The 72089-nt window shown below is 37.3% G+C and overlaps 3 protein-coding genes across 3 annotated transcripts in view; 2 read left to right on the forward strand and 1 right to left on the reverse strand.

Annotated features, from left to right (window-relative positions):
- The window catches only part of LOC136235833 (uncharacterized), a 6656-nt gene extending 2650 nt beyond the window's left edge, over nt 1–4006 (reverse strand). The window contains exons 1-2 of the mRNA XM_066025883.1: nt 3017–4006; nt 596–733 (exon numbers count right to left, since the gene is read on the reverse strand). Of these exons, the coding sequence (XP_065881955.1) occupies nt 596–733; nt 3017–3868 (990 nt within the window). The 5' untranslated portion in view covers nt 3869–4006. The remainder of the gene's footprint in view (nt 1–595; nt 734–3016) is intronic.
- A 33578-nt stretch (nt 4007–37584) lies between these two features.
- Nucleotides 37585–42962, forward strand: LOC136235781 (transmembrane emp24 domain-containing protein p24delta5-like). Its single transcript, XM_066025806.1, has 4 exons — nt 37585–37951; nt 40340–40552; nt 40995–41071; nt 42729–42962. The coding sequence occupies exons 1-4, from the start codon at nt 37715–37717 to the stop codon at nt 42871–42873; spliced, it is 672 nt and encodes a 223-aa protein (XP_065881878.1). The 5' UTR covers nt 37585–37714; the 3' UTR covers nt 42874–42962.
- A 1559-nt stretch (nt 42963–44521) lies between these two features.
- Nucleotides 44522–49106, forward strand: LOC136234867 (uncharacterized). Its single transcript, XM_066024356.1, has 3 exons — nt 44522–44845; nt 44930–45019; nt 48740–49106. The coding sequence occupies exons 1-3, from the start codon at nt 44600–44602 to the stop codon at nt 48809–48811; spliced, it is 408 nt and encodes a 135-aa protein (XP_065880428.1). The 5' UTR covers nt 44522–44599; the 3' UTR covers nt 48812–49106.
- The last annotated feature ends 22983 nt before the right edge of the window (nt 49107–72089 follow it).

Here is a 72089-nt window from a genome sequence, read left to right on the forward strand (position 1 = left end):
AGCCAACTTCTACCGAAGGGTCCCGTCAATGCCTCTGTCGGTATTCCGTCCCGGAGGGTCTCCCTGTGGTTAAACCTCGCCCTAGAATGGGCTCGCACTGTGGGCTCCGTCCGCCCACAATGTCCATAGAGTTCCCACTCTATGGAGACATCCGCCTCCCTTCACAAAGGACGTATGCCCGACTCTCGTAGACTAGGGTGGATCACTTAAGACAGTACCGACTACTGACCCAGGGGGTAGCGGAGATCCATACGCCAGGGTAGTCCCTGTCCCCTATAGTGTTTCTTATACCGACTCCGCCTCTTATATCAGCGTACGTCGATATGTCCCATTCGCCAACTCATGCCGAAGCCTTGTCATAGCTTGCCAATGCTTAGGGTTGAGTTTGCCTACGGCCAAACTCTCCCCCTTACACTCAAGCCCCCCTAGCCCCTTTCTAGATCGTCCCTGAAGGTGCGCCTTTGATAACTATATAAAGTTTCCCTTAATACATTGAGTAAGATTCATAATTAAGGACCAGAGATGCAAAAACAGAATCAGAATTCAGAAAACATAAACAAAGATAACAATGAAGACAATAATCCGTAAAAATTACCTGATACGTCATGTTCCTTACAGCAGGAGCCCATTCTTCAGCAATTTTTTTCTTGAAAAGATCTGGATCAGTTGTAGGAGTCAACCTAATATTAAATCCTGCTTCTGCCTCTGAAGGTTGCATATTCATTACAAACCCCTACACAAGAATCTCATTATCAAAACAAAGTTTGTAGGAGTCAAGCACATGGGCTAAAGATGTATCAAGCCTTATAGTATAATGACATGTAACTTGTAAACACACTACACAGGGGCTAAAGATGTATTACGCCTTATAGTATAATGACATGTAACTTGTAAACACATCACACGAACCAAACCCAACATGAATTTAACTGAAAAGGGGTTCATTATATAGATTTTAGGTTAAACTTTTTGATGGTCAAGGTTAAACTATAATCCAAAAATGACAAATATTTAGAAGTATTATTATATCCTCCTATATTTTTAGGTAAATAATTTATTAGTCCCCTAGTTTTTAACTAACACACTGTTTAGTCCCCCTATTTTGAAAAACACATTATAAGGTCCCTAGCTTTTGCCAATATTAACCTTTTGGTCATTTTATCTAGTTTTTTTAGACTTGTAATCGTTATATTTTACCGTAAACAGATATATATAAAATAACAGAGTAACATGGTCAACTTGTATTGTATTATAGTTGTCATAAAAGCTAAGATATGTTCAGTTAAAAATCTAAAAAAATAGATAAAATGACCACAAGGTTAATATTGGCAAAAGATAGGGACCTTAAAATATGTTTTTCAAAATAGAGGGACTAAACAGTGTGTTAGGTAAAAATTAGGGGACTAATAAATTATTTACCCTATATTTTTTAATGCCACAATTGAAATTGGTAGTAAATTACTCATGACTTGCAAACACAACAGGAAATCGACACTATCCTGATTAGGTTGACATGATTATGACATACAGTTAAACCTCGATAAATGAATATTCGATAAAGTAATAACCTCGATTATATAATAAATTCTTCCGGTCCCGACTTGGGCCAATGGACTAAAGTAATAACCTCGCTAAATGCATTAAGTAATAAAAAATATTTAAATCCTTAAGGGCCCAATGAAAATATAAAGTAATAATTATTAAATTACATACAATATATATATATATATATATACACACCAAAACCTTTTAATCAATCAACTAGAAGTCATTTCTTCTGAAAAAATGCATCTATAGTTGATTGTTTTTTCTTTCCACCTAGAACATCATTCTTAACTTTTTGTAGTGTAAACACAACTTCTCGTATATTTTACTTATGTTGTAACAAGTAGTTGTTTAAGACGACCATTGCTTGAAAGGCCCCTTTTGACGATACATTTGCGACAACACAATTATCATCTAGCTCTGGACCATTTCCATCATCATTGTTCATTATTGACTGGATAATTTCTTTGTCTGTAAGCGATTCCATAACTGCATCATTCTCGCTAGGATAGTTCAAAAGATGTTCGACATCCATCACATTTCTATAGCATAAATTAGAAATGACATCACTTAATCCTTGGATATCTTCATCTAATTGACTAACTTCTGGTTCAGGAACATTAACATCTTCTGAACGAATCTTGCAATTATTTGATTGATTTGTAATTATTCTAATGTGATAATTATAAATCAATCAAATAATATATTTCCTAAACAAAATAATTACATATCTAATGAATATTTATCGATAAATGAATAATTTATTAATTTATCGATAAATGAATAATTTCGCTTAATGAATATTTTTTTCCGGTCCCAAGTATATGCATTTATAGAGGTTTTACTGTAATATTTTTTGGTAGGCTATAAATGAGCTGACGTTCGGCTCGATTTATAAACAAGCCAAACTTGAGAAGATCGGCTCAAAAGCTCGTGAGAAGGCTCGGTTATAGGTTCATGAACAAACTCGATTATATCAGGCTTGGTTTGATTATGTTTTCTAATAATAGTATTTCTATAAATAGAGAAATGTAAAACTACATAATTTTGTATAAACTTTAATTTTGTAGCTTTGAGTTGTTTGCAAGCAAAATTTATGAACATAATTAACCAGCTGCTGGCGAGTAAAGCTCGTGAACAAATAAAGAAACTACTCGTGAGCTCATGAACAGTATATTGAGCTCAGCTTGATTACAGCCATATTTTTGGGTTGGATTAGGATTTGACTCATTTGACTGTAACAGGATAATTGACACGATACTACCCAATAATTGGCACCCCTAGATAGGATAAAAGTGGAACCAGGTTAGCATAAAATATTTTCCGTAAGCAGAGTCTGAAATTGCTCCATCTTCTACATTGCACCATTTTATAAGTGGAACCTTAATCAATTTCTTTCAATAATCGCAGTGCAAAATTTGTGTCTTATCCCTAATTTATATTCAGAATGAAGCACAGAAGAATCACTTACAGTAGGGGAAGGAATTCCAGCTTTCAAGTAAACCGGATTAACAGAGATAACCTCCGAATTGATTGCTTTCCCAGACTTCACAACATCAAATTGACTTTCTCTGAACCTATTAACAATCTCTACACTCTTCATCAAATTCTCCATAGCCCCATCATCATACATGTTCGAACCATGCCCAGGCTTTCCGGTGGCTCTTATTACCAGATTCAACGGCGACCTATCACCGTAGAAAACCCTAAATTCATCATTTACCGACGCCTGCCCTTCATCCATAGCGAATCCAACATTCAAATCTCTAAACTCCTTTGACCCAACAAACAGAGCTGCCCCATTAGCTCCCCCAATTTCCTCATCAGGAACATAGGAAATGTGGATTGAGCGATTGGGGATAAAGTTTTTACCCTTCAAGTTTCGGATAGCTTCCAAGTACTGAATAGCTATGCACTTATCATCCTGTGCTCCACGGGCGAAGATTTTCCCGTCGGGAGTACGGACGGCGGAGAATGGCGGGTGGATCCATTTATTGGGTTCGACTGGGACTGAATCGAGATGCGAATTGAAGAGAATTGAAGGGAGAGATGGGTTAGAACCTGGCCAGGTTACGAGGAGGAGATGTTTGTGAGGAATGAATTCGAAAATTTGGGTTTTTAGAGCGAGTGATTGGGCAATTGAGGTAAGGAAGGAGATTGGGGCGGTGTAATTGGGATTGGGATGGGCAGTGTTGAATCTGAGATATTGCTGGAAACGGGTGATTGGGGTTTCTTCTTGATAATTTGATGAGTTTGATGTTGCAGATAAGGAGAGTAGAAGAGTAAGTAGTAGAGAGATAAGGAAGAAGTAGTAGGTCGCCATGGAAGAGGAGATAGTGAGCTTGCTTGTTTACTTCAGTGAGAGAAATCGCTGAGTTCGAATTGTACTATCACCCATCAGACTTCAGAGCATTTGCTACCGGAAATAATAGTAGTAAGAGAGGTAAATATCTTAGTAAACACCTATGATGAATTTTGGTGCTATTAATTTATAGGAGAATTAATTTATTATACTCTATATTTTGACAAAACACACTGTTTAGTCTTTATATTTTTAAAAACACACGGTAAAGTCCTTAGCGTTTTTTTCGGTGAACTGTTTAGTTCCTAACGTTTTTCTTGGTGAATTGTTTAGCCCCTGCCGTTAGACTTTCATGAAGATTCTGTTAGTCAATTTGGATTTGCGTTCTTCTTTTCCTTTATTTTCCTTTTCTTTAAACGCTAATGCATCTGAAATCAACTTTGAGTGTTCTTCTTCTTGATTTTTCAAATTCGTAAGCATTGGGTCTGTTCTTTTTCTTGTTCTCCATACAAATAACTTCTTTTTCTAAATTGGATTTCCTCTTCTGAAGTTTGAAGGTAAATAGTAAAGGGTAATTTAGTCATTTCCGAAGTCATAAACGGTAAAAAATCTAACAAACATATGGAAGGACTAAACAGTTCGCCGAGAAAAAGGTTAGGGACCTTACCATGTGTTTTTGAAAATACAGGGACTAAACAGTGTGTTTTGTCAAAATATAGGGACTAATAAATTAATTACCCTAATTTATATACGGCTCACTTTGTTGTAGACCTGTTTATGAACCCGTTGGTCCGTCAAGTCCGTTCAGACCCGATTTTTATGGGTTGGGTTTGAACATTCATATTTAATAATATTAGGAAAATTACACAAAAATTCATATTTTAAAAACTATTTACAACTCTGTCAAGTTATCATTTTGGATTTTATCAAACTAGTAAAATCATTACTTTTAATATATTTTAAGGATTAGAATTTATAAATTAGAAGTCTAGAATATATGTTATAGGGTTTATAATTTATGAATTGGAATCTAGAATTTTTAAATTATAGTGTAAAATCATAATATAGAAAACAATGACATAATGAGAATTAAATTTGGTGATATGACTTAGTTGGAATTTTGTACTTAATTATGATATTCATGTATTTGACCCTTTAATATTTGGCTCGGCCCGGTTCAAGCCTGCATATAAAATGGGTTGGATTTGAGATTTGTCTCAAAATCCCAAGTGAGTCCGATCCGGCCCGATTTTATGTTATATATATTTTTAACTAAATATATATGGGTTCCTTACATGAAAATCACATATGTTAAGAATAATATTGTTTTATTAATATTGGAGATTTAATTATTTTTTTATCAAAAATATGAGTTTTTATTTTGCAAATGTCAAGTAATTAGTTTAAATTATAAACTGGCGGTGAGAAAATATAGGGAAATGGCTTGTAACTGCCAAAGTATTTCCAGAGTGATATAATTCAAAAAAGCCATTGATAAAATTGTAGATTTTTTTAAAAATTTGTAGTTCCATGTAAATTTCCCAATATATATATATATAATTATTTTATTAATTACATGTATTTTTTTTTTCTTTTTTTTTTTTTTTTTTGAAACCAAAGCAATATTATTAAAAATCTTGACGAAGAGACATAGTTAAGAAGTCAGGAGGTACAGGCCACTCACCCTGACAATTAGGAAATTGAGAATTCCTAGCTAAACAATGAGCCACACCATTGGCGGTGCGTTTGACAAACGCAATAGAGCAATTGATAAGCTCGTTTAATAAAACAATACAATCTCTGACTATGGCACTAAAAGGCGATGAAACCCCTAACGAGTTGGCCATTGAATGAACCACAACTAGACACTCCGACTCCACAATAACTGATTGACATTCTTTGCTTTTGATCCAACTTAACGCTTCCCGAATGGAAAGAGCTTCAACGAGGGGCGGATCATCACAAAACGGAACTTCACCACTCTTAGCTGCTACGAACTCCCCATTCTCAGTCCGTACCACACAACCAAAGCCCGCCTTATTTGACGAAGGAAAGATTGCTGCATCGACATTTAGCTTCAAATAACCTCTAGGAGGTCGGGTCTAGTGGGTGCTCGGATTAATTGCCGAATCAACAGCAGCTCCAGCAGAGATCTGGGCGGCTTGCCAAGCTCCCAAATACGCAAACGACGATTGCACCGTAAAGACAGCCGATATATTCTTACGGTTCCAGATTACACTGTTGCGATTATTCCAAATCCCCCAACAAATAACAACTGCCTTCTCCATTAATTCCAAAGATTTATCAGCAATAAATTTCCAGAAATCCAGAAATGCATCAAAGTGGCCCGTACTTAGTCCCAGCGAAGAGGCATGCCACACCCCTCGAGCCGAGGGACAAAGCAGAAAAATATGAGCTGAATTTTCAAGACCAGCGCAACACAAACTACACGATTCAGATAAATCAACTTTGCGTTCTTTCAACGCACACTTGGTCGGTAAGCAGTGTGAGAGGATTCTCCAAATTAAACTTCAAACCTTCGGGGGCACATTAAGGTTCCATATTGAGCTCCATCTAGGCGAATTAGAATGTTGGATAGAGGGAAGACCCATTAGACATTTATAACCACTTTTGACAGAGTACCTTCCCATTCTATCAGCAGCCCAATACCAGTTATCTTCATCAACTCGCCTGCTTAATGGGATTTTAAGAATAAGGCCTACATCCCTTGGGACGAACAAGCCATTAAGTAAATCGATATCCCAGGAGCGATCCGCTTCATTGATAACGTCTGAAACCTTTGTAATCTCCAACCCTTCAATCCGATCACTCTCCACATACGGGTAAATATTGTCCGGGAGCCATGGATCCTCCCAGATTTTAGTATGTAATCCCGACCCAATATGTCGTCTAAGTCCCTCACGCAAAACCTTCTGGGCACATATAATACCACGCCAAATGAGGCCTGGACTATCCCCAATGGTGGCATCAAGGAAAGAGCTATCCGGATAGTAACAAGCTTTGTACACTTGAGCTACAAGAGAGTTGGGGTTAATCAAGAGGCGCCAACCTTGTTTTGCAAGTAGAGCAACATTAAAATTATGAAGCTTACGAAACCCCAAACCACCAAACTTTTTCGGAACACAAAGGCGATCCCAAGATTTCCAGTGCACACTACCCTTACCCGAGACATCAGACCCCCAAAAAAACTGAGTTCATTAGCTTTTCAAGACCAGAACACAGCCCAATTGGAAACTGAAACAGGCTCATAGCATAGGTTGGCAAGGATTGAAGCACCGATTTGATCATAACTTCCTTGCCCGCACGAGAAAGGAACCGAGCTTTCCAACTCCGGAGCCTAGTGCGAACCATGTCTTCAACATAACCGAATACTTGGTTACGACTTCTCCCGACTACTGATGGTAATCCCAGATATTTGTCAGGTAAGGCAACATTCGACACCCCCAGCATGTCACTTGTGATGTTCTGAGCAGCCAATGGGCAATTGTAGACACCGAGTCGGAGGACCTGTGACGAAAACCTGGAAACAAGACGGTTGGAGCGATTGATTCCGGAATTTTGAAAAACAAAAAAAATAATAAATTCATAATAAGGGAGGAAGAGTTACGACGGGTCGCTGTTGTCGATCGGATGGCTTGCGAGTGCTCAGCGGCATGGTGCAAGCGCCTAGCGGCAGCCAACGCGCGTTCGACGACAGTCGGACGCCCGCTCGACAGCACGAGGCGCACGCTCGCCGTTCGTCGGACGCACGAGTCCAACCGCGAACGGCACGCGCTCGGCGCCCGAACAACGCACGGGTCCGGAGTTGCGGGGCGCGCTCTCGTTGGCCACTGGACGTGTACGCCCGGCAGCACAAAACGCGCGTCCGGCAGCCACGGTGCGGGGGCGCTCGGCGGCGCGGGACGCGCGCTCGACGGCCACGGGACGTACACGCCCGACGCGTCCCGGCGGCCGTTGGACGAGCGCCCAACGATCGTTGGGCGAACGCCCAACGGCGGTTGGGCGCGCCCGCCCAACCTTGCATTGGGCGTGCGCCCAACCCTCTTGGGCGACGCCCGATTTTGCTCGGGCGTCGCCCATTTTCTCCGGGGATCCGAAGCCTATAAAAGGCACGGATCCCCATGCATTTGGAAGAGGGATTTTTTTGGAGCTTTCTCACTCTAGACATTTTTAGAGAGAGAAAGTCAATTTTTTGGAGAAAATATTTTTTTTCCCAAAAAAATCCAAATTTTCCCAAAGTTAAATTTTTACTAAAAAAACACAAAAAACTGGAAAATCACGACTCGTGGAATCAATCGGCCTCGACTGTCAGATACCGAATTTAAGGTATTATCCGAGGACTAGACTCTTTTATTTTATTTATTTTATTTTCTTCTTCCGTTTATTTTTATGTTATAGTTTTTATTTATTTAGTTATTCGTTTATTTTATCACGTTTTATTTAATTAGCGTATTTATTTAATTTTCGTCTCGTATTGAATAAAATTCGGTTTTGTTTTAAAATAAAAAACCTCGTTTTAATATCCCGATACGAACCGTGATCCGATAAAAAGGTAGTTCGGGTATTGAAAACGTTGTAATTATAAGTTTTAATCTAAAGAATTTCCAAATAACGTTTTAAAATAAAAACGTCATTTTAGGAACTTCCGTTATTGACTATGATCCATATTTGGTAGTTCGGAAATCCAAAACGATTGAATTAGATTTAATTTAAAGCTTTTGAATAAATCTGGAAATAATTGGAGTGCTGCTGTAATTTGCCATTTCTGTCACTAATTGCTGTTTACCGACGGATTTTCCGTCGGTAAATCTGCCAAAATGTAAAAAATGTCATTTTAGTCCATCTTTCTTAACTTTTAAGTTTTTAATCCTTTATACATATATGTATAGTTATGTAATATATATTTTCAAATTATTTTTTTAGCCATTTGGTATATATGCTTATTTAAGATGTTTGTATATCACTTTTTATTTTATTTTTAAGCATAAGTATATGTATATATATATTCTCTTTTTCATTCATTTGAGTTATATTAGATTTTATTTTAAATGTTATTTACTCGGGCATTTTGGGAGATAATTAGTAGATATTAGTGAATAAATATATAGTATTTTTGATATTTAAAATTATATTAGTTATGTATACATATAGTTTTAGGGATATTTGGGCTATGTTAGTTATTGTTAAATAAAGCTATTTTGAGTAATAAATGTTATTTGCTTATTTATGAATTTTATTTACCATTTCACATGTTTAAAAGTACAAATGTATTATATTTAGTATTTTCATATATGTATTATATAGTCTCTTTTCATTAACTTTTATTTTCATGTTCCCTTTTTTATTTAAATGTATATATATATGCTTATATTATTTTCTTTATTCTTTTGGACCATTTATGGGTCCATGTTTCAAATGAGCTTTATGTGGGAGTGAATTTTGGCTCAAATATGTTTATTATTGTAAATATGACTAGTAGAGAATCCATTAAGGAAAAGGGGAAAATAAATCACAAAAGAGTTTTCAATTTAATTATTTAAACTAATGAATTTTTTAGAGGTTCCCAATGTAAGTAAATAGAGTTTTCTTGACATTTCAAGTCGTTTCTCAAACGTCATGTTTTAAAACCTTAGTCCATTCCAACGACGGATTAAGCGAACATTGTAATCAAAATCGTTTTCATTGTAAATAATGAAGTTTTGAATCGTTTTCTTAAAGGATTTGTATAAAAATAAAATTGACTTGTATGTTTAACCACGTTTTCTTATTAAAGGTTTTTATCTCAATGTTTTCAAACACTCGAGTCGTTCCAACGGCGATTCGGGTGAACTTCATCAAACGGGGTTTTAAAACGCACCTAAATCGTTCCAACGACGATTAAGGTGCGAACCATGTAAATAAATTCGTTTTGGGGAAATAAGTTAGCGTAGAATTAACTCGCAACACGACATGTAAATCATGTTGTAACTAAATCACTTCTTTCTTCCCCCCTCTCTGTGTATGTATATTAAATTAATGTAAATGGGTGATTCTTTACTAATGTGGCTTTTCAATAATATATGCTCAAAACGGTTTCCAAAATGAGAAAGAAAAGGTTTCAAATGAATTTTAAACTTAAAGAAGTGTACGATTAGTCCGTTATCGCCTAACATGCTGAGTAGGAGGCCGGTGGTTCATAACCGGGCGATATCGGGGTGCCTAGTAGCCTTTCTCCGGAAAGGAGCTAGCCTTCTCGGCTCGTACCCAAGTTTCTCGAACCCACACCGGTCTCCCGCAAGGGATCGGTGTTCATTTTCCCATTCGTGGGTGGCGACTCTTCCATATCTCCGAGCTCCGGTCCCGCCGAGCAGCTTGATTCCACGATTGGTTGCTTTCGGCACCAATCACCGCTTACGTCGCCATGAGGTTGTCCACCCCCGGTCCGCCCGGGAGATTAGGTCGCGGCACCTCGTCTAACAAGTGGCGACTCTGCTGGGGAAACGAGAAATTTGATTCCGGAAGGCGTGTATTAAGCCCTTAACGGGGACGGATCGTATTATTTCTTTTCGTATGTATTCATAAGCATTATTGCAAACCTTTTGGGTAATTTCCGCGAAACCTCTAGCGAGAGTCCATTCGTCGCTCGAAAGAGGCTAGTGTAAGTTCCCCCTTATAGTAAGGCGCCAAAGGGTCCCCATCCATTCGTTAGGGGCGAATTTGTGCGGTCCTGTGAGGTCCCGCGATCAGCCGTGTCAGCATATAGTAGCCTTAGAAGTTGCCATAGGATTACCCGTTACTATTTTTGATGTGATAAATGAATCAATTCGTGTTTTCAAATCGCCATGATACGTGTCCAATCCTAACATATGTAAAGAAAATGAAACGATACGTTAATATATACTCTTAAACCGATATATGAACTACCCCAAAGTATTGAAACGATTCGAACTAAAGACGACTTAGTCATCTCGTATGAATGAACTTGTGCGACCCGCCTGGTCCCTTTCCGTGTCCCGAAGAAGGCACATGTTCATAGAAATACGTTATGATGTAAGCACGTATTAGTACGGATCGGTTTGATATTAAGGATAGTTATATCTCGATTCAAAAGACTATATTAACGAGTAGCCGTTATTCACATTCTTTAAATAGGTTGGGATAAAACGAAATTATGACGAAACGAAAACGAAGAACATTTCTGTTTCGAATAACCCTGTTGTAACGTAAAAAGTTTCGCAAACGTGACCCGTCCCTTCCGAATAAAAGACGAGCTCTTGCGTTATGTCTTGTGTTGTTCTTAAGAGAAATGGACGTGTCCGCAAAAGTGACTAAGAAAATAAAAAGCAAAAATGAAACAAACGACCAAAATCATTCTTTATCTACGATATATGTCAATCTCGAGAGTAGTTAAAGAAAATAAACCAATGTCGTTGGATACGTGTCTCGAACAAGTATATGCGCTGTTTAAAATCACAAAGCCGAATCAAACCAAACCGCATAATTGCGCCATATGGACGAGACTGCAGGTTTTGACTAACGACTCGATCATTTCGACCGTTACCAAAACTGCAAGAAATATGGCCCGATGTACGTGTTTGCTTAATTCGTGCCTAAATGAAAAGGAACGGTAAAATCCTTGCTTCGAATAAACATGCGATTCAACGAAACGTTGATTTTCTATAACCATGCTAGGATGATATATCCCGTAGATTGGAAAGAATAAAGAGTTGTAATTAGCCGAAAGATTACCGTACGCTCAAATAAGACTCGCCGTCTTTTCACGTAGCCAAAACGAGCAAACGGAGTCTTAACGCTAAAAACAAACGCGTTACGCGATGAGTCCGTTCCCTAAATTCAAAAGTGATCCCATCACTAAATAAACACGTGGTTACGTCTCTCGATAGATCCAAAAGATCCCGTTGTAATCCAAAAATCGAACCCACGCGAATAAAAGGGAACGAGTCATTGACAATGACGAACGATTGGACTAAAAGAATAACTCGTACCACGTCTAAAAACTGAGATGCGCTCAAAGGGAGTCAAAACCTGAATTAATGCGTCTCGCGAAAAGACAAAAGAAGAGTTATTCCGAAAGGACAATCCAACTTGGTCAATTTCTTAGTCACTGAACGTTGATACGTCAAAACGAACTGTGTTGTCTGATGGATGATTTACTTTTTCCGCAATAATCGACGGCATCACACGTCCCCTGGACCGCAATGTGAGCCCTGGACCAACGAGTGTGTGGAGGAATAAGGGTGGAAGAGAGATGTTGTGATACGTGTAATTAGACTAAAGTTTGTTCTTCTTATCTTATATATCCGTAAATGATAAACGCACACACCACGAATCATGCATATAAAATCATGCATACATACTAATGGATACCGTTCGTGCAGACGTCATCATTAAGCGGTTGTGGTTTTGCGAGAGTAACCGGCTAGTTAGGCAGTTTGATCAGCTACAGGTTGACAGTCCCAAATCAGCAATTGTGGCTTCTAATTCATCTTCGTCCGAGTATTCTCATTCTTCCGTCAGTATGTCTGCAACCGACGAAAAAGTGGCCGGATTGGAAAACTCTGTGAACAACATTAATGAGCAGTTGGCTGCGATAGTGGCCCAGATAGCTAAGTTGGCCATGAAGGAGGACAAGAGTGGCAGCAAGCACGCTGAGAATGAGGTGAACGATGGCCCTCGCTTTGGGAATGAGGATGATTATCAGGATTATATCCGAAAACAGCTTGAGAAAGAGAAAGCTAAGGAAGAGGAGTGGAAACAACACATCATACAGGAAGTGCAGGACTTACGCGGGGGAAGTTCCGGGAGTCAGGACTTTTATAACTTGAAGAATTGTTTATCGGCAACTGCTCTGCCTTTGAAATTCTGACTCCCTGACATGAAAAAGTTCGATGGAACTGGGGATCCCACTGCCCACATGAATCAGTATGTTGCTGTGATGAAGCACACGATCCTGACTGAGGATCAAGTCCTGGGGCTGTTCAACACTTACCTAGAGGGGGCTGCCCTCACATGGTTTCATGCATTGCCGATGGTAACAAAGAGGGATTGGAAGGAATTAGCGAAGTCATTCATCGCACAGTATAGCTTCAACACCATGCTTGAGGTCACTTTGAAGGAGCTTGAGAGCACTAAGCAGCAGACTGGGGAATCTTTCTCCGATTTTGTGAAAAGATGGAGGGCCAAGGCTGCGGTTATGAAGCAGAAGCCGCTTGAGCAAGATCAGATCCGAATGGTGGTCGGCAACACGTTGCCGTATATCAAGAATGAGCTGCGGTATATGCCTTTTACCGATTTTAACCAGATGTACAGTTGTGCCTTGACAGTTGAGGGGGATGGAGAACCAAAGAAAGCTTATACCAAGTGGACGAAGTCTGGATATAGTGCCGGAGGGCCCAGTGCGAGTACGGAATCCGCAGCAGTGAAAGTACTTGATCTTAATGCTATTGAAAAGAGGAGGTTCGCCAAGTTTGATCAAACCTACGCGAAAGTTTTTGAGCGTTTGCAGAAAAAGGGATTGTTGAAAGCCCTTACTCCGTATAACAAAGCTCCACCTACACCGCAGATACAGGCTAGAGGGTATTGTGAGTTCCACAACAGTTATGGGCATACAATTGAGAATTGCGAGAGGCTGAAACACAAAATCCAAGATCTAATCGAGGAGAAGAAGATAGTTGATCCCTCGTCAGCGAACCCTTCCGTTAGGCGTAATCCATTGCCTAATCATAGGGTGAGCATGATCGGAGTTGGTCTGGCAGAAAGTGTAGTGTTGGAATCCTTTGAGGAGAATGTAGAGGAGTTGTTGGACTCCGACGAAAAGAGCAATGTAGGAAATGGTATATATGTGTCCTTCCTTGGCGAGGAACAGGAGGATGAACTGATGGATGAAGGCTTGGACAGTGGAGCACCCTATGATGAAGATAGTGCTGAAGAGACCGGAGAAGGGTCGTCTCGAACTATTGTGCCTAATTTGGGTCTGTTTAGTGGTGGAGGTAATCCCGAGGTGCACTTGCGTGAATATATGCGCGACATGTTTGTTGAATCCTTCGGGGTGGACGAGATTGCTCAGTGGTTTCACCATTCGCTGGTAGGCGAGCCTTTGGGGTGGTTCCACTCGTTACCCGACTCTTGCAAGCATGATTGGGATCAATTATCAGATTTATTCTTAGAAAAGTACCAAAGAGCCGAGGACAGGACCGCAGAGCGCTTCGCAATGCAGATTGGACCTATCAAGCGTCCGTTACCGAGGGTTAGCAAGTATAATGGCAACAAAGATCCTATGGAACACCTTCACTTCTACTTATCGGCCATGGCGCCTTTGGGTTTTAAGGAAGAAGAGATAACCAACTTGTTCTGTAATTCGCTGATGGGTGAGCCGTTAATGTGGTATATGTCACTTCCAATGTATGTTAAGACCGATTGGGCGGCAATGACGAAGAGGTTTATCAAAGAGTATACGGTATGGATGCTGGCAGAGCAAACCCCGGATTCCCCCTCTTATCAAACACCCGATGCGGTGTTAGCAATGCCTAGGTATGGTGGATACCAGGATCCTGTTGAGCATGCAAGGTTATTCCGTAATCATATGTATGACGCCGGATTCCCGCAATGTGAATTACATGAACATTTCCCGGAAACTTTAATGGGAGAGGCCTTGTTGTGGCACCAGGGCCTATCAGAGGAGGAAATGGGTCATTGGATACCGCTTAGGAGGGCCTTTGTGGCAAGATATGAGATGTATATTCCATGGACGGGATCCCTGGAGGATCTGGATAGGATCAGGCAATTCCCCGAGGAACCATTTGTAGATTATGCTAGAAGGTGGAGGCACCATTATGAGCAGTGTCACGAAACAATGAGCAATAAGGTGCAGCTTATGTGCATACAGAGAGGAGCTATTCCGTTAGCAGCTAGAAGGATGAGTAGACTGTCCCTCCGGGATTATGATGATCTGATAGGCTGGGCATTATATGGATCGGCGGATCCTTTTTATTTGAATCCGAACGTTCCTCATGTTATGGATTTAATGATTGTAGACATTTGGGAGAGCTCTTCGGACGAGGAAGATGCTAATCGGAGGATTCCTATTAACATTTGGGACGAATCGGATGATGAGCCGGAAATTGCCGTCATGACAAGATCAGGTCGAGTGGCCGAAGGAAAAGCACCTATGGTAGAGACTGAGATAGGGGAAGGGTCGGCTCCTAAGCCCGACGACCAAGTTCTCGAGCAGTTGAAGAAGACACAAGCTAAATCCACGGTGTGGGAAGTTTTATGCCATTCTAAGTATGATCGTGAGAACCTGATGAAAGAGCTGCAGAGTTTGGTCATTTCTACCGATACTGAGCCGGCAGCGCTAGTAGGGGCAATTATGGCTCGAAAGAAAACCGAGATCACGTTTACTGACGAGGATCTCCCAGAGGAGGGAAAAGCTCACAACAAGCCTTTATACATCCGAGCTGAGATTAACGGGAAGAAGACTAGCTGTGTGATGGTCGATGATGGATCGGCTATTAATGTTTGCCCGTTGAAACTCTTGTCTAAACTGGGAGTGGAAAGAGGAGACTTGACGGCCTCGGAAACTGTGATTAGGGCTTATGATGATAGTCGTAGGCATATTGAAGGAGTTTTTAAGGCCAAGTTGAAAGTGGGGCCGCATGAAGAAGAAACTGAGTTCACAGTGCTGGATATCCCGGTAACCTTTGCTGTATTGTTGGGACGCCCATGGTTCCACAAGTTGGGAGGGGTGCCCTCCACACTCCATCAAATGATCAAGTTTCCCTTCGGGGAAGAGATAGTGACAATCAGAGCAGAAAAATTAAGCTCAGTGGCGGCATTGGGGATCGAGCCTCAGCTTTTCTCCGGATTCCAAGTTTCTGGGATCTACGAGTCTAGCATGACCACCGATGTGGTGAAGATGATGAAGGGAGGTTTCATCCCAGGAATGGGCTTAGGAGCACACCATCAGGGGTTGCCAGAATTTCCGGACTTTAAGAGTCAGAAAACCCGGAGGGGTTTGGGATATGAGCACGGAGGTCCGTCCAATGCAAGTAGTGAAGGAAAAGTGGGCCTAAGAAAATACTTCGTGAATGAGGGGCATGGAAAGGTGTATTCAGGAACCCCTGAGTCGTGGACTAGCACCGAAGGAAAGATTCTGCCAGGCTTCGAAATCTTCAATGATGTTGCCGACTGGGGCAAGGGAAAGGCGAGCTGCTTTGTCGAGGAGACTATGATGTTAGACTTGAATGTCGAGGAGCAAGTCATCACCATTGAAGCAACTGCAGGAGCGGCGAATGAACCCAGTACCTCCAAAGCATATGAGAAACCCGAGAACCTTGATGATGAAAATTGTATCACTGCTTTGTTTGAATCAGATGATGTAATCGCCAACACTATCAATGAAATGAATTCTGATTTTGCTTACTTGCTTGATGTTGATCGTGATCATACCATGCATTCTCATTCATATAACATGCCTACATTTGAAATCAATACAATAGAAATGTCAACTTTCAATCTTGGTACGGATGAAAATCCTAAACTTATACAAATTGCTCAAGACTTAACTATTGAAGAGAGGAAAGAATTCGAGAGAATAATTAAAAAATACGAAATAGTGTTCGCTTGGACATACGAAGACATGCCAGGAATTGATCAATCAATTGTAACTCACCGCATTCCAACATATCCCGAGGCGAAGCCCATAAAACAGAAGCTCCGATGCATGAGACCAGAATGGGCAGATAAGATCAGAGAGGAAGTGAAGAAGCAGTTAGAAGCAGGGTTCATCGAAGTAATCGACTATCCCCCTTGGGTCGCAAATGTGGTGCCCATCGCAAAGAAAGACGGCAATGTGAGAATGTGCGTTGATTATAGAGATCTTAACAAAGCGTGCCCGAAAGATGAGTTCGCATTGCCTCATATTGATGTATTGATCGACAGTGCAGCTTCAAGCGTCTTACACACGAATGTGGATGGTTTCATGGGCTACATGCAAGTTCAGATGGCCGAAAAACACAAAGCAAAAACCTCGTTCACAACTGAGTGGGGGACATACTGTTACAGAGTGATGCCGTTTGGTTTGAAAAATGCCGGGGCAACTTACCAGCGAATGGCTACAGCACTGTTCCACGATATGATACATAAGGAGGTAGAAGTGTATGTGGATGACATGATGGTCAAATCAGAGACAAGAAAGGGGCATTTTGTCGCACTCGAGAAGTTTTTGGCCCGAATTGAAGAATTCAAGCTAAGGTTAAACCCGAAGAAGTGCTTTTTCGGCGTTTCATCGGGGGAAATCTTAGGCTACGTAATCGGGAATAAAGGAATCGAAGTAGATCCTGATAAAGTGAAGGCTATACAGGAAATGCCGGCACCAAAGAATGAGAAAGAAGTGAGAGGGTTTCTGGGGCAGGTTCAGTATATCAGTCGGTTCATAGCAAGACTCACCGCAATCTGCGAGCCAATCTTTAAGTTGTTAAGGAAAGACCAACCCACAATCTGGAATGATAAGTGTCAGCAAGCTTTGGAGAGCGTCCGGAACTATTTGTCTAATCCGCCAGTGCTGAGACCGCCTAAACTAGGAAAACCGCTTCTCCTCTACATAGCGATTGAAGAGCGATCTATTGGGGCAATGCTGGCCCAAGAGGGAGACACCGGTGTGGAGCACGCGGTGTATTATCTGAGTAAGAAGTTCCTGGAGTACGAGCTCAAGTACAACATGATCGAAAAGACGTGTGTGGCGGTAGTATGGCTAACGAAGAAACTACGGCATTATTTTCAATCATATAAAGTGATCATTATTTCTCGGATGGACCCCGTGAAGTATCTGTACCGAACTCCGTCTTTGACAGGGAAGTTAGCCCGATGGTTACTACTTTTATCCGAGTTTGACATTGAATATGTAACGAAGAAGGTTGTCAAAGGGAGGGCCATGGCAGAGTTTCTGGCCAACCAACCCCTGAATGCAGAAGAGGAAGAGATAAGCTATGATTTCCCCGATGAACACTTGAACGCAATAGAAGTCATACCCTGAAAAATGTTCTTCGACGGAGCAGTTAATTCGAATGGAGCCGGAGTTGGAGTACTACTTATTTCACCAGAAGGAGAAAGGATCCCGATGGCCAAAAAGTTATCCTTCCCTCTCACCAATAATATGGCCGAATATGAAGCGTGCATTTATGGTTTAGAGTCATTAGCAGCACTGGGAGCATCGTATGTCGAAATTTGGGGTGATTCGAAGCTGATCATCGAACAGGCACAAGGAAACTGGGAAGTAAGGGAAGAAAGGCTACGTCCATACCTAGACCAACTAGATGGGTTGGCACAAAGATTCAAGGAATGTCATTTTCATCATATCTATCGAGCATAGAACCAGGCAGCAGATGCTTTGGCCACTTTGGTGTCAGTTTGGGACAATCCCCGGAACCTCGCCTCGAAACCGTTGGTATTGAGGAGATCTCACAAACCATGCTACGAAGACGTAATGCTGTTAGGGGCAGATGAAAAGCCATGGTATTTCGACATCGTGAACTTCATGAAGAGTGGAACATATCCGGCAGAGTCAGAACCTATGGATCAAGCTGTGATTAGAAGATTGGCTCAGCAGTTCGTCATCCACAACGATTTGCTTTACAAAAGGCACATCGATGGGTTACAGCTAAGGTGTTTGGATGCGGGAGAAGCCCGCGAAGCGATGGAATCTGTACACTCGGGAATTTGTGGGGCCCATATGGGAGGAGCAGTATTAGCTAAGAAAATCATCAGACAAGGCTTCTATTGGCACACTATGGAAAGAGATTGTAACGAGTATGCGAAGAAATGCCACGATTGTCAAATCCACGGCGATTGTAGTCATCTGCCGGCCATGGAATTACATGTGTTAGCACCTATTTGGCCATTCGCTGCTTGGGGCATTGACATCATTAGTGAGGTAAGGCCTAATGCTTCGAATGGGCACAAGTTTATTGCAGTCGCCATCGATTACTTCACCAAGTGGGTAGAGGCAGAGTCGTTTAGCAAATTGGGATCCAAGCAGATGAGAAAGTTCATTGAGAAACACTTGATCACCAGGTTCGGAGTGCCTCATCACATGATTACAGATAATGGGGTCCAATTTCAGGGGGAAGTAAGAAGTCTCTTCCGAAAATATGGCATTGAACATCACAGGTCTTCTCCGTACCGTCCACAAGCTAATGGGGCAGTAGAAGCAGCTAATAAGAACCTTAAGAGAATTCTCGTAAAAACGGTGGAATCACATCGGAATTGGCACGAGCAACTCCCACTCGCATTATGGGCTTATCGCACGATAGTTAGAACCTCGACTGGGGCAACGCCGTTCTCCTTGGTATACGGTGCAGAAGCCGTTCTCCCGATTGAGATTGAAAAGCGATCGTTGAGAATCGCAGTGGAAGCAGAGATTCCCGAGACGGAATGGGTGAAGAAGCGATATGAACAGTTGGCACTAGTAGACGAGAAAAGGATGGAAGCCCTTTACCATGTGCAGCTATATCAGAGAAGGATGGCCCGAGCCTTCAACAAAAAGGTCAAGGCCAGCCCTATCAAAGAAGGGGATATGGTGCTAAAACAGATCCGTGTGACGCATACCGACCCTAGGGGCAAGTTCAAGCCTAACTGGGAAGGGCCATTCATCGTGAAGAAGATACTAAGCAAAGGAGCGGTGAAGTTAACTACTATGGATGGCATGGAATTCTCCGAACCTACCAACCTGGATAGGCTTAAGAAATACTTTTCGTAAAAAAAAAAAGGAAAGAAAAAATTCCCGATAGGTCGAAAACCCGCAAAGGGCGACCTATGCAACAGTCAGGGACATCCCAATGGGTGAAAACCCGAAAGGGCACTCACTTGAAAATTCCGGGATAGTAAAAGGAGAGGAGAAAAATCGCCAGGATCCGAAAACCGAAAGGCGGGTCCTGGTAACAACAGTTATAACTTGAGCAATTACAAAAATAATGTATAAGAGGCTAAGTATTTCTGTTGTTTGTAAATAAATAAAGGCATGAATATATTTGACGAGAATGATTGGAATCATCATAATCTACTGAATGCATGGTAATATGAATCATGAGTTATACATTTCCTACCTTACTTTTCACAATAAAAAGCCTACCTGCTATCCACCCCACTCCCTATACATCGGCTATACATCGGGGTAACTCTAATAAAAACTACAAAGCAATACATAATAAGCCTAATACGGAGGGAAGTCCCAATAGGCCTCAAACTCCCTCAAATGCGATGCCCGCTCCGCAGATAATGTCTCCTCGGCAGCTCGCGCTCTCTCATCGGCAACTCGTGCTCTCTCATCGGTGACTCGTGCTCTCTCCTCGGCAGCGAGGCGTCCAGTCGACTCATCACGCGCTCTCTCCTCGGCAGCAAGGCAACCCTCAGTCTCCCGCCGTATCACCCCCGACCAGTGGTCATTCCGCTCTTAGTACACCTGACCAACCCGGGCATCGGCCTCCCGCATCAACTCGCTCTGTCTCCGCTCATGGGCACGTAGATCGCTCTAAAGAAAAAGAACGGAAAAACAGATAAAAATAAGAAACAGCATAGGCAAGAACATAAATCATACATACATGCATACATTCCACTACACTAAAGTAAAGTAATGATGCATACCAGGTGATCGGCGCAGCGCAAGCTGAGGCGGTCTCGGAGATAACCAGATAGCCCCACATAATCCGAACAGGTCTCCCTCGTAGTTAGAGAAGCATCTGAAGGATCAAATGGGACCCTCGAGGTAAAGATAGAAGGAGCCGTCTCGAATCCCGCATAAGCTGCCCCGGACTCATCGTAACAAACCGTGGCAAAATCCCTCCCGTAGTCCGGTACAGGCACACCTAGGGAAGACCCCTCCGGTCGGGCGGCGCTGGAGGACTCGCCGATGTAGTAGGGTGGCTCGCACACGGGTGTCTGAGCTCGAGTGCCGTCAAAGAAATCGGATAGATGGGCACTCCTCCAGGACCCCTCCTGCAAATAAAAACATGATAAATACCTCTAATCATCTCATAAATAAAAGGTAAAAAAAAAGGCGGAATCACTTACCGGAACCTCCTCCTGACCAAAGACTGCCGCGACAGCCTCCCTCGAAAATACATCAGCCACCGGATCCACCTCCATCGCTGCCGCCGGGGCATCCCTCGCGCTCAGCAGAGTAGATAAGTAAGGAGCACGGCCCCCGGTATGAACCCACACCTCTCGACCAACGAACCGACGGGTCAAGTCCCGACGGATGACCGACAGGGGCATGGTCCGCACCGCGAACATGGAAACAGGAAACTCGCCCGGTGACCAGTGTGAGTCCCTAATCCCGGTGATGCCCCGGTCACCCAAATACCAAGCCCACACGCAGGGGCCGGTGAGCACACACTGCTGCTCCTGGATCGAGGTCACGTACATGTAGTCGGGACCAAAGTCAAGGTCGTCCCACCTAAACTTAATCTAAAAAAAAAAAAAAAAAGAAAAGAAAACACAAAGAAAGGTCAGAGCCGATCAAACAAGAATCTAGCATGACTAGAAGATATCTACCTGTCCCAGGGTCAGCGAGTCGATCCAATCTAGGAGTCGCGGCACCGTCCGTATCCTCTCGGCACCCAAGTCGAAATCTCTCCACCGGGTCATGAGAGGCGGCCTCGGTACTCTCGGTCGAGGTCGAGACTGGCTGGGAAGAATCCGCCTCTCATACGCCCAAACCTGCGGTAAAAACAAGGATTATAAGTGTGAAAAGCGCGAAGAAGATAGAATGGGCGAGTCAAGGATGCGTCACGTACCAACAGGGAGAATGTGTAACCACCGAAATCCTTGCGCTTCCGGCAAGTCAGATCCAAAAATTTATATAGAAAGGCTAGGCCTGCCCCCGCCCAATCATAGGAAGCCGCCGCATCCAAATCACTCAGTGCCTGAATAAGACCCGCGTGTACCTTTTCGCCCTTGGTGCGGAAAATCGTCTCACTCAGAGTATATACCAAGAAACTACGAACTGCCAAGTCAGTATCGTCGGTCTCGCAAAAATCCCATCGACTCAGTGGAAATAAACTTCGCCGGAGTAGATCTGGCGCCGGGGCAAACTCCCGGTCCAATCAAAGCAGCGAGTCTAACGAGGTCAACCTGCGGTCGCATCATGTCAAAATGAAAAGGAACTGGAGTGCTGCTCCCCCGCAACCCCGTCAACAAAGAGAAGTCTTTGGGCGAGATGGTCATCTCCCCAAAGGAAAGGTGGAAAGTGTGGATCGAGTCAACCCACCGCTCGCATAAGGCACGTAGGCCAAAACGATCACACACCCCGTTGGCGCGGGGCAACGCTGAAATAAAGGGCTCGATGCCCAACTCGCGCACACGGGCTCTCGCTGCGGCGCCGAGTCTAGCGTACCACGAATGAATCTCGGCCGTAGTCCCGGAAATCTCAATGAACTAGAAAGAACAATACAGGAAAATTTAAATATGATTCCTAAAGCATACAGAGACATCTAGTCAGTTAGGACCAACTTCTTGTAAAAATCCCTTCTTTAGGGTCATTCACGTAAGGTTTAGTTAATTCTTTAATCCACTCTCGTCCGCATTGACAAGGAGCATAGGTTAAGTTATACTATTCACGTGCATTAGTTAAGTTTTCACTATTCACGTTTTTACTATTCACGTGCATTAGTTAAGTTTTCACTATTCACGTTTTACTATTCACGTGCACTGGTTAAGTTTTCACTATTCACGCGCACTGGTTAGTTTTCACTATTCACATTTTCACTATTCACGCGCATTAGTTAAGTTGTGCTATTCACATGCATTAGTTAAGTTTTCACTATTCACATGCATTAGTTAAGTTTTCACTATTCACGTTTTTACTATTCACGTGCACTATTCACGTTTTTACTATTCACATGCACTATTCACGTTTTTACTATTCACGTTATTTTACGGTTAACATGCATAAATTCGTAGTGTCACTATTCACATGCATATAGCGCGCATTCTCACACAGAAATAAACAAGTGTTACTTGTAAGAGAAGAAATTCATGTTTTCTAGCTAAAGTCCTCTAAGGCAATCTAAAGGTTAGCATGCAAATCATGTTCGGATAGGGATACTAAAGCCTAGAATGTAAATCAAACAAAAGAGAAATTGCTTACCTCGTTGCAGCGTGTCCGGCTCAGATGCGTCGTAGGGTCGTGGAAAGGGTCCACTCTATCCAGGTTCACGTAAACCTCGTCCATGCCTCTCGTGCCATCCCATTCATCTAAATCCATCCCGAGAATAATCCAAATTAAAGTCTAGAGAGAGAAAGAAGAGAGAGAAGGTGTGGGGTTGAAATGAAACCCCACCACCTTATATAGGAAGAGGGAATGACATTCCCGTAAATAGTGAAAAAGGTACGATTTGACATAAAGGTGAAAAGTAAATAATTAATTACCGGGTGCACAGACCTCCGATTTGCAGTCTGTTTTAGCCTGTATTTCTTCCAGACAGCAACCAATATTGTCAAAATATGAACTCCAGGCAACAACCAATTTTTACAGAACAGTGATACCAGTCAAAGTACAGACGACAGTCAACAGAAAAATAATCATTAGTCTATATCATTCCAGACTAAAACACGTTCCCATTAAACCTTCGAGACGCTAGCTCCAGTGAGAAAATACAGACAACAGTGTGGTAAGAGAATCTAGAGACAATCCTCGCTTTTGAGCCATCTGACTCAAGGTCGCAGACCTGAGTTGCTTTTGAGCCATTTTACCCGCGGTCGTGGACCAGGGTCGCTTTTGAGCCATCTGACTCACGGTCGCAGACCGGAGTTGCTTTTGAGCCATCTGACTCAAGGTCGCAGACCTGAGTTGCTTTTGAGCCATCTGACTCACGGTCGCAGACCGGAGTTGCTTTTGAGCCATTTTACCCGCGGTCGTGGACCAGGGTCGCTTTTGAGCCATCTTGCTCTCGGTCGTAGACCAGAGTTGCTTTTGAGCCATCTTACTCAAGGTCGCAGACCTGAGTTGCTTTTGAGCCATCTCGCCCGTGGTTGTGGACCAGGGTCGCTTTTTGAGCCATCTTACTCACGGTCGCAGACCGGAGTTGTTTTTGAGCCATCTTACTCACGGTCGCAGACCGGAGTTGTTTTTGAGCCATTTTACCCGCATTCGTAGGCCGAAATCGCTTTCGAGCCCTCTTACTCACGGTCGTGCACCGAAATTGCTTTTGAGCCATTCTTACCCATAGTCAACGTACACCAGATTTCGAGAAAAGAACGTCCATCGACGGTCGCTTCAGGGGCGAAGATGGAAAGAATCGGAGAACGACATCGGAACGCGCAGCGTGAAGGTCAGGTATGTTCCCTCCTACTCTTTACGTGTCTTTTACTTTTATATGTTTTACATTGCATGTGTTATGTTAGCAAAAAACGTTTTCAAAACACACACATCACTGTCAAAATAGAAAAGTAGGGGCAACTGTAGACACCGAGTCGGAGGACCTGTGACGAAAACCTGGAAACAAGACGGTTGAAGCGATTGATTCCGGAATTTTGAAAAACAAAAAAAATAATAAATTCATAATAAGGGAGGAAGAGTTACGTCGGGTCGCTGTTGTCGATCGGATGGCTTGCGAGTGCTCAGCGGCATGGTGCAAGCGCCTAGCGGCAGCCAACGCGCGTTCGACGACAGTCGGACGCCCGCTCGACAGCACGAGGCGCACGCTCGGCGTTCATCGGACGCACGAGTCCAACCGCGAACGGCATGCGCTCGGCGCCCGAACAACGCACGGGCCCGGAGGCGCGGGGCGCGCTCTCGTCGGCCACTGGGCGTGTACGCCCAGCAGCGCAGAACGTGCGTCCGGCAGCAACGGCGCGGGGGCGCTCGGCAGCGCGGGACGCGCGCTCGTCGGCCACGGGACGTACACGCCCGATGCGTCCCGACGGCCGTTGGGCGAGCGCCCAGCAACGTTGGGCGGCCGCCCAACCCTCTTGGGCGACGCCCGATTTTGCTCGGGCGTCGCCCATTTTCTCCGGGGATCCGAAGCCTATAAAAGGCACGGATCCCCATGCATTTGGAAGAGGGATTTTTTTGGAGCTTTCTCACTCTAGACATTTTTAGAGAGAGAAAGTCAATTTTTTGGAGAAAATATTTTTTTTCCCAAAAAAATCCAAATTTTTCCAAAGTTAAATTTTTACTAAAAAAACACAAAAAACCGGAAAATCACGACTCGTGGAATCAATCGGCCTCGACTGTCAGATACCGAATTTAAGGTATTATCCGAGGACTAGACTCTTTTATTTTATTTAATTTATTTTCTTCTTCCGTTTATTTTTATGTTATAGTTTTTATTTATTTAGTTATTCGTTTATTTTATCACGTTTTATTTAATTAGCGTATTTATTTAATTTTCGTCTCGTATTGAATAAAATTCGGTTTTGTTTTAAAATAAAAAACCTCGTTTTAATATCCCGATACGAACCGTGATCCGATAAAAAGGTAGTTCGGGTATTGAAAACGTTGTAATTATAAGTTTTAATCTAAAGAATTTCCAAATAACGTTTTAAAATAAAAACGTCATTTTAGGAACTTCCGTTATTGACTATGATCCATATTTGGTAGTTCGGAAATCCAAAACGATTGAATTAGATTTAATTTAAAGCTTTTGAATAAATCTGGAAATAATTGGAGTGCTGCTGTAATTTGCCATTTCTGTCACTAATTGCTGTTTACCGACGGATTTTCCGTCGGTAAATCTGCCAAAATGTAAAAAATGTCATTTTAGTCCATCTTTCTTAACTTTTAAGTTTTTAATCCTTTATACATATATGTATAGTTATGTAATATATATTTTCAAATTATTTTTTTAGCCATTTGGTATATATGCTTATTTAAGATGTTTGTATATCACTTTTTATTTTATTTTTAAGCATAAGTATATGTATATATATATTCTCTTTTTCATTCATTTGAGTTATATTAGATTTTATTTTAAATGTTATTTACTCGGGCATTTTGGGAGATAATTAGTAGATATTAGTGAATAAATATATAGTATTTTTGACATTTAAAATTATATTAGTTATGTATACATATAGTTTTGGGGATATTTGGACTATGTTAGTTATTGTTAAATAAAGCTATTTTGAGTAATAAATGTTATTTGCTTATTTATGAATTTTATTTACCATTTCACATGTTTAAAAGTACAAATGTATTATATTTAGTATTTTCATATATGTATTATATAGTCTCTTTTCATTAACTTTTATTTTCATGTTCCCTTTTTTATTTAAATGTATATATATATGCTTATATTATTTTCTTTATTCTTTTGGACCATTTATGAGTCCATGTTTCAAATGAGCTTTATGTGGGAGTGAATTTTGGCTCAAATATGTTTATTATTGTAAATATGACTAGTAGAGAATCCATTAAGGAAAAGGGGAAAATAAATCACAAAAGAGTTTTCAATTTAATTATTTAAACTAATGAATTTTTTAGAGGTTCCCAATGTAAGTAAATAGAGTTTTCTTGACATTTCAAGTCGTTTCTCAAACGTCATGTTTTAAAACCTTAGTCCGTTCCAACGACGGATTAAGCGAACATTGTAATCAAAATCGTTTTCATTGTAAATAATGAAGTTTTGAATCGTTTTCTTAAAGGATTTGTATAAAAATAAAATTGACTTGTATGTTTAACCACGTTTTCTTATTAAAGGTTTTTATCTCAATGTTTTCAAACACTCGAGTCGTTCCAACGGCGATTTGGGTGAACTTCATCAAACGGGGTTTTAAAACGCACCTAAATCGTTCCAACGGCGATTAAGGTGCGAACCATGTAAATAAATTCGTTTTGGGAAAATAAGTTAGCGTAGAATTAACTCGCAACACGACATGTAAATCATGTTGTAACTAAATCACTTTTTTCTTCCCCCCTCTCTGTGTATGTATATTAAATTGATGTAAATGGGTGATTCTTTACTAATGTGGCTTTTCAATAATATATGCTCAAAACGGTTTCCAAAATGAGAAAGAAAAGGTTTCAAATGAATTTTAAACTTAAAGAAGTGTACGATTAGTCCGTTATCGCCTAACATGCTGAGTAGGAGGCCGGTGGTTCATAACCGGGCGATGTCGGGGTGCCTAGTAGCCTTTCTCCGGAAAGGAGCTAGCCTTCTCGGCTCGTACCTAAGTTTCCCGAACCCACACCGATCTCCCGCAAGGGATCGGTGTTCATTTTCCCATTCGTGGGTGGCGACTCTTCCATATCTCCGAGCTCCGGTCCTGCCGAGCAGCTTGATTCCACGATTAGTTGCTTTCGGCGACAATCACCGCTTACGTCGCCATGAGGTTGTCCACCCCCTGGTCCGCTCGGGAGATTAGGCCGCGGCACCTCGTCTAACAGCAATGCTTACTGAACGACAAAGAGGATTTAGCAAAATTTATTTTTTGTCCAGAAGCCCGTTAATTACATGTATATTGGAGTGATAGATTGAAATAAATAAAAAAATAGAAAATTTAAAATAACAAATAGAGAATAAATTAATAATAATATATCTAATTAATTAATTAGTATAATCATTTTTTTAATAGGTATAATCAGAATTTTAATAGTTAGATGGATTTTATAAAAAAAAGTTTCAGATGGTAATCTATATATCTATATATAATATAAAACAGTAACGATGGAGCTGAGGTGTCAACTCCTCAATTTTTGTTGATTAAAAATAATATTAATGAATTATTTTTTTTCTTCAATTTTTTTTATTTAGTGTGATAAAAAATATCCAATCCAATTTAAATGTAATTATCTATAGATATTTAATGTGATAACTCTAACCCAATTTCAATGTAAATCTATTGATTTAATGGTAATTATCCATAAAGTTAAAAACGTGAATCAATTTTTTGATTTAATATGTTTTTTTGAAATAGATTTAATATGATTTAATTAATGGGTTTATCATGTTAAAATTTGAATTGGATTTATGGATTAAAAATATGATTTAAGGTGATAAATATTCTATATATATATAGGTGTGACAAGACTTATTGTGTGACAAGGACCAATTTTGTAATTAACCAAAAAGAGGTGAAAAATTTTTAAATAAAAGGAAAGAGAAAATTGTTTTATTTTTTTTCTTTAAAATGCATTTTCCAAACTTTTCCAACCTCGTTTTTTAAAAAAATTTATACCGTTGGACACGTCTTAATTAAACGGTCATTTTAAGATCCATGAAGCTCAAGTTCCGGTGAACGGAATCCGGGTGAGCGTTTTCCGGCGAACAAAAAATGTCCAGAAAATTTTTAAAAAATTCCAGAAATTGTAAAACATTATTCTAAGAAACTTTAATTCTTGAGTAGAAGCGAGATTTGTTACGGTTTAGTTCCAATAAAACTTTTTCCTTAATTTTATCCATTTTACATGTTTCAACAATTTGTTGGGTAAAAAATGTAAGGAATCTCGCTTTGAGCCAACAATTAAAGTTTCTTAAAATAATGTTTACATGTTTTAGAATTTTTTGATAATTTTCTGGACACATTTTTTGTCCTACTTACGTTGTTCCAAATCAGTGTACCATTTGTTCCAACATAATACTTGTATTGTTCCAACAGAAAATTGTTTTATTTCTTTTCTTTAAAATACATTTTTTTGACATTTCTAACCTAGTTTTTCAAAAAAATTTATACTATTAGACTCGTCTAAATTAGACAGTCATTTTAAGATCCCTGAAGTTCAAGTAAAAAAAATTCCGGTTTACGGAATCCGGGTGGCCGTTTTCTGGCGAGACAAAAAGTGCCCAGAAAATTCTCAAAACATTCCAAAAAATGTAAAACATTATTCTAAGAAACTTTAATTCTTAGGTCAAAGCGGGATTTCTTACGGTTTAGTCCCAATAAAACTTGTTCCTTAATTTTATCCATTTTACACGATTCAACAATTTATTGGGTCAAAACTGTAAGGAATTTCGCTTTGAGCCAAGAATTAAAGTTTCTTAAAATGATGTTTTACATGTTTTCAAATTTTTTGATAATTTTCTGGGCATTTTTTGTCCTACTTACATTGTTCCAAATCAGTGTACCATTTGTTCCAAATCAGTGTACCATTTGTTCTAACATAATACTTGTATTGTTCCAACAGAAAATTTTTTATTTCTTTTCTTTAAAATACATTTTTCCGATATTTCTAACATTGTTTTTTGAAAAATTTGATACTATCAGACTCGTCTAAATTAGACGGTCATTTTAAGATCCCTGAAGATCAAGTAAAAAAAATTCCGGTGAACGGAATCCGGGTGGGCGTTTTCTGGCAAGAAATAAAGTGCCCAGAAAATTCTTAAAAAATTCCAGAAAACGTAAAACATTATTTTAAGAAACTTTAATTCTTGGGTTGAAGTGAGATTTCTTACGGTATAGTCCCAATAAATTGTTGAAGCATGTAAAATGGATAAAATTAAGGAAAAAGTTTTATTGGGACTAAATCATAAGAAATATCACTTCGACCGAAGAATTAAAGTTTCTTAGAATAATAATTTACATTTTCTGAAATTTTTTGAGAATTTTCTGGACACCTTTTTTCTCGTCAGAAAACGCCCACCCGGATTCCGTTCACCGGAACTTGAGCTTCATGGATCTTAAAATGACCGTTTAATTAAGACGAGTCCAACGGTAAATTTTTTTTTAAAAAACGAGGTTGGAAAAGTTGGAAAAATGCATTTTAAAGAAAAAAATAAAACAATTTTCTCTATCCTCTCTTTTATTTTATTTACCAATTTGCCACCTTCTCTTTTTAATTATTATCAAAACTACACAATATGCTTCTTGTCACAACTTAAACATTTGTCACGCTGGATCTCACCCCTATATATATATATATATATAGTCATTCTAGGGTATTTCACACAAATTAAGAAATATATTGCTTAACTAAAAAAAATTCTCTCTCATGTCACTATTGGGCAATAAGTATTGGAACATTAAAAAACACATGTACCAATACAAAAAATAATTCTCTCTCATGTCACTATTGAGCAATAAGCATTGGAATCCTAAAATGACTTATATTTAGGGAAAAAACTAATTTGCTAAAATGACCTATATAATGGAATGGAGGGAGTAATTTTTATTTATCTTTATTTTCCTTTTTTTGCTACCATTAATAAAAAATATTTTCAATTTAAAATTATAGTTACCAACAATAACTAATCTCGAAAAAAATATAACTAATCAATTTGATTACATCTCGAATATTTGGTCACATCTCTTTTTTTTTACTGATAACTAATCAACCTAGCCTATTATATAGGCTGTAACATCAATTAAATACATGACAATAAATATTTATTTCATATATTGGAGAATCCCATATAAAGTAAATTGTTAATAATTTGCATGATTGTTGTCATCTATATTCTATATTATATATAATATAAAATAGTAACGATGGAGCTGAGGTGTCAACTCCTCGATTTTTATTGATTAAAAATAATATTAATGAATTATCTTTTTTTCTTCAATTTTTTTATTTAGTGTGATAAAAATATCCAATCCAATTTAAATGTAAATCTATAATGGTAATTATCTATAGATATTTAATGTGATAACTCTAATCCAATTTTAATGTAAATCTATTGATTTAATGGTAATTATCCATAAAGTTAAAAACGTGAATCAATTTTTTGATTTAATATGTTTTTTTGAAATAGATTTAATATGATTTAATTAATGGGTTTATCATATTAAAATTTGAATTGGATTTATGGATTAAAAATATGATTTAAGGTGATAAATATTATATATATATAACATAGTAACATTGTTGATTAAAAATAATAATTTTTATTTATCTTTATTTTCCTTTTTTTGCTACCATTAATAAAAAATATTTTCAATTTAAAATTATAGTTACCAACAATAACTAATCTCGAAAAAAAAATAACTAATCAATTTGATTACATCTCGAATATTTGGTTACATCTCCTTTTTTTTTTACTGATAACTAATCAACCTAGCCTATTATATAGGCTGTAACATCAATTAAATACATGACAACAAATATTTATTTCATATATTGGAGAATCCCATATAAAGTAAATTGTTAATAATTTGCATGATTGTTGTCATATATAAACTATATTGACAAACGTCCAGCATAATATAATAAATATCATGTGCTTTAAAAAACATTTTACTACCTTGCAAATAGTATGTGTAATGGTGCATGATTTTATTATTCTGTTTAAAAAATGTAGATAACAAAAGAAATAAATAAATATTTCACTTGCTAATTTCTAGCAGCAGTTAAAGCAAAAAGATTCAGGACAGAATCGTGATAATATTTGATTTTTACTAGATAAGCATGTTCAGTTTGGACTTCCTTCTTTCTCTCTTTCTCTTCACGACTCCTTCTCCAACTGAGACTCTGACTCCTCCTCTTTTAATTCGTTTCTTTTGTAATTTTCACAAAACAATTGAAAGTTTTGGTTTACTATCTCTTTCAGGTAAACTCTAGGTTTTCTCTATGAACTATTCTATTCATTCTAAAAACATATGTGATTTTGTAACCATGATGGCTTTAATCACAATTAAATTAAGTTCTTTCCTAACCGTGCGTTTCTCTTATAAACTATTCGGTTCATATATTTTTAATAATGGTGTTCAGGAATTTATATGTCAACTAAAAACATTTTAGGGTTTGATCGAATCAACTTGAATGAGTTTAAGGTTTCTGGTAATTCAGTGTGAGAGTGTTATTTTTTAGTTGTTAATTTGGTTAGTTTTGTTCTCTTTCAGGTAAATTCTAGGGTTTCTCTCAGCTTCCCTCATTCTAGGTAAACTATTAGGTTTTAACATTTTCTGGTGCACTGTATGTATAACAATGTTGCTCTAAATATTATAAAAAAAAAATATCCATAGTGTTTTTATTATTTGCTTTGCTCTAAATGTTGCTGAATTTTTTTATCTGTTTCTATTTATTTGTTTTTCTATCATTTTTGTGTTTCATGTTTAGTTTATGAGTGAGCCTAATATATATACACACACGTTTGCTAGAGGCATACATTTACAATGTTAACTTTCTTACCTTTTCGAATCAATTTAATTACAAAATGATGTTAAACATTACATATTGTTTGTCATTGTAAATGAATGCATGCTCAATTGGGTTATGAGATTATATTAGTAGCAAAGAAGATATCTCAAGTTCTGTTCTTTGTTATTGCAACTCTCCTGCATTAATTCATCTTCCTACGAGAATATGTTGGTTCACTTTGGTAGTATAATTGGAGCCTTTTTTTTCTATTTCTGCATATTTAACCAAATTGGATATTGTTCTTAAAAAATATATATAGTGCTTGATGATTGTTGGAGTTCCAAAAACAATAAAATAGAAAGAAGTTTTAGGTGAAAGATGCATTTGGATTATGGACAGTGGGTGGTGTGATTGATTGGATTCTGAATGTGGACTTGATTTATATTAAAATTGTGAACTATAAATTATGTAGTGGTTCTATATTTTGTGTCTGCTTTTGTTTGAAGGATATTTCATGGATATATCCGTTCAATATATCTGAAGATCAAATTTTCACTTTTAGTCCTCATCTACTTTAATGGAATCTAATGGAACTTCTATGTCATTTTCAGTCCTCATCTACGTGAGCAATTACTTTGTTCTTTTCTTTTTTGTGTGACAGATGCTTCTGACGATACTCGGTCATTGAATGATAAGATGATGAGACAAATGGCTCATCATCTTATCATCTTGATATACAATGTTGTACTTAATCCAGGTCAAGGTGGGAAGCTGGTTCGAGCTGCTGTCACTATATTCTATGCGTATTGGAACACAAAGAACCAAATTGCCTATCTGATGTTGAAAAATTGATTGATTCTAAAGGTCTGGCCACAATTGGCAGACTTTTATACTGAATTTTTTAGTATCAAACTAAAGGATGTAGTTAATTACACAAGGTTATACTACCATTGTCTATATTTTTACACAAGGTTATACTACCAAGGTTAATTACAGATCACCTACTTTGAATTGCAATCCTATCCTATATAGAGACTATTGTTTGATAAGAAATTAAGCTGTTATCAAAATAAATAGTTGTATATAATATTATATTAAATTAGAAAATAAGGTTTGTCAAATTAAGGTTTTCCAAGCTAATTAATTATCTCATGATATTATTTGGTATTTTCTATATTAAATTAGAATTTTAATAAATTAATTTCTTACTATATAGTATATTAAGTTAAAAAAGATTAGATTATATTACATTGTGGATTTCAGAAAAAAAAACTCAATACATTATTATATTTATTCGTATTAATTTGATTATATTATATTTAAAAATATTATATATACCGTGCATTGCACGGGTATAGAACTAGTAAAGTAATATAATACTAGGTGGAAGAGCGGAAAAAATTGTTGAAAGGAAAAAAAAAATTAATAAATTATTTTTTAATAGTAATATATTAGATAGGCGGGTTGGACCGGGCTTGGGAAATACTTTTCATAGTCAAGCCCAGCCCGCCCCGAGCCCGATATAAATATAGTGTGGGCTGGGCTGGGCTTGGACAAAGTAATTACATAATAAAGCCGATAAGGCCCGGCCCGGCCCAACCCACGAACATGTCTACTTTGTTGTTAGTATTTTAACAAGATTTTTTTTAACCGTGTTAAATAATACAATGAGCATTTTAAACATAAGTAATGTTTGTAAGGTTCGATATGATAGTTAAATAACAGTCAAATAACTATAGTTAAATTTTCCTCTCCCTTCTTCGCAGTCCTCTCTCCAGTGCCTGACGGGTGTCGAATCCACCAAAGATAATTGTAACTTCACAATCCTCAGTAACATGCTTGCACAAGGATAAGTAAAGGTCGAACCCAAAGGATTAGTACTGATTTAACTAAATTAATAACCAAAAAGACAAGTAAAATAAAATGGGGGGTTTTGAGTAGATTGATGAACTAAGTTAACAGAAATAACGAAATCAAAATTGAAGTTGAATATAATAAATAAAGAAGATTTCAGCTAAGGGGTTCTTAGGCAAGGAATTCAATTAGTCTTGATCATTGACAGATAAAATAGACTCTTATACACATACCGGATCAGTTTGGAGTATTCTTCCTTAATATTAAACTAGTCAAGCACGGCAAATAACTAGTTCCTAATCAATAAATAATCCAGCCTCAGCGGTCAAGATTCAATCTATTGACAGCCTTATGAATTAGAAGAACCCGACCTTAGCCAACCGACACTCAGCGTAGACGATTAAGAAACTAAGTTATTTGTTCATTCGACTCAAATAAATCCAATTACTTTTGTATTAATGTCACATGAAAGACAATCTCAGGTTGTCAAATCTGAATCTATTCTTTCAAATACAAAACTAACTTAATTTATATTATCGATTGCTACTATGATTGGTTCGTTTAGGTAAAACTCTAACTTTACCAATTCAGCCGTATGATAATCCAATTCAAAGAATGACCTGCAGTTATCATTCAAAGTATGAATAATCAATTGAGAATAAATCCCTAAAATGCAATGAACAAATAAGCGGTAAGATAAGAATTAAAGCACAATAGCCTCACAATAATGAAGAAAACCTCCTTTGAATTAACCCTTAACTGAAAATAGAAGTTTAGCTATGAATAGCTATGAAGAACAACCTTTCTCTCTTGTGAAAGAGAGAACAAAATAAAAATAAAAGCTAAACCTAAAAACTAAAAACGGAATTTAAAACTGAACTCAAAACCGAATTCTCCCATTAGAGATAGATCCTCTCCTATTTATAGGAGTTCTCCAACCCTAATTAGGAGATAAATACTAGCTAATTATAAAAAATAAATATTGTAACTTCCTAATACTACTTGGCTTCTTCCTTCCTGATTTGTAGGCTTAAAAATCTTTAATAGACATCTGAAAACGTGATGGAATTGAACAGATTCGCACTTGATATATCTGGAAAGATTTCTGCCCGTCTGCTTCTTAGTCTTGCGCAAGACTAACTCCCAGCTTCGTCTTCAGGTCTTTAAAACAGTTCCAGATTTTATCTTTAACCAAATTAGCTCCAAATAGCCTCAATTAAGCTCATTTCTTCATAATAAGTCCCTGTAGAGGCATAATACACAAAACAAGCAATAAAAGTCGTGATAACAATCAAACCAGCTAACAAATAAGCATAATAAGTGGGTATTTTATCGCTGAAATAGACACTTATCAGTGCCCATGACTTTAACTCTTGGGTTACAAACTTTTCGATGAATTCTTCTAAGGAGGACACGACATTTATGATGAATGGCAATTATTTGAAGGATTTGGACTAATCGCAATCAACTGGTTTGGCACAACTCGCCCAGGCCTTTAGTCATGTCCCTCCACTTGGCTGGTTTAAAGGAGTGGCAGGCTACTCAGTTACATCCTTTCTTGCCTCGCTCTTTCGAACCCGCCAGGAGTATGGCTGCATCGTGGTCCCCTCCGCCTGTTGGGTGGCTTAAGTGTAACTTTGATGCCTCATGCGTTGATTCGATAGGCTCTAGGGGAGTTGGGCATGTGATTCAAGACTCTAATGGTCGGTTCGTGGCAGCTTCTGCTTCGTCCCTTATTGGCGGCTGGGATGCCCTCACAGGTGAATCACTTAGCTTTAGGGATGCTCTTGTTTGGTATAAGGACCTTCTTCTAGACTGCATCGTTTTCGAATCGGACAACCAACTCCTTGTGAAGGCCATCTTGGAGAACTCGCCTTTTTTTTTATCTTATGTTCCATTCTTGATGAATATAAGGTTCTAATGAAATATTTTAAGTTCATTTCTGTTGCGTTCGCGTGTAGATCAGCGAACCACGCTTCCCACCTGTTAGCTCGGACAACTGGCTCTCAGTCTGGTCGATTGGAGTGGAGAGATGTTCCACCTCTGTTCCTTTTCGATGTAATTGATTCTGAATCTATCCAAGTTTGGTTGTTCTGTAAAAAAAGGATCAATTTTACCTCCATCTAACAAAAATTTGAATAGACTAGTTTGACAGTTATTTGACAATCATGTCGGTCATTTCAAACAAGTTTATCTTGAAGCAGTTTCATACATTTTTTTGAGTTATTTATAGCTATATTGATAACACATTAAACATTTTACACTTTGACAAAAACAATTTGATCTACTTATATGCAACTATCTTGGTTGTTAGCATTTTAGTCGGGTTTTTTTTTGTAACTACGTTAAGTAACACACTAAATATCTTAAACATAAATGTCCAATGTGCAGTTAAATAACAACTAAACTAGCATTTTTAAATTTTCGGTAACATATGCGTAAAATTGATCTTACTTAAAAATATATGGTTAATTTTGTTCTATTTTGTATGTTAAAGCCAAATTTACACTTTCATGAAAATGCGAGGATCAAATTTGGCTCTTACCCTATATTGTTCTTTTTGAAATAATAATAATTATTGAGATGATTGAATGTATTACCGATATCGTAAATCGTATGTCAAAATTGTTTAGAAGGACAAACGATAACTCTATAAGAGCAATTTCTTTAGGAGAGAGAAAGGAAGGGAGGGAGGCAAAATTTGTCTCACCGCAATGTCAGGTTCTGTTAAAATTTGGGTTATAATAATGGATTCGGTTCATCCACGTTATGCGTGGATAATATTCAACTATGAATACTTCCTATATATCCCACAATGCTTTGAAAAAGTTATATTGACAACCTAAAGTTACTTTTTTTTTTATTATTTTTCAAAATACGGTCTAAACTTACTTAAAAGTGACAAATCGACATTTTTAAGGATATCATTTGAACTTCTTTAAATCATACATATTTCAAATTTTCTAAAATCTCTTCTAATTCCATCACGTAAATTTTAAAGATTAATATATCACTTTAAATAATTTTAAAGAAAGAAATTAAATATTTTAAAAGTATAATGAGGTAATTAGGGGGTGTGTATTGGTTCAAAACCGAACCTAACCGAAAAAACTGAATACCGAAATCACTAAAATAATTAACACCGATACCGACACCGAATAACATATAAAACCGAAATAATACCGAGCCGAAATATTCGGTTTGGTTCGGTTTTAAACCAAAAAACCGGATTTAGTTAAAAAAAAAAAAATCACTATATATCCTCGTTAAATTTATCTCAACAAAAAAATCGAAATACTTTCAAAATATATTTATATTGGCTTATGATCCCAACAACAATAAAAAAAATGTGAACTTGTACATAATAATAATAATTTATGATACGTGTAATTCGGTACGGTACGGTTCGGTTTTTTATATTTTTTTATCAAATCGAATATAAAAATACATCTAAAATTAAAACTGATACCGAAGTGTAAAAAAAAAAAAAAACCAACAGACAAATCGAATTCGATCAGTTTGGTATTCGGTTTAAACTGGATGCATGGACGGTTTTGGACAAGTAGAAGGTATAAGTCAATTCTTTTTTCTGTTTCACTTTTTACCTATTTTAGGAGGAAATTTGACTTGGATTCTTTTTTACTTTCATGGGCTTCATACTTTCTGTACGTGCAGCGGTATGCGCGTGGGTAGCGCAACCTGGCCTCCGTGTAATGACTTAGGTGGACAGAATAACTCAAACACGATTGGACAAAGAGTCAAAACTTCGTCATCAACCGCCAGTTTATGTTCAAACCCCACGCGCCGCCTAAACTGCTCGCTTAACATTCCCCAATCAGCTTATCTTTTACCGCTACTAGACTTCCCACGGACTTAAAGAAGAAAAAAGGGGAAGAAAAAACCCTCCAAACAGAGCGAAGAAGAAGAAGAAGAAACAGCTCAAGATCTATTCTCACAATATTCTTTGTCTGGTTTCGTCTTCTTCCATGGCGAGGAAGTTTGACTCACGCCCTCGAGTGGCGGCGTTGTCGCTAATTCTTCTGATTTGTTCAATTTTTAGTGATCTTAATCTAATACCTGTAGCTGAAGCTATATGGTTAACGATTCCAAGTACTGGTACCAAGTGTGTTTCAGAGGAGATCCACAATAACGTTGTCGTTTTGGCTGATTATTTTGTTATTAATGAAGAAAAGCCTGAACACACCCCGAATGTCTCTTGTAAGGTATGTTCGTATTTCGATTTTGATTGTTTGAACTTAAATTTCGTCGATTTTGCTTTTCAGTAGTTGCTTTTATGCTTAGAAGTTAGAATCGATGTTGTTTTATCCTCTATGACTGTTAGAATTAAGGAAATGGGGATATAGGGTTCTTGGTCGAACTATTGATTTGGTATGAGGAAGTTGAGCTTTTATTGAGAAGCTATTTAATGTAAAAATTTCATGTTTGTAGATGATTCAACCTGTGGACTTAATTTGTCAAAACTGAAAAGGGTAATCGTTCCATTGAACCCAAGCTTGGATATGAGGATTGAAACAATAGATTAGTTCTGATTTATGAGCTTGAGGAAACAAAATTGAGAAATATATAAAGATAATAATTTATGAGGTTTGGTTAATTGTGATATAATTCATCAGTAATTAGCAAGTTGTCCAGCACAAATCAAATCACCATGTTCAAACAGTGGCAGCGCCAACAATCCAAGGCTGGGGTGCAAAAATAAGCTCAACCTGTCGCCTGGCCCAGGACACGGGCTGGGGTTATGGCTTTTTTGCCTACACATGTGTAAAAGATGCCGTGGAAAATCTTCGTCTGCTGGCAACAGATGAAGTTGCAGGGTCTCTCAGGGGTGTTCCTGGTGGCTGGGGGTCATTGCACCGGTGCTCCCTCCGCCTCCGCCTCTGCATTCAAATGCCAATCCCCAAAATCTGGATCTAATTACACTCAAAGTTTACGTATCCTAAAAAAGTGAGGTCCAACATTATTAACTAATGTTTAGTTATATAGACAATATATTATATATTAGACAGAAGAGAATCCCTTTTTATAGGATTTAAAAAAACAGGTATCTTATAGTCATAGAAGCAGTAACTGGCTAAAGAGGAAGCTTTCAGTTTCTTAATAGAATTTTATATATAACTCAACGTTTTTTTTTTATATGTCTGATAAGCTTGTATTTCTAGTAGTTATAGAAGTAGTAATTGTCTAAAGAGGAAGCTTTCCACCTCTCTCAGGGGGGTGTTCCTGGTGGCTTGGGGTCATCGCACCCTGTGCTCCCTCCGCCTCTGCATTCAAATACCAATCCCCAAAATCTGGAGTTAATTACACTCAAAGTTTACATATCCTAAAAAAGTGAGGTCTAAAATTATTAACTAACGTTTAGTTGTATAGACAATATATTATATATTAGACAGAAGAGGATCCTTTCTATAGGATTAAAAAAACAGATATGTGATAGTCATAGCAGTAATTGGCTAAAGAGGAAGCTTTGAGTTTCTTAATAGAATTTAATATATAACAACATTTTTTTATTTTTTTTTATTTTTGATAAGCTTGTCTTTCTAGTAGTTATAGAAGTAGTAATTGGCTAAAGAGGAAGCTTTCAGGTAGTTTGATTTTATTAGTCTTTTGAAGATTAAAAATGTATCAAGTAAATTCTAACTTACATTTCTTACTACTACCTTGTGATGTTATTAATTCTATCTCACCAGAGTTCTCTAGGCATCATAAGCAATTCCTAATGATGCTGTGCACTATAATATAAATCATGATATGATACCTTATACTATAGTATCCATCACTGTTGAAATTTCTTTAACCATTTTGCTGTTTATTTTTGAACATTTGCAGATTTAGTGAAATAATACTAGCTATTAGCCTTGTAGTTGAAGACATTATGCTGGTGTGTTAATGCTTTTTAAGCGTTTAGCAGTATATCATGTGAACAATTGAAAAACAATAAATGAACTGGGGTCCTTTTTCTGTGGAGGTAGTAGATTGTTATTTTTCTGAGAATAGAGCTTCAACCTTTTCAACCCCTTCCCCTTACATTGTTTGGTTCTCATGGCTAGTCTTAACATCACATGCCTCTAACCATGCATAGAATGGGTGTGTAATAGTTATCAAAGGCACCTCAGGCTCAAAAGGCGTTAGGCTTCAGGCATGTTGCCTTAGAAGCCAAAAGGCAGTTTCTGTTCACGAGGCTAGCGCCTGAGTGGGCCTTTCTGAGCCTAGCGCCTTGCTGGAGGTGCGTCTAGGCGCAAATTTAGAAGTTACAAAATTGTTTTTTAGGATTCCAATGTTAAAATAGGATGTTTTAATCTCATTCCTTTTCTAGCTATATGATCTACCCTTGAAATTAAGTTAGCATAAGAATAAATAAATTAAAATGCATATTTACTAAAGGCGCATGTCGTACTAAGGGGTGGGGGGGTTATTGTTTAGTTGCAAATTGTTTACTGATGGTTTACAATAACGCATTTCTCTAGTTTCTATGTTGTAAAGGAAGTTTGCTTCAGCAAGACCTGGTTGGAAGTGGCAACACTGTTGGGGTGTTGGGTGGGTTTGGACTTGGAAGTGTTAACTTATGCAGATTTACTGGTTTTTTCTGCTAGGTAACATCGCCGTATGGGAACAATCTTCACCATGTTGAAAATGTAACTACTGGTAGGTTTGCATTTACAACTTCAGAGGCTGGTAACTACTTGGCATGTTTCTGGCTGGATCCCAATAGACAAGAACCCACAACCGCGACTTTGAGCCTGGATTGGAGAATTGGTATTGCTGCTAAGGATTGGGAATCAGTGGCCAGGAAAGAAAAAATCGAGGCAAGTACTTCAAATATGATGCACTCAACTCTCCTTTGTGCTCTAAGCTTGTCTCTTGAATGCGATTTTCATTGCCTCTCCGAATTTTGAAATTGATCTATTGCGTTTTTGAATTTGCTTACTGATTTTATTGGCCTCTGAACTTGCTTAAAATGACCTATTGGCCTTCTGAACGTGCCTAAAGTGACCTATTGTCTCCCGAGCTTGCTTAAAGTGATGCGTAATTCAACTTGTTCAGATGCCCACTTGCTCTGCCACGTACCATTTAAGTGGTTAATCATATTACTTTAAGCAATTTCAAGGGGGTAACTGGTCATTTTCAGAGTAGGAGGGGTCATTAGACTTTTCTAGACAAATTTGGTGCGGTAGGGATATATATTAGGCCAATTTGCTGCTTGTAAAGTTTTAACTGATTTCAGAGAGGATGTGTAACCATGTGTAGGGTGTTGAACTTGACCTAAAGAGACTTGAAGGAGCAGTTGAAGCCATTCACAATAATCTGATCTATCTCAAGGACAGGTCTCTATCTCTCTTCCTCTCTCACTCTTTACTTTTTTTTTTTTTAATCTTTAATAGGAATATCTTGTGCATTTTTGCTTTGCGTTTTGATTATATTTAATTTTTTCCATGTGTTTCTTGAACTCAACCTAACTTTCTCCAAACTTTAGGGCAGTTTCAGTATGCTCAGTTACAATTTTAATTCTTACTAAACTTCAATTAGATTTCACAAAATACTAAATTCGGCTAAAGCTGGCTCATTTTTTGCCGAAGGATGACATGATTATATATGATATAATAGCCACAAAAATGATAATTGTATCATATAGATGGTTGTCACTATAAATCGAGATAGAAATTAGAAATTAACAACTCTAAGAAGTTCAATGTTTTTAATCTCACTATGCACATGCTTGTGTTAAACTGACTCAGGGTCAGTTTGGCCCTTGAAGTAGAAACACTAGGCCGTTTTTACTCTAGAAAGAGTAAGGGTGTCAATTTCTGAAACGCCAACATGATTTACCGAGATAACTGTTTGATAGGACCTGTTTGACACGATTATCAATTTTTTTTTTTACGTTTATATCATATATAAGCATGTGGAATATATAAATCACATAATATGATTATGACACGATAATCCATTTTGACAACTCTAAGAAAGAGATGATGTCGACAATAAGTTGATGAGTTGAGGACTGAGTTGACATTTTTTCTTACTTTATGTTTATGGACTAATCTGGCCCCGTGGCTTCTTCACTTAGAAGACTGTATTAGTATTTAATCTGTCATGAATTTATAAACAAATTGAGTAACAGAATTCAAATGAGTACATTTGTCATGTAAAGTTGCGATATTATAACTCTGCAGATGTTGGTATACTCTGCAGTCTATGTTACACAAAATCTTTGATTTTAATGCGTTTACCGAAACTCTCGAAATTTATACAAAACATTTTTGCTCATGAAAATATAAAATGGAAACAGGTTCCTTAAAATTTGGAAATTCATTTCGTAAAATATAATATATTTCAAAAGTACATCAATGCTAATTACATTTGTTAATTACATGTTCAATAAATCTATAATATTTTCCAAATGGCTGAATACATCAGGCTCCCCTTGAACTTGGTTTATAAAACTGTTAGGTGTCCTTGAACTTTAGATGTCTCATTAGTTCGTCCGAACTTGCTTAAAGTGACTAGTTAATCTCCTGAACTTACTTAAAGTGACCTCTTGCCTCCTAAATTTGCTTAAAAGTGACTAATCAACCCCCTTTACTTCCTTAAAGTGACCGATTTGCCATTGAACTTGCTTAAAGTGACCTATCACCTATTGCCCCCTGAATTTGCTTGAAGTGACCTATAGTCCCATGAACTTCGTTATAGCGACCTAATGCCCCTAAAACTTTACTAATGTGCGCTTCAATTTGTCAAAATCTCTTCTTATGCTGCCACATAGCAATATAGAGTTAATTAGGCTTCAATTTGCCAAAATCTCTTCTTAGGCTTCCACATAGCAATATAGAGTTAATAAGGCTGCATTAAGCAAGTTCAGGGTGCTAATGAGACATACTTAAAGTTCAGGAGGCCATGATGTTTCTTATAACTTTTTACAAATACGGTTTCTTAGTTTCTATTTCCATTTCCGTGTAACATAGTTTGCCGTTAAATTTGCAGGGAAGCGGAGATGAGGGAGGTGAGTGAAAAAACAAATGCGAGAGTAGCATGGTACAGTGTAATGTCACTGGGTCTTTGTATCCTGGTTTCGGCGTTGCAGCTTTGGCATTTGCAGAGTTATTTCCAGAGGAAAAAGCTTATATGAAAATAGATATGTTATTTATACACAAAAACTTCTATTTAACAGACTGTACCATACTTGATTGAATATGATCAAAGAAATAGTTTACAACACATATTTTATTTCCATGGATATACCGTGATTGGTAGAAATGTCAATTTTTGACACGATAAATGCATTTCTAGCCTTCTGTAGTTGTTTAGATTTACTCTCTAAATTTGCTTAAAGTCATTAATAATATAAGTAAGTTCAAGTATTTAATAGGTCAATTTAAGCAAATTCAGAAAATAAATAAGACGTTTTCAAACTATAGGAGACGGTTGATTTTTCTGGAGGGCTAGGGATGTATGACAATTGTGTACACTGACAACACAGCTCGATCCCCAATGCGAATTTGTTATATGTTATTTTTGTGTTGAATGTCATCCCTAATAAAAGTAGTAAAGTTACTTATGATTTGTAAGCACATTACACGAACACAATATGATATATTATCAGTTAGAGGTTTGTCAAATAGATTTTTGGTCAAATTTTGAATGGTTAGGGTTAATTTGCTGATCTAAAAATGATATGTATTTTTAGAAGATATCATCTTAAATTAACTGAGATAGTAAAATTATATATGACCTATAAACATGATATAAATCCGATTAGACTGAAAATTTTCATTTGACACAATTCATTTTATATTGGTTAGAATTGATTTATTTTTTTGATAGAAATTGAGACTAGACAGAACTAGAGCGGGATGAACGGTTAGAATTGATTTATTTGACATTACGATAAGAACACAATTCACCTACACGAATGATCACCTATGAATAACACGAATATCATCACGATTATAATACAATAATTGAAATTTACACGTGGGTATTTACTTGCAAGCTGCAAATGTCGTTCTATTGGATAATCTAAAGTTTAGAATGGATTTGAATTCGCAATGTCCAAAGTAAAAGGAATAATGAATTTTGATATATTTTTCAAGCTGAAATAAATTTTAGGATAATGTTTAAATTTTATCTTAAATTTTTTTAATGTGAAAAATTATATCCTTGATAATTTTAACTTTGAGCCCCCACTTCACGGTTTAGTGATCAAATTTTCAGTTTAAATATCAAAACTCATAAAACACAATTTTTATATGGGCCTATAGATAGAGGAAGGAGAGCACGAAGTTCTTCTCGGTACACTTTCGAATGTCGAGAACCACCCTCATAGAGGTGGTTAAGCTCCTATCCAACTTCCACAATCTTTATATACGGAATCTTCAACATATGAAAATAATGAGAAATTTTAAAAGGAGTAACATACCCTACCAATTAATTAATACTCTTAATATGAATCAACTTAGGTGAAGTTGTACAAATTTCTCATTTAATTGGTTGGATGTATTGCTCTCGTTATATAGTAGAAAGTCTCCGAAAACAATATTGTTTTGGCGCAGAGTAGATTTTTTTTTTATAAATCCACTTTTTTTTATAAATCCACCAATATGTATTGATTTTTTTTTTGCAAGTGAAAACTGAATCCGTGACTCTAAAACTGTTAGTTGAAGATAAAATTTTCTAAAAAAATTACTGGCAAATTTGAAACTTAGCCCTAAATTTACTAATATATAGTTTTTTTTTTATTGAATATATATAGTTTCTTAAATAGAACTAGTTAAATATTTTTTTCTTTCTTTTTCAAGCTTAAAAAAAAAACAGTGGTCTGACTGCGAGATTTTAGTGAAGAAGATTAGTAGATTATGGCCTCTGCGTCAATGGCCGCGTTCACATCAAAGCCATTCTCAATAGCGTTATTAGTAACACGACAAAGACCGAGCTCGATTTTCACTCCTTTGGCTTCTTATTCTTCTTCTTCCCCATTAAAATCAAAAAAATTGGTTCTCTACTCAAAGCCCGGATGCTGTTTGTGCGATGGCCTCAAAGAAAAGCTTCAATCTGCTTTCTTGCTTTCTGGTCCTCATTCACTTCACGACGTCGATTTGCAGGTTTTTCCTATTTCACTGAACCCTTGTTCATGTGTTCTCTTTCCGCATCGCTTTCAATTTATTGAGTTTGTGCAACTTTTTTAGGTAAGAGATATAACTAGCAATCCTGAATGGGAGAAGGCTTATCAATATGAAATACCTGTGCTGGCTAAACTACTCTCTGATGGCACTGAGGTTAGTACTTGTTTTGCTCCTCCATTTTTATGTTTAGCTTGTGTATTAGTGTTGGACTGTTTGGTTTTGTGACTGTTTTGAGTTTATATCAGTAATCGGCACCTTTTATGTGTGAATTACACTAATTTAGTGTGTTTTGTTAAACATAGAGAATGGATCATTTTCTGGTTGACACGAAATTGATAGGCAAATTCTTTGAATAGGATGATCTGCGGAAACGACCTGAACCTCTTTCTTTTACTTATTTTTAATAGGGATAGTAAAATTATGTGCCACTTGTGAAGAAAATAAACGGACCTAATATAATTAGAGCTGTAAATGACGTGAGCCGCTCATGTGTAGTTCGGCATTAGACTTGATAAAAGTTTGACCATGTTTGGCTCGTTTATAAATGAAGCGAGTTTGAGCACGGTGAAACTTAGCTCGAAAGTTTGCGGACAGGCTCAGTTATAAAGTTCATGAACAAGCTCGATTATAATGTTCATGAACAAGCTCGTGACTAAGTTTGGTTAGAGTATTTTGTAGCAATAGTATTTCTGTAAAGAGAGAAATGTAAAATTACTTAGTTTTGTAGGTTTCAAAATGAAAATTGTGTAGTTTTGTTTCGAAGAAATTTCAAATGGACATAATTAATGAGTTATTGGCGAGCTTAGTTTATGAAGAGAATTAACGAGATGCTCGCGAGCAAAGGTCGCAAACAAATAAACGAGCAGCTTGCAAATAAAATATTGAGCACGAGTTCAAGCTCGTCAATTTTCTAACAAGCCGAGTATGAGCATGCCAAAGCTCCGTTCGGCTTGATGACAGCCCTACACATAATACAAGCGAATTAGGGGTTTGTTAAATATATTTTGGGTCATACTGTTTTAGATGATCAAAGTTAACTTTTAACTGAAAAATAACAAATAGTGAAATTACACGTTATCCGTGACCACAACATAAAAATGAAACTGATCTAATTGGCTTGACATGATTATAATACAATTTTTTTTGTATTGGGTTAGGAATTAACTCATTTGACACCTACTCAATAATTGATATGTCACGAACACGAATTGCCACCCTACTCATACGTTATTTGAAGGACTTTACTAGTTACAGTTTTAGAGCAGAACAAAGTCCAAAATTTGCGTAGTTCATCTGATATTGGATGTTAGTTTTTGTGAACTGGTTTCCATTGGAGTTCTTAATGGAAAACCTTGTAACCAAAATTGAATGCTGGTCAAGACTTATTTGTTGCTGATTAAACCTGTCTAATAGACTTTGATACCATGTCAAGTAACCTATTGTTGCACGGACACTTCTCTTTAGTAGCTTTTCATGTCCGTGTCTGTTTTTGTTTGAAGGTATTTTATAAAGGTTATGTTTTAGAAATAAGGTTTCCAGTATCCGTATCTGTGTCCATTTCTGTTTTTGTTTGAAGACTATTTTATGAAGATTATTTTAGAGATAAGTTTCCAATCCATTTATGTATCTGTGTCCGTATCTGTTTCCATATCGGTGCAACATAGCAAAGAACCAATGGAGTAAAAAAACTTGAGCTAATAGATAAAGCCAAGAACAACTTTTTATTATTATCTCACAGTACTCATTGTCCGAATTGGAATGTGATATAGTTGGTGTTCTTCATCGTATTGTCTGAAAAAGAAAATTCTATTGTGAACCGGGACCAGTAGCGATCCTTCCACTTAGATGATGCCATGACATTCCAACTATTGATGCGGCATCATCTGAGTGGAAAGACTACTACTGGTCCCGGTCCATATTAGAAATTCTGTGTCTGAAATCAATCTCCAAGTAGTTGCCCTTCTCTAGGAAAATGATGAAAGCTGAACTAGTTCTGCAGTTCCTAAAAATGAGCCATATATATAATATGCAGCTTGATAATTTATCCCAATTGATTTTTGATTTACTGAGCCTGCTCAATGTGCTTTTGCAATCTGATTTCGAAAAATCTACAATGGTCCAGGACCAGCTGGTCCTCGAACATTCAGGAGGTGAGACATCAGAACCACCGCTGACGTGTCCCGGACCAATCATTGAGAAGAACTAGTGATAACTTAGGGAGAAAACTTCTTCTAACTGATCCGGATACTTACAAAGAGGATCTGGACAGGGGTTTTCCTTCAGCATTCTGCAAGACAAACAATGTGTTGGCCTGGTCTCGACGGGAGACTCTCCAACGTTCAAGTCAATTTTGATTCTAAAAGAGCAATAGTAATAATGCAAGTATTACAAAAGAGAGAGATGCACATATGTGTAATTCATAATGTGTATCTTTCAAGGGAATGAGACCCTTTAAATATGAGTGGAGAGATTCATAGTATGATTAAGTATAAACCGATTCTCATTGGTTATAAAAGAATTCTAAATGAGGCAAGACTCCGTAAAAAGAGGAGACCAGCACATCTGCTCACAAGCTTCCTAATTAGTCCAGGATGTCGGTCATCCTGTTTTAGGAAGGAATTGCGCCTTCTGGGAGCAGATATAAGTGTCTAGTAAACCCGAGGAGGATCCAACTCAGGAATTTCCTCCTCTCAGGAATTTTCACATGCACCTTAATGAGTAAGTGAATTTGTTCATTCACTGTTAGATATAGGCTTATTAAATCTAAGCTCAGGATGCTTTGAATCTTCACCTTAGGATTCTAATAAGCCTAGATCAAACGGTGAATGAGCAAATTCTGCATGCTCATTAAGGTGCATGTGATCAACACTGGGATCCAACTAGTATCTATCCAAACTGTATTGTTTGAGCTTAATTCTGGACCTAAAATTTGTTTACATATGTTATGGACTAGCTATTTTGGACACTAGATCATCATCATTCATCACCTTCATCCTCAGACTTATTAAATTTAAACCTTAAAATGCTTTAGCAACAAAATGATGTAAACGCCATGTGTATTAATTTACTGTCATGTGGTATCCATTTCGGTTACCTTTTCATTTAACTAACCAATCTCGTAAATGGGTGCCATTTGGCAGTAAATTAATGCACATGACGTTTATGTGACCGACCTGATTGAATTGATTTATGTATCTTAGTCAGTATTTTCAGCTAGAATTTGATATGAAAATGTTCAAAGTAATTTTGTTGGTTTCAAAATGCAAAGAAGAGTTGTTTTTAGGCTTAATACACAAATAACCACTGAACTTGTTCAAATGTTGCAACTGCCCCTCGAACTTTCAATTGTAACAACTTACCCTTTAAACTTGTCCAATTGTAAAACATAACCCCTCAAACTTGTCCAATTGTAAAATATAACCCCAAATTGCTGACATGGACTGTAATTGAAGAAACACGTGAAATACAAAAGCTGCAACGCTCGTGGAGTGTGATAATCAGATCTTTGGCGTAATACGAATCCGGAGAAACGTTTTTACGGTTGCTTCAAGTACGGGGTAAAAAAATTCCCAATTTGGGGTTATGTTTTACAATTGGACAAGTTTAAGGGGTAAGTTGTTACAATTGAAAGTTGGAGGGGGCAGTTGCAACATTTGGGCAAGTTCATGGGTTATTTGTGTATTAGGTCTTGTTTTTATTGATACAACTAAACTTTTGTGATCTTATGGGGACATTGTTCAAACTTAAGTGACCATCGATGAGATTTTGGCGGTTAAATATGTGATGAATCAATAAGAATTTGATTCTTTTGCACCTTTTGTGTAATTGATTCCATTTTTTCTGGTGGTACCTTACATGAAAAATTAATTTCAGGAAATTCTTCCTAGAATATCCCCTCGACTTGGTGTGGAGCTTGTCCAAAAGAAGATAGCACAACTGCTTTGACGCCATAAAAGTCTGTATAATTCAAATTTACCAAATTTTTTACTCTTTTTACAGTTTATTTTCAAGTGTAATCTGAATCCCAAATATTTAAGACAACATATTTCATATGTGTTAACAGTCATTGAAGTTTGGGATCAGTTTTGATCTCAATAAAATCATTATGGCCAAATTGTGTATAAAAACTCATAGAAATATTGGCGTGATACATAAGATGGTTGACCTTATACCAACTAAGTACTATGTATCATTATGGCCAAATTGCGTATAAAAACTCATAGAAATATTGGCGTGATACATAAGATGGTTGACCTTATACCAACTAAGTACTATGTTGGATAATGTGTGATTTTTAAAGGCAAAAAACATTATTAGGTCTCTGATCTTTCATTTTTTGGTTCATTAAGCCATTGATCTTTTATTTGGATACATTAAGCTCCTGATCATTTATTTTTTGTCTCATTAACCCCTTGATGACCAAAAAAAGTAATTTCGAACATAAAATTCAGTTAACAGACTGTTATTCATTGTACTTACATTCAAAATTTGTATTTTTTCACTATTTGAAAGCAGTTTTGGATGAGTAATGTGGCTGTAGAAAAATAGTAAAAACCTTAATTCAAACTGTAATTTTTTTTTTAATAATTTCAAATACAGATGAAGTTGATAACGTATTTTTAACAGAATTGATGTTTATAACTTACTAATTTGGTCATAAAGGGTTTAATGAGATAAAAAATAAATGATCAGGGGTTTAATGTATCTAAATAAAAGATCAAGGGTTTAATGAACCAAAAAATGAAAGATCAGGAGTCTAATGATGCTTTTTGCCATTTTTAAAAAGCTTAATATATTCTTAGCCCTATGTTTCTATCTAGAAAAAGTCAACGGCTATATATGCTTTGAAAATGTCTTATTTATCATCTGAACTTGTTTAAAGTGATCTACCGATGCTTGCAAATCCGCATGGTAGAATAAGAGAATATTTTGGATAAGTTGAAGCGTGTGATAGTTTAAACAAGTTAAGGAGACATATTGATCATGGTATGCAAGTTCAGTAAGCTAGTATGTCACCTTAAAAAAGTTAAGGGAGTCAAGTAGGTAATTTCAAGCACATAATTTCAAGCACGTTTAGTGTACATATATACAATGTTTTCAAAATATAGGGGGATAATTAATTTTTTTGATAAGTGTAGGAAGGTGCATACGTTTTTGCCACACCATCATAAAAGCTAGACATATACACCGCGCTGTTTAATTGTTATATAGTTAATTGTCTTTTGCATCACGTTAATATGTCGTTTTTTTAATGTAAATTGGCCGAAATGACTCCATTCAAATCAAATGTGAATTGAAGGATTTTATTAAAACAAAATAAAGTTCAACAAGTACCTATTCTAAACTTCAATGATACTTGGGGGTCGGTCTTGAGATTTTAAGTGCTATTTTATAAATGTTAAATTAATAAAATAAAAAATAAAATATTTAAGAATTTAATTATAAAAAATAAAGTAAAAAAAATTCTTGCATTTTTTTAAAAGTAAAATTACTAATACTCTTATAATCAATTTCTTGGAGCAAATCATGTTCAAATAGATAATAAAGCTTCCATTAAATATTTTTTATGACATGGTTAGATTATAAATATGATTTAAGTAACTTTAATTTTGAAAAACTCATTTTTTTATAGTTGGAATAATCAATAATATTCTATAAACAATAAATAAATTTAAAAAACAATCAAATTGTTTTATAATAACTCAATTGCAATTTTTTTTTTCTTTTTTGGTAAAATAGTTCATAAATTTTTAACTTTTGAAATAAATCTTAACTAAGTAATTTTATATTTCTCTTTCTATAAAAATAATATTATTAAACAAATAACTGAACTCAACTGCTCATGACCCTTATGAACACTATAATTGATTCTGCTTGTGAAATTTTGAACCGAGTTTTACTGTGCTCAAGGTTGGCTCATTTATAAATCAAACTGAACATGGTCGAATTTTTATCGAACCGAACATCGAACCGTTTATGAGCACCTTGATTCATTCGCAACCCTACTTTTATGGTCACACTTTCTGCACACCCTCGGATCCGGCGTTGATGATATTCATTTTTTTTAATCCATTTGATGTAGTTGTTTTATGTAAAAATCAGGATGAGGCATATATATGCATAAACATACACGATATTGTTTTTCTAAAGGCTTAATACATCTTTTGCCTCCTGAACTTCTCTAAAAAGGTTGATTGACCCTTGAATTTTCAAGTATCATGATAGCCTCCTCAACTTGTATAAAATGTTCAGTTAGTCTACTAAACTTGCGCAAAATGTAATCAATACTCGGTTGTAAAAAAAAAAGTAAGTTAAATGCGAAAGATTGCACGCGTCTTAAAAAAAGTAAAACGACCAAGATCGAGGATATACGGTTTTAATATTAGTGAAGACAAGTTTTATAGTTGAACAAGTAATAACTTCATTTTAATTTATTTTTGAATTATGTAATAACATTCTAAGATGCGTGGAATACATCTTCCGCATTTAACTTAGTTTTTTGCAATCGAGTGATCAATTGATTATATTTTATGCAAGTTCAGAAGGCTAACTGAACATTTTATGCAAGTTGAAAGGGCTATCAGAACACTTTGAAAGTTCAAGGCTAATCAACCTCTTAGGCTGTGGCCCCTGAAAAGAAAGTCCTATTGAGCTTCATATCCCAAACTTTACCCCCCTTTTACAATAAAGCTAGATTGTGATATTTCCATGTTTGATTTTTGTTTTTGCTGCTACGACTTGCTCATGAGAGCAATGTAACCACAATTTTTCTTCGCTTAGGCTTCTCATGATTGTGCATTGTAGGCCCCTGCTAGCTTTAAGGGAAGGCAATTGATTCTTAGGCTAATTGGTTTTAGGAGTGACAGATTTAGGATTCACTGATAAGTGTATTTGAAGTGTTTTTTGGTGATTTATTGATGTTCAATTGATTTTTGGATGTTTTTGCAGAAAAATTTAAAAGCTCTGAACACAAGTTCCACAGAGTTTTTCGGAGACATGTGTGAGAAAATGGCTTTGATTTATTATGGGGGATTGTGAGAAAATGGCTTTGATTGGTGTGGGTATATTTGTAATTTGTGTCTCTGCTTTTTGGAGTTCTTTTTCTATCCCACTTATTAAAGTTTTCAAGGGTATATAAAGGCTTGGGCTTTATAAGCCTTTAAATTGTGTTTAGTGGGTTTTGACAAATATACCACATGTGCGCACTCGCTCGTTCGCGCGACATCCGTCTCGATTGGATTGGGCCCGAATTTTATTTTTAATTTTCTTTACAATATCTGTTTTACTCCTTTGAAGTTTTCTTCAACAAATTATTTAGTAAAAAACGGATCCTGATTTTTCTCCACTTCTATCTCCACAAACTGCACGTTCTAACGTTCATATACTCACGTTCTAACGTTCATATTTTTCAACCTTTATATATTTGTTTAGTTTTCAGCTTTCATATACACAGTTTTTCATCTCTTCTCTTCACAACCTTTCTAGGCAATCATATACTCTTGCTGTTCCAATACTTCCGGTTTTGAGCGCACAAGTTCAAAGGTTTATGTGTTAACCTTGGGGAGCGACCGGATTTCAGATTGCACCTCGGTCTGCCGAAATCGCTTTCATGGTAGTGGCTCCCGCCACGGCACATTTCGATTTCTGTTTCAATTTCGATAAGTTTTTTCTGTAACCCTAATTTCTTCCAACAACAGGTGGGTGCTCAAGGCCGCATAGCACCTCCTTAGATCCGTCATCGGGTCTTAGCATTAGCTCAACTCCGAGGAGCTTGTTTGGGATGGTGAATGAAACATATCAATGGTTGTTACTTCTAGATCTCAAGTTGGTATAAGGACTATTACAGGGAATAGTTAGTTTTCGATATTGGATCTTCGTCACTCCTAGGCCAATGAACATACAATTGGTTAAATGATCCAGTGTAGTCCATTGAGGACTACGAGGTGTTCATTTTGCCTTGGAAAAGATAGGCTCGATGTCTCTATAAGAAAGCAGCCTTATGCACACTATGGAATCGACACTCATAGTACATGCTTCTACGAGAGTCTAGGTTTGATACTGTTAAGTATCACACATTGAATAGCCACATTAATCATTTATAAGTGTAAGACAATCCATCCTCTTCGAGATACTTTTTGGAGGTGAGTTAATCCCGAGTTTAAGATAATATCGGAACCTCCTAATTCAATGATGGGACACCTATTATTGGGTTACTTACATGTTCGGTCATGCAAATTTCACGCTCCAAAGGTCCAGTTTTGAGTATGAGGTTGTGTGTTAAGTATCACATATCGAAATATCTTTTAAAAATGAGTTACGTCTAAGTTTAAGAGATACACATGGAAATCGTGCGAGATGATATTCAGAATTGGATAATGAGTATATGTTTAGTTTCAGCTTTACTTTCGAAAGGTGGATTTGACAGTATGTGTTTATAGAGACGAAATTTCTTCAGTATCAATATATGATTATACGTTCGAAGAAGTCTCGACGACACACATAAATTGTAATGTAGATAAATATATGTTCAATTTCAGCTTTACTTTTAGAGATAGGATTTGGCGGAATGCTTAAAAGGGTGAAATCTTTTCGGTATCAATCATATAATAATACGTTCGGAGAAGTCTCGACAACACAAAAACTTTAGTATAGACCAAACCTATCCCCATGACCCTAGCCACATCTTAAAGTAGTAGATACAAGTTTTTGGTAGAGAAATAGATAGGGTGAGAGTGGGGGATGTCTTGTCATTGTAAAATGATGTATTCCACTTGAGAAATTAATGTAATGTCATGAAAGAAGTGATGTAGCTATATCTTGACCCTATTCCATTGGAGTGCTTACGTTATATGCAATTGACCATAATAGCTACATGACCACAAACACAAATGGTCAAGTTTTTGATGGTGTTGCCACTATAATTTATGCACCTTAGCCCATCTTTTTATCAAGATTATTTCATTTTTTTTTGTTTATCCCTCTCTTTGTAGTCAAATACACTATTTAATTTTATGAATTATTTTTTTTTTGTTATTATAATGCAAGTATTGAGAGCTATAAATGAGCCGAGCCGCTCGTAAATAATTTGATGTTCAGTTCGTAAAAACTCGATTTTGTTCGACTTGATTTATAAACGAGCACAACGAAATGTCGGCTTGAAAACTCGTTATCAGTTCTAAACAAGCTCGATTATAATGTTCATTAACACGCTCGTAAGCTAGCTTGATTCGTTTTTTTAATAATATTATTTTAATAAATAGGGAAATATAAAACAACGTTAAAGAAATTCATAATTAATGAGTTGTTCGTGAGCAAAGTTCATAAACAAAGTTAACGAGTTGCTTGCGAGCAAAACTTGTGAACAAGCTCGCGAACAGTTCATGAACAAGATATTGAGTTGAACTCGTCAAGTTTACAATCCTAAAAGTATTTGAGTATAATTTACGGCGGTACGAATAAAAAAGAATTAATTATCTAGTAAATTTGTCTAGATTATTATTTCGTTTATTTTCTAACGGATTTTTATTATTTTAAAATTTAAAATTATTTATTTTTAAAAATAAAGTTTAGAAACCATAATATTAATATAATAGGATATAGTTAGAGTAATAAATGCCATAATGTAAACTTGCATAACTAAAGAAAATATTTTTTCTTTTTCAATTTTCATTTTTCATTGTATGGATTTTTTATTTTATTCTTTTTGCATTTTAAGTAACATTCTTTTGTAATCCAAAACAATATTAATGAAAATGTAAACAAAAACCAAAAAATGGATAACAATGAAAAGTTCATCAAAATTACATTAACTAATGGCTTTTAATGAGGAAAATATCTTAAGGGTTTGATGTCATATTAAAGCAAAATCATCTTTAACAATTAAAATTAACAATGGATAAATTTTTTCCCAAGTTAAGTAACTATGTGCCCTCTTCAATAAGCAACAAATACCTTTCAATTAGTCACTACTTTTAGCAAATCAAATCATAGTAGAGTTGCAACTTTTTTGGAAAATTTGTCTATCATTTATTCCACTTCAAGATTGGTATTTTGTTTAGAAATGGAAAACATGAGATAGATTCAAACCCTAGTTACTTTAGCTATTGATGTTTATTTTTAATTATTATTATCTAAATTTTCTTTCAAAAATAGCTATCAGTAAACTTCTCAATTCTAATCAAATATTTTAAAATTACTGTTTGGTATAAAACAATAAAAAAGAGTTAGTAAGAAGAGCCAAACCTATAACGACTCAGTCCGAAGTGGATGTCGCTGGGGTAGAAGGCATGAGCAAAGAGTGGTTCTAAGGGATGCCGATGTGGAAACTGGTGGGCCTGTAACGACCTGGTTTGGTGTGGGTGACGTTAGGGTAGAAGGTCCGAGCAAGGAACGTTCCTTAGGGATGATGATGAGACATTAATGAACTGAATCTCACACCGGAAGCAGAGAGAGTGACTAAGACTTATTAGTAAGATGTGAATCTAATACATGTAGACACTTTTTAAAGCCGTGAAGCCCAATGTGTTGAATTTGAGTCAGAACGGATAATATCTATATGATATTGGGCTAGGATGTTACAAAACTAAACAAACACTCAATATTAGATTAAAATTGTATATTAAACCCATAACCCCTCAACTATCAATTGTGTTCTTACTTTCTTATGACTCTTCAACTTTGTGATTGGATATTATTACCTTGAACTTTGCATTAAACTAGCATAATGACCCTTTTTACTATCGGTCAAGTTGACCACTTCAATAGCAGGTTTGCCCCACCATTATAGAGTTGATGGAAATAATATTATAAGTAACTTTAATTCTTAAACTGTTTAGCTTTGAGGTTATTTAAGTATTGTTTGGTTAGGAGAGAGTGCTCTGAAAATAGTGATATGGAAAATAAAAAATGATGGTTTCATGGGAAATGTGATTCTAAACAATTTTAATTCTATTGTTTTTCATTTTGAGATCGTTATTGTCATTTTGACTAGGTCAACAGTCAAAAGCTTATTATGTTAGTAAAGTATAAAGTTTAAGGACCATAATGAAATTAAGAGCAAAGTTGAGGTTCCGTGTGTGTAATTTATGAAGGAAAATAGGCAAACACAGGCACATCGGAAATATAAAAATTTTACCTATTTCCTTTATCCCAAGATCCGTTAAGCGTTATTTCATATAAAGAGGGATACAACAAAATACCTTTATTGACGATCTATCTACAGTTGCAAACGAAGTGCCCACAACTCTTAATCCTGAGTTTCACGAACATAAACAAAAACAAACAAGTAAACGATTAGAATCACAACCAAAAGAATAACAATCAAGAAAGATTGCCTCTAACAAATCAACACAAGATCAAGAAAAGAGAAACAGACAGAGAAATTAATCGAATGGAGACGAGCGGAGTGAATCTCTTCCTCAACTGGGGTGGCCAAATTCCAACACTTGGTGGCTATTAGCGTTGGCTGAAATTCACACTAAAGGGGTATAAATATCCTCTTGAATCTAAACCCTAGTTAGATAGAATTAGGTTACTTAAGTAGAGTTTTATTCTAAATAATAATCTACTAATATTATCTATAATTATATCTAAATATAACAGATAATATTTATATTATTGATAGGATAATAATTATAGATATATAATCACATTAAACCTCTTAATTTATTTATCCCATAATTAATTTAACCACAGTTATAATTCAATTATAATTTGTCTAAATAAATTAACTAATATATACACATTAAATGTATATAAATTTCGCCCCCTTAATGCATAATCAAAATAATTTTAATCTTCCGAGGAACAAAAAAAAAAAATTTTAATCTTCCATTCATTAATTACTATTATGTCATCTTTTGGTTCCAAGTCTTATGTGTGACCTATTAGGTTCTTATTGCTACTAGCTGTATACAACTATTGAATTAATTTCTAAAAATTATATTCAATCTTTTGTATATCGGAATGAGTGCGCAGACTGTGAATAGCAGAACCGTAAACATTCCCCAGAGCTATAAGAAGACATGTTGATTCCGTTGTTGACCTTTCCGCATTAGGTCCAGTATAATTCGATCCTTCATTAACTATATCTTCGAACGAATCTTATGACTATGGATATTGTCAAGTCACATATAACGAAACATTCATTTTACTTGTTCATGTAGAGTTTACTCCGAATGGATACATTAAGTGAAATCTCTATTTCATCTCTTAATCTATCACATTGCAAGGATTTGGAGTCAAGTCTTCCACAAGCGATCCTTGGATATATCTCCTATTTATCAGGAGTGACGAATGCTCAATCCAATGTTAACTATTTTGCAATTACTTCATGTGATACACAATGCCTTCCCGCACACACCCCAGGGTCCTCCCTGTTATGGATCGTGTTTGAACAGAGCCAAAGTATCACACTCCATAATCCAGAATCACTAATTAGCATTCCTTTGAGTATGAGGATTACTTATACCTACTAATACCAATATGATGAACAGGTGACATAGGATAAATCCATCCATCCTGTTATCTCAAGTCGGGTCCCCAATCCTAATGAACTCCTTCACCGGATCCATGTAATTGTCTAGATATCTCCATATCTGAAGCTTGTGATATCAGCTCTCTGTTCATAACAGAAAACACTATTACATGCAAGTCTCAATAGTATTATGCCAACCCCTATTTAAACATATTACTTAACTTGGAGTGGTTTTAAGTTTATTAGTTTATTATAAGGTTTGGTCTCACTTCATGCTTGTATGAACACTTTATAATCACTTTAAATAAACTTCAGGATTTTCTTTTATTTGACTTAATTAGTTCTTAAAAGATGAATGCCTTTATATAGTTTTGATAACTCGGGAAAAAAACCTTGATCGGAGCACTTCCCTGTGAGGCGCCGTTGGGATCGGCCGAGGACACTCCGATGCCAAAGTCAGTAATATTTCTGAGAATAAACTGTAAGCACAAAAGTAGAGAATCAGTAAATGTACCTTTGATCCTAGGAAGCTGGGGTATTTATATAGGTTTCTGTAACCTTCAGCATTAATGGGGAAGCAGGTGAAGAGTCATGTCATTACTTATCTTTAATTGCTATCAATTCTCCATTAATCCCAGCATTTAGCATCGAAACCCTCAGAGTTGAGGTATTCGAACAGTCAAGTCTTTATTCCCCTTTAATGGCTATTAATTGCCATTTAATTGTATTTATTCCCATTCATGGATGGTAATAAAGGCGCCTTTTGGTATTCTTAGATCTGTCAAGGCGTATGTACGCTCTCCTTGAGAGCTATGGCGGGTCTCCACTACTCGCTCTCATCGGGCGTATCTCGTTATGGCGTATCTCGCCATGGTCCACGTGGTGTGGCATAATGCTAGAGACTCATTCCTCTTCCTCATTATTTGCATATTCGCCCCTGCATTAACCCTGTATTAATTATCATTAATTCCACATTAATCATGCATAAATATCTCTTTTAGAAGGAATAATGGTTTGCCATTATTTATATTAATTTTCCCTTATTCCTTATTCAAGAATAATTTGGGTTGTTATCAAAAGCCCCCCTAAAGGTATAAAAAGCTCTTTAGGGCTGTTTAAATGGTGTTTCATTTTTCTATCTTGGAGGAAAGTGGACCCGCCCTAGATGGGGGATCACTTTGTCCTATCTTTGAGGAAAGTGGACCCGCCCTAGATGGGGGATCACATATGGATATGATACGCTTTTAGGGGATTTTGCTTCTTCGTGGATAGGTGGCCAACCGTATCCATTGTTAGCCTCTAGGGGCTTCTTGAGAGTTATATTTCTTTTAGAAAGGGAATAACCCGCCCTTTATAGGACCATTTGTTCCTACCGCATAGGATTATGATTCGCCTTAGGGACTTCTTTTCTTCAGTTTTGCCATATTGAGGAGAATGACCCGCCCTTAGGGATCATTAAGAATGATCAGCCATTTATGGACTTTTGTGCATTTTGTGAGGGGTATGGACACTCTAGGCATTTGCCTTTTTAGCCTTTACTCATTTTCCAAAGTGTTTTTACTTTGCATTTGTGAAGACGAGACTTCATTGCTTTTGATGAAGACGAGGCTTCATTGCTTTTGATGAAGACGAGGCTTCATTGCTTTGATGAAGACGAGGCTTCATTGCTTGGATGAAGACGAGGCTTCATTGCTTGGATGAAGACAAGGCTTCATTGCTTGGATGAAGACGAGGCTTCATTGCTTGGATGAAGATGAGGCTTCATTGTTTTGATGAAGACGAGGCTTCATTATCTTGGATGAAGACGAGGCTTCATTATTTAGAGATGAAGACGTGGCTTCATTATTTGGAGATGAAGACGAGGCTTCATTGTTTGGATGAAGACGAGGCTTCATTGTTTGGATGAACCCTTTTCTTTCCAGAACTTTTTTTTACTAATGCATTATATCTTTTAGCAAGTAACTTTTTAGAATCTGGTTTAGGATTTCTCCGATTGTTTAGGGTAGGTGGCCAGCCGTACCCCAATGTGCGAACCTTTGTGAAGGTTAGAAGCTTTTATTCCTGGTGAGTAAGTTAAGCTGCCTTAGGCGATCGATTTGCTTCCTATCTTTGAGGTGAATCAATCCGCCGCCAGGTCTTGAGACTCTTCTTTGGGAAGAGTATTTGAGAGTGTAAAGTTCTCACGTCTGAGAAATGTTTTAACTCTGTCTCTGACGACGATCAATCGTTTCCTATCTTTGAGGTAGATCGATCCGCCGCTGAGATTATTGTTCTCCTGTCTTTGAGGAGAAAGTTTAGGGTGTAATTTTCTCATGTTTGAGATAATTTTAACCCGCTTTTGATGGTGACCAATATTTTTCCTATCTTTGAGGAAAGAGTTGAGCTCATTTGAAAGCTCTTGAGGGTCTGTGTTTCTTATCTTTGTGGAAAGGGGATCCGCCCATGATGGGGATCAATTGTCCTATCTTTGAGGTAATTGATCCGCCTGTGGAACTTTTCATTCGCCAGCCACTAGGCGTATATCACCTCTTTGATTACATCTGCCTTCTTCAGCTTTGCTATTTCTTCTTCTATAGAATTTGGAAAGATATAGAACAAAACTAGGCAAATGAATATAAGAAGTATGGTAAGAAATAATAAATTATAAAATATAGGATACTATAACAGTTTAATGCACATATAAGAATACGTAAAAATACTAATTTTTAGGCCCATGGTTCCGTCTTTTCTGAGCAACTAGAACCGCATTCTCAATGATGTTTAACTTATGAGTAATCACATCTGGGCTTAATCCTGGGGGGTTCTCATTCTCCCATGCGAACACGCTTTCAGACTCAATAAGAACTTTCGTAACATCCACCTTGATCTCAGGTTTTAATCCTTTGGCGATCTGCACCCGCTTTCCATCAACAATAAGGAGTGTTTCTGTGTCGCCCAAAGCTGTAGTGACAAGTTCATCTTCCTCACCTTCGTCATCTTTGAATTGTGGGCGGATCGATAGCGACGCCGAGTAGGTCTCTTGAACCGCCTTTTGGTTCCCGCTAATCATTATTCCTCCTTTGCTGGTGGGAATGTACATTGCCATACGACGGATGGAAATTAGGGCTGCAACCTCTGAGATGAACGGCCGCCCAAGAATGATGTTATAAGCTGATTGTCCATTCATAATAGAGAACTCCAGATCACCAATCCATGCTTGATCATCATCCGCCAGTTTGCATTCTAAAGTTACCTGGCCCTTGGTCTGGATAGTGTGACCTGTCACTCCCATGATGTCAACAATGGTTGTTTCTATTTGGATCGGATCAACCTTTAGTTTGGCGAATGCACCTCTGGTGATGACATTGCAAGAACTGCACGTATCCACCATTACTCGCTTCATTTCCCAACCTTCCACCACCATAGTAATAACTAGAGCATCTGCATGTGGAGGGATTACTGGACCTGTTTCTACAAAAGGGGCAATTGAGGGATGTTTTATCCAGGGCAGATATTTTTGCTTTTTTCATGAGTGGCTGATACACTGGTCCATCTGCTATGACATTAATGACACTTTTGAATTTCTTTCTGGGCTCTGTCTTCTGCTTGTCGTCTTGATATTTGTTATTCTAGACAAATCTATCTAGTTTTCCAGCTCCCAGCAAGCTTCAAAATGTGGTGGCCATTTCTTCTATGGAACTTGTAATACGTCTTGGCGTTCCTTTCAACGGTTACATGCTCCCCTCCTTTGGGTTCAGAATATGTAATGTCCCGTTTATATTGCACTCTTCTCCTTTATATTGTGGCAAGTTGGAAGCTTTAAACATTCTGTCTGCCTCATACCCCAGGATCCGCACTGTGAATGGCGAATTCCTGTTAACTGGATGGCGTATCTTTCTGCATTGTTCTCTCATCTATCTAGAGCGGCATGCACTCACCTTTCAATCTCATCATCCATGTGTTCAGTGTTGAATCTTGGTGGTGAAGCCAACTCTTGATCTTGATCTTGATCATATTGAGATTATGCTTGGAACTACGGTTTGACGCGGATGGATATTGTCACAACCGCTGGAGCCATTTTATCTAGCTTCGAATATCTTGTCTCCGCATCCTTCAACATTTTGCTAACATAATAGATGGGGAAATGTTGACCTTCTTCTTCTTGAATAACCACGGTGCACATAGCTTTATCCATGACAGATAGATACAAATGTAGGTCTCCCCTTCAAATTGTTTTGCTCATCAAGGGTGGTTCTGCTAGGAATTGTTTTGTACCTTAAAATTCTTGTTGACAATCTTCCTAGTACGATGATCCGCCCGTTCAACCTCTGGATCTTTCTCACCCTTTGTGGGGCTTTCATTTAGGCGCTCTTTTCACCTTTCTCCTCGTAGGGCTTTTATTTAGGCGCTCTTTTCGCCATTTGCCTCGTAGTGCTTTTACTTTATCTGGATTTGCTCTAACTCCTTTTTGGCTAATGATGTAGTCAAGGATTTTTTCTGAAGTGACTTTGAATATACACTTCTCTGGATTGAGCTTTATTTTTCATGCCAGTGTTTGGCACTGGTTGCAGTATTAACAATTCCCTTGTACTTGTGGGTTAGTACTGAAAGAACTCCAAAAGTGGGGCATATCCTGTCCATTATTAAAAGATTGTGGTAAGGCATAAAAGCTATATTCACTTACCTTGGGGATTAATGGCTTGATCCATGGAACTGACTTCATAGTGAAAGACTATTTGCATTGACCTTTGTTGGCAAATATCATGTAAGATGCAATGTCTCTTTATGGAATTCTTAGTTCATCTTGGAATCAATTTAGTAATTCCTTTACGTTGGTTCCTGACTCTAGAATGAACTTAGTCAAAGGATAAAACCGAGTAAATATTATATGTCAAACAAATTCATAATAGAATTTTATTCATGCTTGTGTTAATAATACCACATATAACGGTCATAACCATAAAAATTACTATTGCACATAAATATCATAATGAATTCTTAATAAATAACCATAATGAGGATGGTTTAAGAACAATGTCCTTTTGTATTTCAATGCGCATTAATATCCAAGATAGCATATTTATTTTAAACATCATAAAAGTTATGACATTCTATATTGGGTAAGATATCTTACATAGTTGCTATTTACTTGCAATTAATATTGTGCATCCATGCATTAATGGCATTCAGAGATCATTAAGGCATCATTTGAATGAGGTGTAATTAGAGTAAGGTAAGTGATGATTTAATAATGTAGTTATATATAAAATTACTCTTATATCATTTTATTTGTATAAATAAAATAAATACAAAGGGTAATTTTGGAAGAAAAAGACATGTACCATGATTATCCTCCAATTTGGGGTGTATGGAAAATTACCCAAAATTTATCCTCACATACCTTCATATGCCATCATCCAAACAATCTCTAAGAAACTCTCATGTATATCCTAAGAACTTTGCATAAATTAATGTTCTTATTCAAAACTGACACTTACACTCTTTTGTAGTTAGCTTAGGACATGAAAATTTTGTTTATCCAATTTGGTAATTCATCATCCCAGAATGGCCTTAATAGTTAGGGACAATTACATGATAATCACAAATAGATTCAATATGTTCAAGTCTCTTACGTTGGTAAAAGAAATTCTAACAATGTCAAATAAACAGTTTTTATATGAATAAACACATCCTTGTAAAAAAGGGGATGAAATAACTGTTTGACAAAACAATATTAAAAAATATGAATTTCTGATATTAAAAGTACTATATATGAGAAAAGCCATACATAGATGGTGGTGAATAGATGATGGTGAATTGTACCCTAAAAAACCAAATATGATTTTCTTTGTAATTTCTTCTAATAATTATATGCATGTTCATCCAAAAGACTGACCAGACCTAAGTGATCTGTAATTACACGAGCTTTTTTTTATGACATTTTAATATCAAATGACAAAATCCTCTTGAATGGATGGATTTTTTTTCTATAAAACTCCAAGATTACGGATTTTATATATGCATCTTGTACTAATTCAATGATAATAGCCTATTACACTTGTCATGCATAAAAATATAAGGCATATTAAGCATGCAAGATTTAATGAAAGATTTGTGTCTATGACTTCATCTTTCACAGTTTATTAGATTTATCATAATAACATGTAATGATATTCATAGCACTTTATAAGAGTGAGGGATCTCAATTTTCTTTAATTAAAAATGGAATAAGAAAGGGAGGGAAACTTATCTTTTTCATCATAAAGTTCCAGATTTAATGTAGAAAACTCTTTCCCACCAATATATGGAGAACTGTATCTTTGGATAGATTTGTTGTACTGATTGAGCCAAGGTTTGAGATTGTGATTTCTATTCCGTTAACTCCATTGTTTTGTTCTTTGTGAAACTCTATACAATCAAGATTTTGTGATATTCTGTTTGTTAGAGATCCGCGATCACCGCACCAATTAATAACTCGGGAAAAAAACCTTGATCGGAGCACTTCCCTGTGAGGCGCCGTTGGGATCGGCCGGGGACACTCCGATGCCAAAGTCAGTAATATTTCTGAGAATAAACTGTAAGCACAAAAGTAGAGAATCAGTAAATGTACCTTTGATCCTAGGAAGCTGGGGTATTTATATAGGTTTTTGTAACTTTCAACATTAATGGGGAAGCAGGTGAAGAGTCATGTCATTACTCATCTTTAATTGCTATCAATTCTCCATTAATCCCAGCATTTAGCATCGAAGCCCTCAGAGTTGAGGTATTCGAACAGTCAAGTCTTTATTCCCCTTTAATGGCTATTAATTGCCATTTAATTGTATTTATTCCCATTCATGGATGGTAATAAAGGCGCCTTTTGGTATTCTTAGATCTGTCAAGGCGTATGTACGCTCTCCTTGAGAGCTATGGCGGGTCTCCACTACTCGCTCTCATCGGGCGTATCTCGTTATGGCGTATCTCGCCACGGTCCACGTGGTGTGGCATAATGCTAAAGACTCCTTCCTCTTCCTCATTATTTGCATATTCGCCCCTGCATTAACCCTATATTAATTATCATTAATTCCACATTAATCATGCATAAATATCTCTTTTAGAAGGAATAATGATTTGCCATTATTTATATTAATTTTCCCTTATTCCTTATTCAAGAATAATTTAGGTTGTTATCAAGTTTAAACATACTATATCTTATTAAAACAAATGATATAAAAGAAAAATTCATTTACACCTGGTTTATATCCTACAACAATTGACTATAGTACACTAAACCCCAATAATTTATCCTAGATTAAAATTTCTCCAGTTGTCTCAATCCAATTTAGGGTAATGGGTACGAGTTTCACGAGCATCTTACACTACTCAATTCCAATGGAACTTCTCGAACCCTATATAGAACTATTTGGGACGAAAATGTAATTTTAAAAATCACCCTTTAGATAAATGGGTAGAGTATAAGCATACTCCCTTGGGTACCCGCTACCCTACCCTACCCTACCCATTTATCTCGTAAAAATTAAAGATTTTATATGTTGATTGTAGGATGTGATCCTACACCACACATTTTAAAGTCAATTAGCTTTAATTATAAAATTAACATACTATTTATTAGGATTGTGTGATTCAACTTTTTGATGTTGACCTTTTTAGAAAGGTTGATCTATGGTGGGGTGGACCATAATGTAAACTCTGATGCTCAAGTTAGTAAACTTGATTGAGGATATAAAAGAAACCTCGATGTTTTATACCCATTGTATTAAAGACCCAACACAAATGGGCTCAAGGATCTTACAAAGGCCCATCCAACCATGGGTCTAAGTGCTTCACCGACCTTCACACCGTCGCATCATCGTCCACTCTGGTGCAATAAGGTAATCTCATCCTTTGGGACCCCTATAAAAGGGGAACTTTCCCACTCTCTACATATTATATTCTCTTATAATACTTTTTCTTACAACATTAGTTACTTGGAAGAGGGTGATTGAGAGTGACATGAGTTTATTGGGGATTGAGGAAAATATGGTAGTGGATGGGATGAAGTGGAGGGAGAGAATTTATATCGCTGACACGACTTGATTTCACGGCTTCGTATGACGATTCATGTTAGCGATCCCGAATCATTTTGGGACTAAGGCTTTGTTGTTGTTGTATTAGTGGCTTTAAAATTAGAGTGTACCTAGGGGACCCATCCAAGTGCAGGTCGACCTCTAAAGATCAAGTCAACAATCGAGTTCTTGGGCCATATCCAACACTTAATAATGAACTCATAATGAAGAGAGACTTACCCCTTTATATAGGTGTGAGTAACTATGAAAGTACCATATTGCCTTTGAATTTGGTGGTGAAGTGAGTAAGACGACTTAGGTCTTGGGTCTACTTCCTTAGTGGGTTTTTCTTAAAGTGAAATGGGGCTAAGGGGGGAATGGGTCTAAACAGATGTCCCCCTGTATTGCTCAACCTGAGTCATTAAACAAGAAGGAACATAAATACTGTCGTCTTTTTCACTTATTTCAAAAGGCTACTATGATCTGTTAGGATGTTAAGGCATGTCATTTGGTAAGTGTAACAATTACTTGGAAGGGGAAAGGTATATAAACTTAGATTGAGTTGCAAAACCTTTTCATCTTTGGTGGAACTTGGATATAAAAATGAAAAGGCATTCATGCTCTTCTTTTTGCATAGAAACGAAACAGTCTTATGTGTTAAGGTTAGCCTTCTTCCAAACTCATTTTTATATATTCTCTATTTTCTTTGTTTTGCTTTTTGCATGAATCTTCATATATATTTACTTATCAAACCAAAAATTTTCTCACCGAGTTCACTAATAATGAGATTGCCAAAGTTTGCTCCTTACTGATGGACAAGCGAATCTGGCATAAAGGGAAGGGGTTTGCATGTTGATAAATTAAGGAAGGTCGAGGTCATTACTAAGTACAATATGATTTACTTCCCTACTATGGCCCGATATGTTGGTCCCTTATAACATGACAAGTTAGTTCCAAGGGGGGGGGGGGATAGGAACTATTTAAAAAATTTGTCCGTTGAGGCTGACTTCTTTTCTTATGAAAAGGTTTACACAGCGTCACTAAGTAGATTCAAGACACAAGCTTAGTCAACTTGTGACTAAGTCTGCTTCTTTACTTGAGTCAGGAAATAACACTTAGATTATATTCCTGAACTCAGCCTCTTAGTAAACTTAACTCAGCGTGAGTTCTTTACTTAGTCAGTTTTATAGCAAGCAATATATATTAAAGGAGTTTAAGGGTTAGAAAGATGTTACTCAGCAGACTTATCCTGGTTCGGCCTCTCCGCCTACGTCCAGTCACCGGAACTCGTTCCGAGCTTTTCGAATTCTCTACTGAGCTCTTTAAAGGTAGAGCACGAAACCTTTTACAAATAGAAGCTGAGTATAACAAGAGTACCTTCCTCTATACCTCTACTCACTCCTATATCTATGCTGAGTACTATAACCGAGTATTCAGCCTCTCCTTTCTATTCTTCTAGAAATGATAAAGTGTTTGTCCTAAACAACGATTGCTAAGACACTTTAGATGATTGGAAATCACTCTAGACTTTTACACAATAATATGGAAATTGGTGTAAGGTATTTGCTTTGCTTTTCTCACAGAAACTTCAAGTATGAATTTGGTCAGCATTTCGACTAATTGAAGATCTGCATCGATTGAAGCAAATGGATGGCCTTTATATAGTGACACTTGAGACACCTGGCCATTTCGAATTTCGAAATAACCGTTGGAAGGAAACGGCTTCCTGTCGTTGTCACTCTGGGCGTGCTCAGCGTCGTTGGCCAATAGGATTCTTGCATCTTCTGTCTTCGTCAGTCTTTGGCAGAATGTTTCGCCATTTAAGGAAAAGTCCACGAGACAGGTTTCTGCGCCTTCTGAACTTTTCCCAAAGTAGAAATACTTTGTCTGGAAGTTGAACATTGTCTGCCGCTGTCCAGACTACTTTGTCGTCCAACTCAGTAGCTTCTACTTGAAGCTTTTGCCACGAAGGCTTCTCGATCCTTATCTTGCTGAGTCGTCATTTTAGTTGATACGGCTTCGTTTTGAACTCTTGGGCCGAATGGTCTTGATGTGTTGACTTTGGGCTTGACTTCCACTTTATGGGCCTTTGGGCTTTTTAATCTCAATGTCTTATACACAATTAAACTCAACATTGAACAAACACATTAGTGTAATAAATCAAAGCATTTAAATTTAATGTGTTAGAATATTTTTATCATTACTTAAATAATTTTGTCAAATCAAAATCATGTGGAAAGGTATTTCAACAAACTCCCCCATTTTGATGTTGGAAAAAATATTCAGTCGAAGAACTCAGTGTTGAACTCCCCCATGATAGTTGACCTTATTTTATCAAATAACTCCCCGGTAAGGGTTGAGCTACTGACTTAATTTCACTCTAAACATTTCAAGGTTTAATTGAGTAAGTCTAAGGTCAGTTTTCAGAAATAGGTCAGCTCATGGAACATATTCTATTTAACTCAGTTTTACGCGGAAGGTTTAAATATCAGAGAGCGCTGAGTATGCTTTGTTCAATGAGTTTTAGTTAAGTGGACATATAAGAAGTGGTCAACATATTAGATCAACACAGCAGACATATTAATATAGACAGTGTAGCACATTTGATGAAGATTCGTTCTAACAAATTATAACAATCACTTAAGTAAGCATCGCATGAGAGTAGTCAGTATGAAAGAGATGCATATAATTTGTTTTGAATTTAAAGTCAGCACAAACAGGGTTCACAAAGAAAAGGAACACAGATATAAAGGTTCAAAAATCTAGCTATCCTATTCAATGCAGGTTAAGCTACTTCTGTTTGCCTTTGCCCTTGTGTTGCGGCTGACTGACTGAAGCTTGCTGAGTTCTTGGGGCTTGTTCTTTCTCCCCCGTTTTGCCATCATCAGGTTTGGGAATGAAGGTTTCTTCAATGGCAGCTTGAGTGAGGCGTTTAGAAAATGCCTTTAGCTTTCTCGTGCCTTCATTCATTCCGTCAAAGATTGGAACACCATCATCCACAATGGATCGAGGAATTCCGATAGATGCAGCACTCAGCATACTCAACACAACGGCTTGAGACTTGCCAACCCAGTGCATGGTTTCAGTGAGCATTGCAAAAGCTTGATGAAACATCTTTAGCAAGGATGAATCATAATACTCATGCTGACCGTTGATTTGGCGCACATTGCTGAAATTCGCTCGAGAATACTTCAGAATTTCGTTGGTTTTAAGCTCCTCAGTGGCCATCTCTTGCCTGTTTAAGTTCAGCAGACACACAACCTCGCTAATTTGCTCAATGGAGCATTGAGAGGAGGTGGAAAGCTGGTGATTGGTTTTCTCTTGCTCAGTGTGAAGCTGGCTGAAGAGATGATGTACTTCGACAGAAGTGGCATATGTTGAGTTCACAGCTGACAATTGATGAATCTCCCCTTGCAGTGAGTTCAGATGGTTAACCATGGTCAGCTGGAGTTCGACCAGCTTTGTTAAGGAGTCCTGCCTGGACTGTTGAGATTGTAGTGTAGTTATGACACTCAGAAGATCCTTCATACCTTTGATCTCCGTAAGAAGCTGAGTGACAGATGAAAGTGGAGTTATCTCAACATTAGTAGACCCAGCGGCATTGGTGCTTGTTTGATGGAGGTCCTGGATAAGAGCTTGAGCTGAGTCAACGATTCTTCGACCAGACTCAGAGGCATTCAAATAGCTTAAGGATCCATCATTTGTTGACGCAGATGCCGGAGGAGGAGTAGAACCAAATAAGGGCAGTGTTTGGTTCTGCTCATCATTAGAAGGCCCAACATTGTCAACGGCTGGCCTGGAATTAGGGTTGTCAATTGAAACTGACTGAATCTGATTATGCACATTGAGTTGGGGAAGTGGAGGATCGGTAGAAAGTGTTCCTTGCTCAGGGTCAGGCTGAAGCTGACTAGGTGATGGAATTTGAGGAAGTTCAGTGTCCACCTGAGCAGGTAATTCCTTAGCTTGCTCAACAGGTTGAGGAGCGGAATCTTCGAGTACTTGCTCGGCATTACTTTGGTTTGCGGAAGCATTTAAATCGGCATGTTCCTTCGGAGAAACAGAGGCTTGATTTTTTGGTAACTCTGGTTGAGGCACAGGTGGGTTGGAGAAATATTGAAGATGTACCTCGGTAAGGTCAGTGATCTCATCCCTTAGAGGTGAGCTACCCATTAGGTCAATGATGGGTGCTCAGAATGCTTTCTTCTTCCTCAGTCTCTTTAGCTTTGGAGGAGTAGGGTCACAAGGGATGGACTCAATGGAGTCAGTGGGTGAAGTTTCCCTTTGAACAACGGGAGCATTTGCTGTGTGCTCAGTTTCTGCTTCGTCAACCAACTCAGTGTTGATTGGTTCAAAATGCTCATCATCAACTGTTTCTTCAGTGTCATCCTGACCACTTTCTTCTTCTTCAGATTCATCATTAAGTTCTTCTTCCTCAAACTGTTCCTCCAATTCTTCCTCGACAAACTGACCACCCAGTTGGTCTTGTTCTTCCTGATTATCTATCTGTTGCTCAGCGTCAACGTTTCAACTTTGTACGTAGTATGAGTTAGGAGGAACGACGACATCAGTCGGCATAGCATCAATAGGTCTTAACTCAAAATTGAGCTGTTTCTTCCTCTTCCTTAATGGTTGGTCATCAACCTCTCTTTCTTCTGTTTCAGGCACAGCTTGCCTAGGTCTTTTCTTAGCTGACCTAGATCCACCCTGACCTGGTTGAATCTGAGGCTTAGTTCCTCCGCAGAAAAATTTAAGCTTCTTTGGGGCAGGAGCAGCAGCTTTAGAGGTGCTCTGGACAGCCTTCCTCTTTCTTTGAGTTCTTCCCTTTCGAGTCACCGCCTCCTCAGCGTTCTAGACAGCTTCCCCTTTTCCTTTCTTCGGCACAATAGGTAGATTATGTGCCAAACTGAATAGGGCAGCAGCTGTAATCTCGGTTCCCCGAACTTGGATTTTCGCAATCATATCCACTTTGTGATCTTGGAGGATTCGAGTGATGAAGGAGCCCAGCCTAAGGGTCCCTGTACTTCGTAGAAACCCACCGATTATGAAGACATGCATATTTATCGGCGTGTAAGTCAGCATGTGCCATATAAAACACTGCTCGAAATTGGTTGCTGAGTTGGTGCAGTTGATTTTAGGGTAAAGGAAGTTCGTCAGTATGTAATTGGCCATCTTTTGATGCTGACCCATAGAAGTGCTCGAAATTTCACCTACATGACCCTCAGGTTTACAGAAGGTCTGAACGTAGTCGGTTTTCTTATGGTCACCTGATTTACGAAGTATAGCTCCTTCGTTTTTCAATTTGAACAGTGAGGCAAGGTACGCTGGGTTGATGGAGATGTCCTTCCCTCAAACACGAGTCGCCAGGTAGTCCCTGTTGTCATTGGCGATTTTCAGGTTGGCGTAGAATTCTCATACCAACTCAGGGTAAGTAGCATCCCGAACTGAGAACAGCTCGCTCCATCCATTGTTCTTGATCCACTCATAGAAAGGTTGCTCGGCCTCCACGAATCCTTTTGAGAACCACCGCGAGTGGTCAATCTTCCATTCCCTCACACTCTCAAAGACCTGAGTGTAGGTGCGTTTTACTACTTTCTTACCCTTGTCCTTTTGCTGTTGTTTTTCCTTCGCAGAGGTGGCTAGGACAGCTTGAGCTTTCTTGCTCGGTGTAGTAACTTCAGCGTGGTCACGCTGAGTAGGAAAAGTGGGATTGTCATCGGAGTGGTTATGGGAGAGACCGGCACCGGAGATATTTAGAGAAGCTCTTGTCATATTCTCAGAGAAGTTTTGGTAAGTTTGGGAATTGTTGAGAGAGAGAGTATGAATGCCAAAGATTTCTAAGCGTAAAGAAATAAAAGTGGGAATTCATCCACTATTTATAGATATGTTGAGTTAATCCAAGGCGTTGGGTTGTCCATTTTACCTCGATATTCTCAATCGACAAAGATTCTGGCATTTATGACACATACGGCGCGTGTATTTTCTAATTATAGCCTCTACGACCGAGTTAGAGTACATCGCTGCTGCGGAAGCAGTAAAGGAAGCAGTTTGGATTAGAAAGTTCATTACAGAACTAGGTGTGGTGCCTGACATTGTCAATCCCATTACTCTGTACTGTGATAACAATGGAGACATTGCTCAAGCAAAGGAACCACGGTCTCATAATGCATCTAAGCACTACCTAAAGCGATACCACATCATTAGAGAGATTGTGGCTAGAGAAGATGTGAGAATAGAAAGAGTACCTACAGAGGACAACGTTGCAGATCCGTTGACAAAGCCTTTAACCCAGAAAGTACATGATCGTCATTTAACTTCTACTGGGATAAGTTTTAGAAACAATTGACTTTAGTCCAAGTGGGAGTATGTTGGGGTTTTGTGTCCTATAGTCAATTGTTGCAGGATACAAACTTATTGTAAATGAATTGTTCTTTATATCATTTGTTTTAATGAGATATATGTTTTATAACTATATAAAGGCAATCCCTTTTAAGCACTAAATAAAGTCTAATAAAAGGAAATCCGTAAGTTTGTTTAAAGTGATTATAAAGTGTTCATACAAGCATGAAGTGAGACAAAACTTTATAATAAACTAATAAACTTAAAACCACCCCAAGTCAAGTGATATATTTAGGATTGATATATCACAGTTGAGACTTGTATGTAACAATGTCTTCTGTCCGACAGAAAGCTGATCTCACAAGCTTCACATATATAGATATCTAGA

Source organism: Euphorbia lathyris, chromosome 7, assembly GCF_963576675.1.
Source record: "Euphorbia lathyris chromosome 7, ddEupLath1.1, whole genome shotgun sequence".
Lineage (NCBI taxonomy): Eukaryota > Viridiplantae > Streptophyta > Magnoliopsida > Malpighiales > Euphorbiaceae > Euphorbia > Euphorbia lathyris.

What these genes read in the sequence shown, in the direction of transcription:
- LOC136235781 (XM_066025806.1), top strand. Translation starts at nt 37,715, where the DNA reads ATGGCGAGGAAGTTTGACTCACGCCCTCGAGTGGCGGCGTTGTCGCTA. An exon ending in CCAGGAAAGAAAAAATCGAG is followed by an intron (nt 40,553 to 40,994) that starts GCAAGTACTTCA and finishes AACCATGTGTAG; the next exon opens with GGTGTTGAACTTGACCTAAA. An exon ending in CTGATCTATCTCAAGGACAG is followed by an intron (nt 41,072 to 42,728) that starts GTCTCTATCTCT and finishes TTAAATTTGCAG; the next exon opens with GGAAGCGGAGATGAGGGAGG.
- LOC136234867 (XM_066024356.1), top strand. Translation starts at nt 44,600, where the DNA reads ATGGCCTCTGCGTCAATGGCCGCGTTCACATCAAAGCCATTCTCAATA. An exon ending in TTCACGACGTCGATTTGCAG is followed by an intron (nt 44,846 to 44,929) that starts GTTTTTCCTATT and finishes CAACTTTTTTAG; the next exon opens with GTAAGAGATATAACTAGCAA. An exon ending in TACTCTCTGATGGCACTGAG is followed by an intron (nt 45,020 to 48,739) that starts GTTAGTACTTGT and finishes AATTAATTTCAG; the next exon opens with GAAATTCTTCCTAGAATATC.